The sequence below is a fragment of the Nycticebus coucang genome, chromosome 5 (assembly GCF_027406575.1).
Source record: "Nycticebus coucang isolate mNycCou1 chromosome 5, mNycCou1.pri, whole genome shotgun sequence".
Lineage (NCBI taxonomy): Eukaryota > Metazoa > Chordata > Mammalia > Primates > Lorisidae > Nycticebus > Nycticebus coucang.
In genome coordinates this window covers 139,457,124-139,509,815 of record NC_069784.1, presented here as the reverse complement: position 1 = coordinate 139,509,815, position 52,692 = coordinate 139,457,124, and the positions used below count along the sequence as shown (strand labels likewise).

At 47.0% G+C, this 52,692-nt stretch overlaps 2 protein-coding genes and 1 long non-coding RNA gene across 4 annotated transcripts; all 3 read left to right on the top strand.

Moving 5' to 3' along the window:
- The first annotated feature begins 1,152 nt into the window (after positions 1-1,152).
- On the top strand, positions 1,153-21,141 carry SFT2D1 (SFT2 domain containing 1). The gene is made up of 8 exons (XM_053592924.1): positions 1,153-1,308; positions 11,462-11,548; positions 12,328-12,410; positions 13,422-13,503; positions 16,221-16,256; positions 17,671-17,729; positions 19,247-19,276; positions 20,929-21,141. The coding sequence occupies exons 1-8, from the start codon at positions 1,246-1,248 to the stop codon at positions 20,966-20,968; spliced, it is 480 nt and encodes a 159-aa protein (XP_053448899.1). The 5' UTR covers positions 1,153-1,245; the 3' UTR covers positions 20,969-21,141.
- On the top strand, positions 7,264-9,913 carry LOC128586801 (uncharacterized). The gene is made up of 3 exons (XR_008380300.1): positions 7,264-8,402; positions 8,458-8,485; positions 8,645-9,913. It is a non-coding gene; the product is annotated as an uncharacterized LOC128586801 (long non-coding RNA).
- A 4,883-nt stretch (positions 21,142-26,024) lies between the features above and the next one.
- On the top strand, positions 26,025-30,953 carry PRR18 (proline rich 18). Of its 2 annotated transcripts, none has more exons than XM_053592905.1 (2): positions 26,025-26,254; positions 28,748-30,953. In XM_053592905.1, the coding sequence occupies exons 1-2, from the start codon at positions 26,211-26,213 to the stop codon at positions 29,691-29,693; spliced, it is 990 nt and encodes a 329-aa protein (XP_053448880.1). In that variant the 5' UTR covers positions 26,025-26,210; the 3' UTR covers positions 29,694-30,953. The 2 variants fall into 2 exon arrangements, with proteins under 2 accessions (XP_053448880.1, XP_053448882.1); XM_053592907.1 differs by lacking the exon at positions 26,025-26,254 and adding an exon at positions 27,920-28,625.
- The last annotated feature ends 21,739 nt before the right edge of the window (positions 30,954-52,692 follow it).

The following is a 52,692-nucleotide window of genomic DNA, read 5'->3' as shown; positions in this document are numbered from 1 at the left end:
CTTCCTGGCATTTTCTTAGTTACTGTGTTAAGACATTTATATTCTACATTTACTAAGTTTCACATGTACCCTTGTAAGATGCACCGTGGGTGTAATCCCACCAATCACCCTCCCTCCGCCCATCCTCCCCCCGCCCTCCCCTCCCTCTAACCCCCTTCCCCTATTCTTAGATTATAACTGGGTTATAGCTTTCATATGAAAGCCATAAATTAGTTTCATAGTAGGGCTGAGTACACTGGATACTTTTTCTTCCATTCTTGAGATACTTTGCTAAGAAGAATATGTTCCAGCTCCATCCATGTAAACATGAAAGGGGTAAAGTCTCCATCTTTCTTTAAGACTGCATAATATGAATATTTTTTAATCTAACTGACATTAAATAAAATCTACTAAAGGCAAGGGATGAACAATGAGAGTCTTTGGGGTCCAAATTTTAATAGATTTTAGGGAGGAAAGAGAGGGGCTGAAGTAGTAAAACAAAATAATAGATATTTTCATTACTATCTCTCCAAACTTAAAAGCAAATGGAAGAGCGAAACCTACCGCTTAATGACCTCGGAGTGGTACATCCAAGATTCTCGGGAGCCGCATTCGGGACAGGCAGCTCTACTTTTTAATCTCCTTTCTTAAGTACAGTGGAGAATGACAGGGGAAAAAGTGCCGCTTACCACCTGCCAGCGTTGGTTCTCCAAGCACCGGCCAGAGGGCGGCACACCCCCCCGGGCGGCCAGCGCGGCGTGTACGAGAGCCACCTGCAGAGAGGGGCGGCCAGCGCGGCGTGTACGAGAGCCACCTGCAGAGAGGGGCGGCCAGCGCGGCGTGTACGAGAGCCACCTGCAGAGAGGGGCGGCCAGCGCGGCGTGTACGAGAGCCACCTGCAGAGAGGGGCGGCCGAGCAGCGAGCGCGCACCTGCGGCACCGCAGACCCGGCCGCTGGCTGCGCACAACCGACCTGCAGCGCTTCCCGGCGGGAGCAGGCCGGGCACTGATTCTGCGCCCGCCGCGGGGAAGCCCTGACCGACCTGCCGGCTCCCCGCGCGCGACCACTGCGAACCTGGCGGCGGGCGGCAGCGACACGCCCCCGGCGCCTGGGGGCTGCCGGAAAGCCGACGCGCATGCGCACATCCCTCGGGCCGCGAGACGCGCCGGAAGAGGGCCGGCCCGGACGTCCGGTTGGCTGTAGGTTCGAATTCCGGGTTTCCTGGCTGGCGCGAGGAGCCGGCGCTGCGGCCCGGGGACAGGGCCATGGAGAAGCTGCGGCGAGTCCTCAGCGGCCAGGACGACGAGGAACAGGGACTGACCTCGCAGGTAGCGCCCTGCGCCTCGCCCGGCCCCGGGGCTTGTCTGCCCGCCGGGCGGCAGTGAGGGTGGGCTGCGCCGGGGGAGCGGGTCCGGAGGCGGCCGCCTCTGCTCCGCCAGCTGATTCCGGAGGGCGCTCCTGCCTCTTGGGAAGGATTTGGGAACTTTCCAGTTTGTCCTGGGGTCTGCGTAAGCCCTGTCCGCTCCCCATTCGGCCTTCACTTTCCTGTTCGTCTCCCCCCTCCCAGATGGCCCAGGCGCCTCCACTTGGGTTTCTGAGCCTGGTGTTGCTTCTGAACTCAGCCTTTTCAGTGCAAGTAGGTGTGCGGGGCGTTTGTCCAGCGTGTTGTAGTAAGCTGACATCTTTCAGCTTGTTGCATACGTTTGCGTCTGGAGGTAAACAAGGTACTGTGAGTGTGTGTGGGAGAAGGATCTTTTGGAAGCAGGAAGACTGGAGAAGAAACGAACAGGGTATACTGTGTTAAAAGGGAGTGAGCCGTGGTGAGAATTTTTTTTTTTTTAAAGCCCTGGTGTCTGCACTTTACCCGCAGGACTTGATAAGGGTTACTTCCTCCAGCAAGAGGGTTAAAAATAGCAGTGGAGCAGGAAATGCTTTATAAGTATCTTTTTAAATGAATGCTAATGAATTCTTGTTGGCTTGTCACCGAAGCTGAACGTTTAAAGTTGAATTAGACTACACAGGAATCTTTATTTCCTTTCATGACTTTCTCATCATCATGTTTGTAAAAAGCACTTCTTGTGAGTGGAGTTCTGGGCTAATCTCTAAGGGTTCAGAGAGACTGCAAGACAAGTACCGATTTCCGAATTCTCTTAACTCTATAAAGAGTAACATAAGAAGTGTCGGGCGGCGCCTGTGGCTCAGTGAGTAGGGCGCCGGCCCCATATGCCGAGGGTGGCGGGTTCAAACCCAGCCCCGGCCAAACTGCAACAAAAAAATAGCCGGGTGCTGTGGCGGGCACCTGTAGTCCCAGCTGCTCGGGAGGCTGAGGCAAGAGAATCGCTTAAGCCCAGGAGCTGGAGGTTGCTGTGAGCTGTGTGATGCCACGGCACTCTACCAAGGGCCATAAAGTGAGACTATGTCTCTACAAAAAATAATAAAAAAAAAACTAACAACAACAAAAAAAAAGTAACATAAGAAGTGTCAGTAAGGCAGTGTATGGTTTAACCCCCTCGTTTCATAACCCCGATTTTGTGTTCCACTGAGGTTCTAGATCTGTGTTGTACAACACACCACCAGGGCCACCTTTGGCCATTTAAATTTAAATTAATTACAAGGGAATGAAATTTTAAAAATTCCTTAGTCACACCAGTCACATGTGGGTAATGGCTGCTGTCTTGGACAGGGCATATATAGAGCATTTTCCATCACAGAAGGTTCTGTTGCAAAGTTCTGCTCTGATTCTTGGAGGCATGAAGATGGTATTTTCATTTTATTGGGACTGCTATCTGGAGGGAAGAAAGGTAAGTAGAGAAGTAATTGACTAAAGATCAGAGTGACTGGTATTGGCAAGTGCTGTGAGTTCAGAGGAGGTAATCATTTATCAAATATTCAAGTACCTACATATGTTTGGCACTGTTCAGGATGCTGATGTTATTACAGTGATGAACAAAAGACCTCCCCCACCTGCAGCTTTCTTTTTAATTGGGGGAAACAATGTTAACAGATGGCGATAAGAAGTATCATGAAAAAATTTAAGTTGAGGAGATGGGAACTTACTTCCTGGCTCATAGATGGTACCTTCTGGCTATGCCCTCACATGGTGGACTCTTATGAAGACACTAATGCCACTCATGAGAGCTTCAACATAAGATTTCTCAGAGGACACAGACACTCAGCGCATAACATTCTGCTTTGAGCTTTGCACTCAGACGCAGTATCATGTGGTTGTGATGTGGACAGAGCACTGGGTTAACCCTGAGCTGTTATTGTGGCAGAAGCAGCGTGTGGATTGGCATATTGATCAGCACAGCGCACAGAGCTTTCTGCAGACCGGCCTCAGGTTCTCCCTCTTACTCATCTGGAGGCCACTCACATAGCACACTGTGCTGGGGACTGCCTCCCCCAGATCTCATATCCACTTCTGCTTCCTGAGGGGCAGCTGCTGGGCACACCAGCTTCTCGGTTGTTGAGTCAGTTAACACTCTTTTGTAAGTAGGTCACGTGGGGGTCCTGGGACCTGGCCTGCAGAGTCCAGCTGCAGAGGTGAGTTCTTGGCTCTTGAATGAGTCAGTAGTTCCAGAGAGAACAGGTTGTTTTGAAGTGAGGCTCCTCCTCCCATCTGGTCTGTTTTGGACATGCCCCCATTTGCCTTTCCGCTTTCACACCATGTGCAGCGTGTGGCTCTCACTAGGAGCTGAGCAGGGCCAGCGCCCCACAGCACAGACTTTCCTGCCACTGGATCAAGAGCTGAATCAATCACTTGGTAAACCCCCAGCTTCAGGTATCCAGTTACACAGCAATAAACAGGTTAAGACGTCCTACTGGAGGACTGGCTCCTAGAGGGTGGGGCGCTGTTGGCTGATGCTGAATCTAGTTCCTAGACAGTGACGGGCATTAGTAAGTGCTCAGTAAATATTTTTTGAGTTAGTGAATTTCTGCCATGAGGGATTGCCCCAGTTAGTTTAACTGGGTTTCTACACATCGATTACGAAATTATCGTCACTGTGTAAAATCATCAACAGACTGTAAAAACAGCTGAAGGTGGTGAGACTCACCTTCAGATCCTTTAGAGATGACCATCTGTGAGCACTAGGTAAGATGATGTATGTGGGCATCTTAATTCTGGCTGCTAGAACAGAACACCACAGACTGACGGCTTCAACAACAAACATTTATTCTACACAGTTCTGGGGCTGGAAGCTGAGATGGGGGTTCCTGGTCTGCGTCCTTCTGCCGGTTTCTCATTGTTTCCTCAGCAGGGAGCTTCAGTCTTTTCCTCCTCTTCCTAGGGCACTAATCCTACTCGTGAGGGCTCCACCCTCATGACCTTCCAAAGGTCCCACCTCCTAATGCCATGACCTTGGGGTGAGGATTTGAAACATATGAATTTGGGGCCGAGGGGCATAAATATTTGGACCATAGCACAAGATTTGAGACAACGTGTTTGCATGTTGATGGACTATTCCATATTTAAAAGTGGAAATAATTGATCATAATGTTTCACTTTAAAGAGTCTCATGTGGAAAACGTAACAAGAGAAAAATACCTATGTACAAATCACGCACACTCTCTGCTTTCCTCACTTAAAAGACTGCAAGTGTGATACCCACCTGCCCTGCCTCCTTCCCTGTGCTCATCATGGGCATGGGGGAGGTCGTTAGGGACAGAGTGTGGAGAAGGACAAGGGGGAAGCCCTGATGTCCCTGGAGAGGGACCAGAAGCTGCAGAGGGACCCCAGGAGGAGCAGCAGGGACAGAAAATAAGATACGAGGCAGCAGTGTGGGAGGAAGGAAGGGAGTGCTGCCAAAGAGGGGCACACTGGAGTTTCTGATGCTGTTGAGACAGAAGGTCCCAAGACTGTCCCTGGGTTTGAAGGAGGGGGAAGTGACTTCTGTTTCTGCAGCAGTTGAGTCAGGTGAAAGGTGAAGCTAGAATGGTGGGGGTGACAAGGTGAGCTCCCCAGCTGTGCCCAGCCTGAGGAGGCCGTCCCCCATGGCCTCAGAGGAGCCCTGGGACGCAGGCACCCCTGGGGATGAAATCTGTGAAGCGCACAGGGGCCAAGGAGCCTGAGACCTTGACTGCCCCTCTCTGGGGGCTGCAGGGCCCAGCAGTGCTCTGAGTCCTGGGGGGATGGGGATAGTAGCTTCCCTGTGAGGCCAGGCCATCACCCATGTCAGGCCTAGAAGTCACACAGTGTCTCCTCGAAATTTGTATGCTGAAGCTTAGTCACAGCTGATAGTGTTAATAGTGGGGCCTTTGGTACACGAGTGGGAATGGAATTAGCACCTTTATAAAAGAGTCCCAGAGATACTGTCTCTCCCCTGTGCTGTGCAAAGACTCAGCAGGAAGCCTCGGCTGGGACTCAGAGAGTGGCCCCCACTGTCCATGGGGTGTGCAGGCACCTCCAGAACTGTGAGGAACATCTCTAATGTGTGAGCTGCTCAGTCTGTGGCGTGTTCGTGACAGTGGCAGGCAGCTGGATTTAACCTGAGCCAGGCCACCTGGGCACTGGGGCAGGTGTAGGCAGCACCCACAGGCTGGTTTTGAGCAGTCACCATGAGGGAGGGAGGAGAGAGGGCATGGGCACAGTCGGGCCAGCTTGAGCCTGTGTTTAAGGTGAAAGTTATACATGTGGCCTCACCGAGGGTGGGGGTGGGGCGGGGCAGGAAAGTGGAGCCCAAACCAAGGTCTGGTCTGAAGGCCAGGGGAGTTCTTGGCTTAGCACAGGGAAGAATCCTGACAGTAAAGCAAAAGCGAGTTTCTTGAAGGAACAAGAATCATAAGGCTGCCACTGGGCAGGTCAGGCTCTCAGCGCAGCAGAGAGCAGCCCTTTGTGAGCATGACTTACTTTCCACCTTCCATTTAATTCTGTTAAACATGTAGGTGACTCCCCTGTGGCACTTGTGAACTGTCAGGGCTGAAGGGAGGTCTTTCCGTAGCTGATAGTTGCCGTCAGCTAAGGAGCAGTGGGGTGACTGGAGGGCATTTGTCAGGGCATCCTGGGTTCCATGTGGTTCTGGCTAGCTTCCCCTTTTTTTGTTAGAGACCCTGGTTTGGGTCTTACAACTCTTCAAGCAAAGCTTGCTATTTCCTGTCTCAGAGGAAAAACCTGATAGTGTGAATGCCCACCCCCACCCCAGAGATGGGTCTGAAGCAGGTGGACAGGTTGACCTTAGTTCAAAGGGGGAAGATCCCATCTGTGGCACCCAGGGGAAGGACTGGGCGGGTACGTGTTATTGCCAGTTTGCTGGCAGCAGGAAGGCTAGGGAGTTCCCACTGATAGCTTCAGTTTTCTGTGTGAAACGGGAGGGTGTCTGCTAAGAGTGGAAGTGTTGGGGCAGGAAGCAGAAATTTGGAGTTGGTGACAGTAAGAATGCAGGTGCCAGAGCAAGAGGAAGGAGCTTGATTCACAGTGGGATTTTGCCCAATGGATGCAGCAAGAAAGGGAATTTGAGTGCCTACTGCAGCACTGTTCTGCGTATTAATAATCTCCACTGACAATGAAAGGAGAGGGGCTGGTATGGGGCCAGGAGCCCCTGGGTGGAGGCCGTGGGTCAGGCCACTGTAGGGAGCCATGGCTGCACTTTGGAGGAGGGGTGATTGGGCAGTAAGAGTGCCCTGTGGTGCAGGGAATCGGCTGCCAGAGAAGGGTCAAGCAGAAAGGCCAGACTGCCCATGTGGGTGTGGAAATCACGCAGGTGCTGCGAGGGCAGGTGGGTCCTGTGATTGGGAGTCCTGCGTGGGAGCAGGGCGGGGCAGCTCTGCGTGGATGGCCCTGTGGAGACCCCAGGGCCTGTTTCTTTTTCTCACTTGTCTATTCAGCTTTCACTGCTGTTTTGAAGAAGGAATTATGGGAGCCCTGGAGTCAGCACATCCGTAAAGGAAAGCCACACCGAGCTTCCTCTACTCAAGGGCTGCAGCCTGGGAGCAGGTTCCTGGTCGGGTGCCGCCAGCTGTTCTGGGCTGTGGCTCTGTTCTCTGCTTCTCCACTCGCCATGCTGTGAGCTGCCCTCATCCGTCCTCATGTTGTGGCTGCTAGGAACATGAGTGCCTCTGGTTGGTTGGTTGGTTGGTTGATTACAGTTAGTTAGTGAAGGCTGGTTGCAGGCAGTGCCGTTGGTTGGTTGGTTGATTACAGTTAGTGAAGGCTGGTTGCAGGCAGTGCCGTTGGTTGCTGGTTGATTACAGTTAGTGAAGGCTGGTTGCAGGCAGTACCGTTGGTTGCTGGTTGATTACAGTTAGTGAAGGCTGGTTGCAGGCAGTGCCGTTGGTTGCTGGTTGATTACAGTTAGTGAAGGCTGGTTGCAGGCAGTGCCGTTGGTTGCTGGTTGATTACAGTTAGTTAGTGAAGGCTGGTTGCAGGCAGTGCCGTTGGTTGGTTGGTTGATTACAGTTAGTGAAGGCTGGTTGCAGGCAGTGCCGTTGGTTGCTGGTTGATTACAGTTAGTTAGTGAAGGCTGGTTGCAGGCAGTACCGTTGGTTGCTGGTTGGTTGCAGTTAGTTAGTGAAGGCTGGTTGCAGGCAGTGCCGTTGGTTGGTTGGTTGATTACAGTTAGTTAGTGAAGGCTGGTTGCAGGCAGTACCGTTGGTTGCTGGTTGATTACAGTTAGTTAGTGAAGGCTGGTTGCAGGCAGTACCGTTGGTTGCTGGTTGATTACAGTTAGTTAGTGAAGGCTGGTTGCAGGCAGTGCCGTTGGTTGGTTGGTTGATTACAGCTAGTTAGTGAAGGCTGGTTGCAGGCAGTGCCGTTGGTTGGTTGGTTGATTACAGGTAGTTAGGGAAGGCTGGTTGCAGGCAGTGCCGTTGGTTGCTGGTTGATTGCAGTTAGTTAGTGAAGGCTGGTTGCAGGCAGTGCCGTTGGTTGGTTGATTACAGTTAAGTTAGTGAAGGCTGGTTGCAGGCAGTACCGTTAGTTGCTGGTTGATTGCAGTTAGTTAGTGAAGGCTGGTTGCAGGCAGTGCCGTTGGTTGGTTGGTTGATTACAGTTAGTTAGTGAAGGCTGGTTGCAGGCAGTACCGTTGGTTGGTTGGTTGATTACAGTTAGTTAGTGAAGGCTGGTTGCAGGCAGTACCGTTAGTTGCTGGTTGATTGCAGTTAGTTAGTGAAGGCTGGTTGCAGGCAGTGCCGTTGGTTGGTTGGTTGATTACAGTTAGTTAGTGAAGGCTGGTTGCAGGCAGTACCGTTGGTTGCTGGTTGATTACAGTTAGTTAGTGAAGGCTGGTTGCAGGCAGTGCCGTTGGTTGGTTGGTTGATTACAGCTAGTTAGTGAAGGCTGGTTGCAGGCAGTGCCGTTGGTTGGTTGGTTGATTACAGGTAGTTAGGGAAGGCTGGTTGCAGGCAGTGCCGTTGGTTGCTGGTTGATTGCAGTTAGTTAGTGAAGGCTGGTTGCAGGCAGTGCCGTTGGTTGGTTGATTACAGTTAAGTTAGTGAAGGCTGGTTGCAGGCAGTACTGTTAGTTGCTGGTTGATTGCAGTTAGTTAGTGAAGGCTGGTTGCAGGCAGTGCCGTTGGTTGGTTGGTTGATTACAGTTAGTTAGTGAAGGCTGGTTGCAGGCAGTACCGTTGGTTGCTGGTTGATTACAGTTAGTTAGTGAAGGCTGGTTGCAGGCAGTACCGTTGGTTGCTGGTTGATTACAGTTAGTTAGTGAAGGCTGGTTGCAGGCAGTGCCGTTGGTTGGTTGGTTGATTACAGGTAGTTAGGGAAGGCTGGTTGCTGGCAGTGCCATTTGTTGGTAGAGGCAAGAGGACAGCGCTGAGAGTGAGGAGAGTGGCCCCTGCTCTAGGGCCATGTTTTCCTTTTGCTTCCTCTTCCTTTGGTAACAAATAAATATAATAATTGCCAGCAATTTGGGCAGGAGGGGCTATTGGGAAATGGCAATTTTAAATGTTATTTCCTTTCTAACACTAGATTTAAGATATAACAAAGTTGCTGGGCTTGGGGGGACTATTCCTGATACTGATTGGAAGAGAGTCACAGGTACGCTCAAGCTGAGGCTGACTGGGCATGCAGGGCCCTCCTGCGTCCTGGCTAGAAGGGACACAGCCAGGTTTTCTCTCATGTCGAAGTATCGAAGTATCGCACAGTTTTCCTTGTTAGGAAACAGTTTGCAAGATGGAGAAAGTCACTTCCCTATAGATTCCACATTCCACATTTACAAATGGAAGTAATTTGTCATAATGTTTCATTTTAAAGATCATCCCGTGGAAGATGGAAGAGAAGACGCACCACTATACAAATAACCCTGCTATTTCATGGCTAAGAGAAAAACTGGCTGTTGAAAATCAACAACTGAACTTGTGAACAGTGGGATGATTTAAACTTGTATAAGAAAGTAAAAATGGGTACTGCTGCTGCTCTTCCTAAGTCCTTCCCCCACCATTGTGGACTCACTTTAACCTTTAGAAATCATTAGTGTACAGTTTCATTTTTAATTGACAAGTAAAAGTTGTATATACTTACAAGGTACAACATGGTGTTTCAACATACGTCAGCGTTGTAGAAGGTCAAACTGATAACGCGTCTCCATTTTTTAAACAGATCAGTTGTTGTATAATATAGTTTTTAGCATGTACCCTGGTCTATGTAGTTAAAATATACTTGATGCAAAAGTTTCCTGATCAGAAATAATGAAATGTACATGTTTTTGTGGGCAAATTAATTCTTTGTTTAAAATCAAGTGACCAGGTTTGCTCTGAACACATGATATTGCTGGAACAAGAATGTGAATTAAAGCACTTCCCCTCGCCCCCCACCCCCAGTTTTTGGCCAGAGTTGGGTTTGAACCCACCACCTCCGGTGTATGGGGCCAGCACCCTATTCCTTGAGCCACAGGCAGCGCCCTAAAGCACATTTTTAAAAACATTTAAAATATATTAAAAAGTGATATGTTCCATTGACAGAATATTGAGTTATTTTTGTCTACTTTTCATGCTGCCTAAGGACTCACAGGCTAATCTGTCAAGGTAAGGAATGCAACCAAAGGTATTTGAGCCATTGAACGTACACATCTCTCTTTTTGTTTATTTATTCTTAAAAAATACATTATGAACATGACGTGCTTTTATTTTTAAGTGTATATGGTAGTATATGTGACAAATTTAAATTTTGGAATATAAATCCTTATTGTGTATTTCTGTTTCTTCAAACAGCTGTTGCTGATACTTTTTTAGCCTCACTGAGAAATATGTTTTAACAGTGTGCTTAATATTATCTAAATGCATTTACTTCATTACTGCATGCTGGATTATCATACTGTCTAAAATATGCGTAATAATTTCTGCTTTTTCCCCCCACATAATTTGGGTATAATTTGCATGGCATATAGGAATCTTGTTGCTGTAGAATAAATGATCATCTTAAAAATGTGTTTTGACAGTGGTTTGATAATGCCCAAGACTTCCATGAGTTGGATTTAAGTGAAAGTTTTATAGTGAGATTGTGGAATGTGTGCCTGATGGACTTCAGCTGGTTTCTTCTGTTGGGGGGGCTGGCACCCTCCAGCTGCTGGATGCTAAGTTCTGTGCCCTGCTACGCACCCCACTCCATCCAAGCCTACAGAGTGACCAGTGGGTTCCAGAAGGCCAGACCTGCCTCAAAGCAGGACTTGTGCTGTTTTGCAATCCACACTGCAGCCCCAAGCTGCACGCCAGTTAACAGCACATCCTTACTGCGTCCCTTCTGCTTTTTTATCCAGCTTGCTTTGCTTCCTTAAAGGATTTTGCTGAGAACAGTTCCTGCCTAAGTATCCCCACCTATGGCACTAACCAAATATGCCCTAAGACCTACAGAATTGGAGAGAATGCGTTGTGAACCCTGCGTGCCCCTCGCCAGCCTCAGCAGTTACCAACGTTTTGCCTCTCTTGTTTCACCTGCTCCCTACTATTTTTTTTTTTTTTTTTTTTTTTTTTTGTAGAGACAGAGTCTCACTGTACCGCCCTTGGGTAGAGTGCCGTGGCGTCACACGGCTCACAGCAACCTCTAACTCTTGGGCTTACGCGATTCTCTTGCCTCAGCCTCCCGAGCAGCTGGGACTACAGGCGCCCGCCACAACGCCCGGCTATTTTTTTGTTGCAGTTTGGCCGGGGCTGGGCTTGAACCCATCACCCTCAGCATATGGGGCCGGCGCCCTACTCACTGAGCCACAGGCGCTGCCCAACCCTACTATTTTTTTAATCCATGTGTATTTTATATCATGTACGATGTCATTGTGTCCTTATCAGTATGTGTCTGCTGGGTTTTAGTGAAACATAAAACAGAATTATCAGACTTAAGTTATTCCTCAATATCATGTGATTCCTAGACTGTGTTTAAACTTCCCTTAACAGCCATGGAATCTTAATATTCTGCAATGATCCTACAGTATGTAAAATGGTACAGAGATTCAGAGTGTATGTTGAAACTTCGCTTTAATTTAATATAAAGACTCAGATTGGTGGCTGGTGATTTAAGAGCATGTTCTGAATTCTCCCATTCTTCTCCAAGGTCCTCGATGCCTCATCCCTTAGCTTCAACACCAGGCTGAAGTGGTTTGCCATCTGCTTCGTGTGTGGCATCTTTTTTTCTATGCTTGTGAGTTAAAGCTTCCTGTTGCTTATTTTTTATTTTGTATAAGACTAGTAAATCCCAGTTAGTACTGGGTCCTATTACAAGGTAATACTTACAAGGTACAACATGGTGTTTCAGTGTATGTCTACGTTGTAGAGGGGCTTAAGTCAAACTGATAGCGCGTCTACTTTATCTAAATCCCTGTTTTACTTTTGATGAATATACAGTAGAACCTCTGTAAGCTGACCACCCAAGGGGCTGTAACAAACCGGTCAGCATACAGAGGTGGTCAGCATAAGGAGTTAGGCCTGCCGTACTGACAGGTATGTCCGGTGTATAAGAATTAGGTCATCTCGAGGAGGTGGGCAGTGCAGGGAGTTGGGCAATTATAAAGTTCTACAGTCTTTAGTAATGTGAAATGAAGCATAGAGATCAATAAAATGAGTATAAGTTAATAATCTAGGGAGTTTTACAGAATGCTGAAATAATTTTATTTGAGAAAAATCAATGTATATTAAGAGAGCTTATGAGTTAATTTAGATGTTTTTATTACCTTTTGTAACTTACCATTTTATATTATGGCTCATTTATACATATGTAAACAGGGAGAAGATTCAAATGAGTACGTAACACTAAAAATTAGCTGATTCTATTTTCTGTGTCATTAGAGACTAGATCCAAGCACATTCATATTTAAGCATTGTATTACATAATATTTGTATTACTGCTGTAGTAGCACATTTATATTTTTAGCTATTAAAATCATACAATTATTTTTACACAACTATACTATCTTAACTTAGGGAACTGGACTGCTGTGGCTTCCGGGTGGCATAAAGCTTTTTGCAGTGTTTTATACCCTTGGAAATCTTTCTGCATTGGCCAGGTATGTATGTAAGTTTGGCGTCTCAAAGTATCTCGTTTGCTGTTGCAACCAAATGTCTTTTCTAATAAGCACTTTCCTAATAGTATATGTTTCTGTAGCTCTGTACTGACTAAATTCAGACACAAAATTTACATTAATTTGGTAAATATTGATTGACTTTGCTATATGCTGGCTCCCCTGATAGAATGTCATTGATAAGAAACGCCAACATTTGGGGGCGTTTACTGTATACCAGGGACTATTCTAAACATTCACATCTAAGACAACAAGTTTATGGGGTAGATACCGTTACTGTCCCTGCTTAGTAGCTGGACAGAGCAGTTCAGAGCAGTGGGTCTCTGGCCAGGGTGACGCCCCAGCTGGCTGGGGCAGGACTCCAGCAGACTGTGGCTCCAGAGCCCAGACTTGCAGGTCCTGCACTCTAGTCCTGGTTCTTGCGGGGCTAATGCAATGAGAGAGACAGCCAGACAGTAAGCGAGAAGAAGATCTATGGTGGTGGTGCCAAGCAAAGGTTAAATAGGATGGCGCTTCTGCCCGGGTGTTTGGAAGTCTTTGGCATGTCTTTTGATAACACTGTCATGGTCCATTTTCTGCTTCTGTAACAGAGTGTCACAGTTTAGGCCACTTAGAAAGAAAAGAAATTTATTTCTCACAGTTCTGGAGACTGGGAGGTCCAAGACCAAGGCACGCAGAGGTTGGGTGTCTGCTGAGGGCTGCCTCCTGCAGAGGGAGGGTGAGGGAAGAGCTGCCTCTGGCGAAGCCTCTTCAGTGATAGTCTTGGTCCTTTTCACGAGGGAGGCGCCCTCTTAACACTGCCACATTGACAACGCCTCAGTCTGGTGACATAGTCATAACTGTTTTTTGTTGTTTTTTTTTTTTTTTAAGTTAAGGAAAAAGAAAACATTTAATATTAAATAAACTAACATAGTTTCTTTTTTTGAAAGCCCTTGATTTTTAGATAGCCAGACAGATTAGTGTGCCCACCTCAGTTATTTTATTTCTTTCAAATAGCACATGCTTTTTAATGGGACCCATGAAGCAACTGAAGAAAATGTTTGAGACAACAAGATTGCTCGCAACAATTATTATGCTTGTAAGTAAATAAAGATAATTTTTAAAAATTTATTAAAGTATTTTTTGCATTATTTCATGAATAATTGCCTGCTCTTATATGTGGACTATGTCCAGTGTCTCTTATTGAATATAGTAACTAACTACATCATCAAGGCTGTGCAGTTAAGAGTTCAGATTATACAGTATTATCTAAAATTATTGGCTGGGCAAAGCCTGCTTTGTCGCATCTGTCTCATACTGTAGCTGTGTGTATTTAAAATGACATCAGAGCTGGATGTATTTTTATTTTTAAGCCCTACAGATTGGTCCCTAAAGGATTGTCCTGCCTTTTGAAGGGTAGGAATAGAATGCAGGTTGCTTCTGTGTCCATTTGGACCTTCTCAGGGAGAGGTGATGTGATCTATCACCTGACTTTTGTCCCTTGCCGGTTTCCCTCCTTGACAGGTAATCCTACCAGCGTGGTGTCCGTAACAGTACCTTTAAGTGTACCATTCATTACTTTGTGTGTTCTGTTCATGACTCCCAGATCTTCACTCTTAAATTAAGTGGTCCTTTTATCAGGAGCCTGGAGAATATGAGAGTTCATACCTGTCTCCCTCCTTCTGTCCTGTGGGTGTTTATCAGATCAGGGGCCTAGAGCCCCTCTCCACCGTGCTTCTGGCTCCTCAGACTCATTTCTTTGTGTCTCTTGTAGATCTCCTTTGCCTTAAAGTATTTATGATATTCAAAGAACTTCAATATCACCACTAATTGATGAGTTTTTACTTATGACTATTAATACTAGCTTTACAAACACAGTTAACCTATGTCAATTTATAAGAAATATTTGTTAACTCTAATCTGCCTTATAGTCTTTTTGCATCTCCTCAACAGAGAAAAACTCATTTTTGCTTAATTTTTTAATGTCTCTATTCAACTGTATAATTTATACCATTTTTAGAACTCTTCCAGTTATTTTGAAATTGCAGTATCGGTATATATAGCAACATACATTTTAGCATTTAACTTTACCTAGATTTCTAAGAAATTATACTTCACTGTTAGATTATAAGTTTATATTCCACTAAGATTTTACTTAGATTGTTTTATTTAAGATGTCTGGGCACGTATCACTTAACCTCTTTAGTAAGCCTTACTTACATCAAGAGAATGCAGGAACATTTGCACATCTGACATATTTCCCTAGTGGAGGGCTTTGCTTGTTTGATTTGCTGCTCACCTAAGATCATGCCTCATAATGGTGGTAAAGAGGCTCTCCCACATTCTCAGCATCTTCCTGTGCCGTCACCTGACTCAAGCACGTCACAGACATGCATTCATTACAACAGTCCTTTAAAGCAGATAGGCAGAAGCTCCTCATTTTACAGACATGCATTCATTACAATAGCCCTTTAAAGCAGATAGGCAGAAACTCCTCATTTTAAAGAACAAGAAATAACAGGACTAGATAAGTTGACTCTCAGATAACAGACATCAGCCGGGCTCTTGCTGGGTCTTTGTAACTCCAAACCCACCTCTCATGCTCACTCCTCTGCCTGCTCTGGCAACACAGGTAAAGGAATGGTTGGAGTTGCTTTTATAGGATGTGGAATGATAACGTGATCTTTCTGTGTGAAAAACTGTTACAGGAATATCATTACGTAAAGCTGAGTAACATAAAATTTACTGTGTGTTAACACGCATACTAATTGGTAACCGTTGGCACTGTACTACACATGAGTATACAAGGTTGGACAGTTAACTTCATGAACTCGTCCTAGAAAAAGTGCTGCATACCTGCATATTATTTACCATTGCTGAATATCACTACGGCCACCTGCGAAGTGCTTCTCTTGGGAAGCCGTGCATCAACGCCTAGTCCACCCTTCAAAGCAATTTTGGAACTCTTTTTCTGGAATGGCCTTCAGAGCTGTTATCTGGCACACAGAAACACGTAACAATGATAGTGAACACCACTCAGCGAGACACAAATACAGCTGCATGGCGCTGATACACCAAGGTTATGAGACCTCAGCAAGTTGTCTGCACAGTGGTGAGTTCGTGAACTTAATTGTCAGGCCTTGGAAGATGATAGCTCTGATGGCCATTCCAGAAAAAGAGTTCTAAACTTGCTTTGAAGGGTGGACTAGATTATGGCGTCAGTGCACAGCTTCCAAGGTGACAGTAGTGAGGTACTGTAGCACTTTTTCTAGGATAAGTTCACAGACTTAATTGCCAGGCACGGTGACTCACACCTGTAATCCCAGCACTCTGGGAGGCCAATGGGGAATGATTGCTGAGGCCATGAATTTAAAACCAGCCTGAGCAAAAGCAAGCTACAAAAAATAGAAAAGCTAGCTGGGCGTGGCGCTTGTAGGTGGACTAGGTGCTTGTAGTCCCAGCTGCTTGGGAGCCTGAAGGAGGCTGAGGCAAGAGGATTGCTTGAGCATGGGAGTTTAAGGTTGCTGTGAGCTGTGATGACACTGTTGCACTATAGCCCAGATGAAAGTATAAGACTGTTTCAGAAACCAAAACATTCTCCAAACCTTCTTCCAGTTTACTCGTCAGTAATTGCGAAGGAATATTGCCGTCACGGATTTTAAAATAATAATTGTGGAGCAGACAGGTAAAATCAGTCAGCCACGTTAGTATCTTTGTCCTTCAGTATGTTATATGTGTGAGGGAATGTGGGATAGCCATGCAGTTTTAACAGGCCTTGGGAAGGATCTCACATTTACAGTTTGCTCTCTCTCCTAGCTGTGTCTCGTGCTTACCCTGTGTGCTGCTCTTTGGGTAAGTACGTCAGCCGCCCCGGCTTTGTGCTGGTAATGTCTCCTTACCAGGTGAAGTGGCATCGCACCGCCATCTCAAAATAGTTCGAAGTCTGCTTTGTGAAACCCTTCAAAGATGTGGCGTTCTGAAATGTGAAGTGGTAACGTCCAGCTAGTGCTTGCACAAGTGTAGATCCTCCTGTCTGCAGAAACACGCCCACGCTTTGGGGGGCTGTGCAGTGGACCAGCAGGTGCATTGATGAGTAGAAAGGGGGTAAAACCAGGAGAGAAGCCCAGAAAACACACAAAAGCACCTAAACCACTTTTCTGCCACTTAAATAAGCTTAACAGCTTAGCCTTTAAAGAAGTCACATTATTACAGTTACTGTCAGGTGTCCCCACCTCCTTGTTACATTTATTTATTGTGCTCTGTCTCCTTCCCAAAAAGGTTTTTGGCAGCTCTTGAACTATCGACAAGAAAAGTAAACATTTTTAAAAAGAAAGGGTAGTGTAGACTATATCTCAGGAAAACAGAAGGCCCTCCACAGCTGCCCACCTCTCTGCACTGCCCACCTCCTCGAGGTGACCTAATTCTTACAGACCGGACGTGCGTGTCAGTACAGCAGGCCAGGTTCCTTGTGGTCACCACCTCTGTTGACTAGTTCGTTACAGTCCTTTGGGTGATCAACTTACAGAGATTCTACTGTATTCTATCAAAAGTGTTCCGATTTTCTTTTTTTTTTTTTATGATATAAGGACTGAACTTTAGTTAAATGAGACTCACACCTTATTTCCCAATGATAAAAGAATATTTTTAAATAATTTTTGCACATCCCTATGGAATAATGATGTGTGGTTTTGGAATTGTCTAGTAGCTGGTTAATATATAAATAGTATATTAAAAATGAAAGCACTTGGATAAAAATAAAAAATAAGATGAACAGGAATTGTTAAATTAGATCATTTCAAAACAGCCATGAAAACTGCTTATCTTATTCTAGAAGATCTCAATAGAATGCAGTTTTCTTAAAAAAAAAAAAAAAAAAAACCCTATAGGAGCTAGTAGGAATGAGTAAAATCAGCAAATGTTACATAAGATATAGATGTAATTAATCAATTGGGATTTTAAATACTGATTCTGGAAATGTTATTGACTTTAAAGATGTAGCCTTTAAGAGCTTAGTATTCTCAGCCTAAATGCAGTTGTTGCAATGACATTTATGTAAAGGCATATATTTTGCAGCATTTAAATTAGTGGATACAGATAGTTTTAAAAAGGAAACGTACTTTGTGGATATTTGGATGTGAGATCAACTGTATCTTAAACTAATCAGAGAAAATTTAACAAAGAAAATAAATGGAGTTGTCATCTGCACTTTTGAATAAATTCTAAAATTCTAATTTAAACTCATTTATTCCTGTGTTTTTGCTGTTAGTGGCATAAGAAGGGCCTGGCCTTACTATTCTGCATACTGCAGTTCTTGTCAATGACCTGGTAAGTCTCTACTGACGCTCCTTAAAACGTTACAATTACCTGAGATGTGATAAGCGTTTTGTTCGGAACCTGTAAAGCCTGAGCATTTCCTCGGCAAGTTACACTTGCTTTGGATCCAGACCACCTGCAGGGTCAGCTGAGGGCCGTGAGTGCTGGGATGAGTCTGCTGGGCTTGGCCACATGGCTCAGTGGTACCATTAGGGAGGTCTGTGGAGGGGGTGTCTCCCATGATGGAGTGGGGTGCTATGCCCCCACAGTTTACACAAAGATGCATCCCATCTTACATGATATGGGAAAGAAATGATAAGAAATGCAGGGAATGCCACGTGAATCTATAAAAGGTGAGGTCATGTCACAGGATGAGCCCGGGGAGGGGAATTCTGTACTCTATTGCTGGGTGATTACGAGGCGGAACTACTCTGATGTGGCCCTGTGGTATATGGTGATACCTTCTGAATTGCTGGTGATTAAATACTTGTTACATACTTCAGCATCTGAAATCCAAAATGCTCCAAAATCCAAAACTTTTTGAATGCTGACATGATTGTCAAAGGAAGTACTCATTGGAGCATTTTGGATTCAGTGTGTTTACCCAGTAAGTGTAATGCAAACACTCCAAAATCCAAAAACTTCTGATGCCCAAAGCATGTCTAGTCACAGGCATTTCACGTAAGGGGCGTTCAGTGTGTGCTGCTTTTCTGGCTTTCCCTCTGCCAGTAGTTTCCTCTCTCTGTGTCCCAAATACCCACTCATACCCTTGTTCCTGATAGTTTGTGCTGCATCTGTCCCACCGCAGAAAAGGTCGTGTAAAGGTCTGATGGGCTGAACGCACCCCAGGGGGCTCCTTCTGCTCTTCCATTTAGACAGTGAAGGGGTTTTCTTCCTTCTAAGAGTAAATGCCTTCCTGATTTTGCTGTTCTAAGTCCTATTTGATGTTCCCCTGTCTGGGTCAGTCTCTCTCTTGGCCTTTCTCTCCCTTTCCACTGGCAGATGTAACATGAGTGTGAGTTGCATGTAGTTCCCTGCTTATTTCAGATTAACTATATATTTCTTTTTACTCTTTTTCATGGAAATGTGAAGAAATTTAAGGTGAATCCTTTGGTTATTTTCTCTTATATTTTGCCCTTTATTGCTAATCTATAGCTAATAATTGATTTATCCCTAAAGGAGAATATAATTCTCATTAATTTTGCAGTTTCTATAAAAAAATAAATTAAAAGAGTACTTTCTTATTATAAGAAGCTTTGACTTTAGCAGGCATCAGAATCACCTAGAAATTTGTTGAAATGTAGATAACTCTTTACAACGATCCTGTGGTTCAGGCAGCCTAGGCTAGGGCCTAATTGCATTTTAAATAAGTTCCCAGGTAATGCTGTTGCCACAGGGGTGGGGTTCCACTTTGAGAACCACTGTACTGTATTACACTGCTATATTTATTGTAATGTTAGATATGGTCGTTTGGCATAAAGAAAACCATCGCTCAGATACATGTCAATACTCCTGAATTTTTCTTGCAGGTATAGCCTGTCATACATCCCATACGCCAGGTGAGCTTGTTTGAATTGTATTTTCTAGTCCTTTAGTTATCTTCACACAAATACATGAATGTAAATAATCTTTACATTAAAATAATATTTAAAAGCTTTTTTGGGTTGACTTTGACTTTCTTTCTAAAAGGAAATAAATGGTTTTCAGTGAGATGAGTAACAGCTCACCCTACACCATGTGCACAGGGAAACATCCTGAATGTTTCTAACAGCTCGGGTAGCAGGCTGCTCCTCCCTTATCTCCTGAGCATCTGCAGGCTCCGGTAGCAGGCTGCTCCTGCCTTACCTCCTGAGCATCTGTAATCAGGGAATTTTGACAAGAGATTCTAGACCTTTCCACCATAGACATTCAATAAATAGAATGCAACAACTCCGGCAAAACAGATTCTGCTTCTAACAAAAGGAAGTTACTAGGAAAACGAGCTCTGATACGTGAATGTTTTTTTTAGCAGCAGAAACATTACAGTTGTGTGTCAGCAGGTCACTGTTTTCTAATGTTTTTCCAGAGAAATGTATTGACTTAGTTGAGGAGGAAAAAACCAAACTAATTCCAACCTTACACCTGATAGAGTCAGAAAAAGGATTCTGGTGAGGCAAGGTTTTGCTTCTTTGTGAAATTCAGAGATACGTTGTATATAAAAAACCAACAAAATTGTATGCCTAACATGAATAGTGAAGGAAATTAATCAAATTTTTATTCCATTTCAAATGGATGCTTCTTTTTGATAAATACTTAACAAGGAGAATAAAGAACACAGGGTAACCTGCAGTCAAGAAGGCTGCTGAAGGGGGTCTGCGAAGTGATTCACCAAGGAGTCCTCTGAATACTGCTCAGAGTGGAGGGAAGGTCCCCTAGACAAGGTGCCCCACAACCCTCGAGGCTCTGCAGACGGGGCCAGGCTTCTTCCCAACCTTTAGGGTCCTACACTTAAAGAGAACAAGCCGTGTGCAGGTTTGCCTGTGAGTCTCAGAGTTTAATAGGGGGTATTTTTAGCATTTTAGGCAAAAGGTTCATTTGTTTTTGAGAGAGTCTCACTTGCCCCTGGTAGAGTGCTGTGGCATCATAGCTCACAGCAACCTCAAACTCTTAGGCTCAACTGATCCTCTTGCTTCAGCCTCCAAAGTAGCTAGGATTATGGGCACCCACCACAACACATGGCTATTTTTAGAGATAGGATCTTGCTTTTACTCGGGCTGGTCTTGAACTCGTAAGCTCAAGCGATCCTCTTGCCTTGGCCTCCCGAGTAGCTGACTACATGCACCTGCCACCACGCCCAGCTAGTTTTTCTGTTTTTAGTAGACACCAGGTTTTGGTCTACTAAAAGTAGAAGGCTGGTTTCAAACTTCTGAGCTCAAGCAGTCCACCTGCCTCATCCTCCCAGAGTGCTAGGGTTACAGGTGTGAGCCATCGCACCCAGTAAGATTTCTTAAGGTAAATACCACTTCAAAAATTAACAAAATATTTCCTAGTCTTATAGTTCTTGATTTTGAGTGATACTCAACAAAGTTTTAGTTAAATCAAAAAATGATGGATGGTCCACTGAGTTTTATTGTAAAAGTGATCACAGTGTATTTGGCAGGAACACTTCTACAAATTTGCTCTTGAGGAATATTACTATATTTTTGGGTTTTTTCTCCTTTTTCTTCACCAGGGATGCAGTTATGAAATGCTGTTCTTCTCTCCTAAGCTGAAAATCAGAAACTCCTGGAAACGAAAATTAGAATGTAGATACTCTGTTGCTTTTCTAAATAAAATAACTCCAAAAACACTGCCTAACAGTTTAAGGCCATTTTGTACTAAGACTATTTTGTATACTGGTAAAAACTACATGCTTGATTAAACTGTTAAATGCTTGTAACTTTAAGTTCATTATATTTCACTAATATGTTCTTCCAAAGATGATGTTTTTAATCTTTGACAGTTGTAAATTATTTTTTGCCAGTATCTTTAATCCTTTCCAACAGCTTTTGAAATGTAAATATTTAAGGTATAAATCTGTGCTGCAACATGTCAGCTTTTTTTAGCTTTGTAAAAATGTCTACATTTTTTAAGCCATCATGTTTTTTAAAACTTGAAATGTGAAACTTTTTATTTTAAGCTAAAAAATTGCTTCTTCTGTGTAATAAAAATAATATATAAATTTTACAATTTTGAAATAAATCCACCCTTGGAAAAATAACATTTCTGAATAAAATTTATATTTTAAAGTGATTCAATAAAATTTAGTTGAAGCTCTGTACAGTCGCTGTAGGAAAGTGAGATGCAGCCTTTCCCCTGGATGGTGCTGCTGAGGACAAAGTGAAGGATGAGAGGCCTCTGAGCATAGCCAGGGCTGGGACGTGTAGGGCAGTGAGGCAGCCAGGCCCAGGCCCAGACTCAGTAGGAAGCTGCCTCACCCTGGCAGGAGACGGAAGGAGAGAGAGCTGGCTGGCTGGCTGGCTGGAGCCTTGGGGTTGAGGCAGACAGAACTAGCCCAGCTCCCTCCTGGTCCCCTCAAGCCCTGGCGTAGGCTGCCCTTGTTCCCCCAGTTGCCAGGAAACTTCAGGACTGCGGCTTGCAGAGAAAGGGAAGGGTGGGGGTGCAGCTGTGCCACAGTGCAGGGGGCAGGCAGCCCTGCCTCAGTCTGGCCCGTAAGAGTCCATAGGAAAAGCCCACAGAAGGGTGATGTAGAAGAGCTGCTCGCATAGGTAGCCTGGTGGACATATGGTAGGGAGAATGTTCCCAAGGGGTCAGCAGGACAGGAGTGGGGAAGTATGGTAGTTTGGTTAAGCACTGAAGTCCAGGAGGGGCTGGAGAGAGCTGAAGCTGGAGGCAGCGTGGAGAGACTGCAGGAGAGGTAGCTCTGGTGGGCCAGCAGGCACTGTGTGCGGTGTTGGTGCTGGGTGGAAATGCAGCCCTTGCTCTAGAGAGGTCACAATTCAGGAGTGACAGACATACTCCCAGTTATTATGAGGTGTGGGACCTGTGACTGTGGAAATACCCACGGGTAAATGGGCAGCTCAGCCAGCAACTGGGGGGATGTGGAATCAGATGAAGAGGAGGGTGCACAGCAGGGCAGAAGCATGGCTTGTGGGGGGCACACCACCCAGGAAGTGAGGTCTGCAGAGCACACAGCTTGGAGCTGGGGTTTTACCCTGAGAGTAACAGGAGCTGGGGAAGGAGAATCTCATGGTAGACAGTAACTGATGGCACTGGTAGCAAGGGCAATAAAAGCTCTTAGGTCTCAGACAAGTCTGGGGAGACAAAGTCATCTGCAGGTGCCTGGCTCACAGCATCAACCTGTCCACGTGGCCACACGGTGAGCAGTGTGGCCAGGCCCAGCCTGCCTGGCCATGGGGGAGAGAAGGACATGCAGCTCCCAGGGCTGCACTCACTGTTGGGCCCGCGGCCTCCTGCGTGGCGTGGTTCTGCTCTCCCACCTGTCAGCCTCCGCTGAATATTCCACGAGGAAGACAGCAGGATCTGGGCTCTCGCTGAGAAAGGTTGGGTCTGTCCGGTAGGTGGGTGCTTTCCTCTTGCCCTGGCCCTGCTCAAGGTAAAGGGCCTCTGGGAGGCAGGGTGAGAGCAGAAAGGCCAGCGTGAAGATACTGCCTTTGAATGACACTGATTAAACCACCTTAAAGTATAAAGGTAGCCATGAAAATGCCTGTGAGTTCATTTCAAGTTGCTTTGTAAAAGCCCCTTTAAAGCTGTTGATGCATTCTAATTACCGTGGTGACTCGCCAGTTATCTCTGGGTTGCCTCCCGGACTTCATTCCACTTTCTTGTGAATTGTTTAAGGAACAATTTAGATGCTTTTGTGAGGGGTGAGGGAGCAAATTAAACCACAGACTCCATGTGGGAAGTGTTCAGTGTTTGTATTTAAAGTTGTATAATGGATGGAAGTGTAATTACCAGGGAAGGACAGTGGACAAAGAAATCAGGCCACGGTTACTCTGGCAGCAAGCTTCTTGCTGGTCAGGCTACCCGGAAGCACAACTGGGTGCACTTAGGGTTGGCGGTTGGGGCTGTGTGTAATGTATTCTGACTTCTTCTGCCTGAGTCACTCCGGGTTAGTTTCCTGTAAGAATCCACTCACTGTTTCTAAGTAATCTCCAGTAACACAAATTCCATCCAGACTATATAATATAAAAAGTTTGGCTCGGCGCCTGTAGCCCAGGGGTTAGGGCGCCGGCCACATGTACCAGGGCTGCTAAACGACAATGACAACAATAACAAACAGCTGGGCATTGTGGCAGGCACCTATAGTCCCAGCTACTGGGAGGCTGAGGCAAGAGGATCGCTTAAGCCCAAGAGTTTGAGGTACTTGTGAGCTGTGACCCCACGGCACTCTACCGAGGGCAACATAGTAAGACTCTGTCTCCAAAAAAAAAAAGTTCGTAGTAACTGCTGCTTGCTTCTACCTGCTGTATGAAGAGTATGCGTACATAACAAATATCTAAAAGCACTAAACTTCGCCCAATAAAAAAAGGTAAATTTAAACTTAGAGCATATCATTTTCAGCAGCACAATGTGACTTTGGTCCATGACCACATCTTCCTATGTGCTTCACTTTGTCCCAGGCTGCAGTAAGAAGGAACCAAGTGTGAAGTTTGCTTTCTGAGTGGAGAACACACCAGCCAACATGGTGATTACTCAGTGGGAGCTTAGGGCACCTTGTGAATGAGAGTGCCCAGGGGTCCCAGAGACCAGCCAAGTCTGTTGCCATAATTACACCGAGATGCCAGCCCAGTGCACAGTGGGGTTCCGGGGCTCTGTGGCCTGTTCTGGCCCATGATGAACACAGCAGGATGGAGAGGTGGCCCACAGCTTGTCTCGTTTGTTTTTACAAAATACTATTTTTATTAAAAACATGTTAACATAATATGTTTTATATTTAAAGTCCGTTTACATTTCTAATAAGATTATCAGAATAGGTAGAATCTGCAAAATCAGCAGCTCCTCAGTAATTTGGTCTTGAGACCAAAGAAAGTGAGACCCCTTTGCAGGGGAAGAGTGTGCTCTGGGCCACTGCCGGACAGGCTGCCCATCACCCTGCACGCTGTGTGGCCACTTGGGTTAGCGATGTTTGTGCTTCTCAAGGTGCCCATGGGCTTTTAAGTGAAATAATCCAAGTAAAATGGATTTACTGCTGAGGAGACATTGCCTGTCATCTTTTTTTTTTTTTTTTTTGTAGAGACAGAGTCTCACTGTACCGCCCTCGGGTAGAGTGCCGTGGCATCACACGGCTCACAGCAACCTCTAGCTCTTGGGCTTATGCGATTCTCTTGCCTCAGCCTCCCAAGCAGCTGGGACTACAGGCGCCCGCCACAACGCCCGGCTATTTTTTGGTTGCAGTTTGGCTGGGGCTGGGTTTGAACCTGCTACCCTCGGCATATGGGGCTGGCGCCCTACTCACTGAGCCACAGGTGCCGCCCTACCTGTCATCTTAATAGAGAAACAAGGAAAACTGTAAAGTAGCATCTAAACAATCCCTAAATGTTTTTCAACTCCCAAAGCTTTTCATAAGAACAGTATTAGAGGAAGAGCTTTAGACATGTTTAAGTTAGTGCCAAGTTCTCTAATAAAATGGTGTTTTTTAGAACAAAGTTAGCTTTTCCTGTTTTAAAATTCAGATTTACTTTTAGTACTAGATAGGTGACTACTGGTTGCTATTCCACATATTATGTAAAAGTATTTGAATCAAAATATAGCAGTCAAGTAAAGCAAATGGGAAGAGGATAATTAGAAAAACAGATGGAAATGTTTTCCACTTTGCCATTTTTCTGAATGTACATTTAAATATTATATTCCTCCGTAAAACCAACAGATTGAGAAAAAGTGAATGGTATTTACAATTGTGACTAATATCCTGCTGCTATGATATGATTACTGGCTCTAATTTTATTCACTGGTACTCCACGATAATGACAAATTGAGTAACAATCATGTGCGTGCCTGCGTGCCTGCATGTGGGGGGTATGGTTGTGTGTTAGCGTGCAGGTACGTGGGTGTGTGAGAGCGCGCGTCTTTATCATGGGTGATTTCTGCGGGCTCGGCAGGAACATGGTCAGAACTGTTCAAGGGTCAATGATATTTGGTTTTGCTTACTTGAACTTTCACATCAGCCAGCTTATTTGAGATATTAAATTTACTAACCTTAGATGAATGTAATCACGTATCAACTCTTATAATCAGGTGAATCCAAAAATACCAGTTCTGATAAGTTGATTTCACTATTCTAGTATTCACATTTTACTATTTAATATATAAACAATCGTCACCCTTGTATTCTGGCCATGACATGCAAAATCCCATGTAAATTACATGTTAAAAATCACTGTATTTCGGGCGGCGCCTGTGGCTCAGTCAGTCACCTCCATATACTGAGGGTGGCGGGTTCAAACCTGGCCCCTGCCAAACTGCAACCAAAAAATAGCCGGGCGTTGTGGCGGGTGCCTGTAGTCCCAGCTACTCGGGAGGCTGAGGCAAGAGAATCGCTTAAGCCCAGGAGTTGGAGGTTGCTGTGAGCCGTGTGAGGCCACAGCACTCTACCGAGGGCCATAAAGTGAGATTCTGTCTCTACAAAAAAAAAAAAAAAAAAAAAAAATCACTGTATTTCTTGATTCTCATCCCTTTGCAAGTGCATCTATTCAAAAGTTGAATCTGGCTGTCTTCTGTTAGTGTGATTTTCTTTACTGGTACTTGTAACTGTCACCAAGTCAACCAAATAGAATGTGTAACGGATTCTTTAACAGCCATCACGCTGTGACTTAGGGCCAGCCCAGTGACAAATGCCATTTCTCACATTTCTTCCCAGGCCCAGACAGTCTTTCTGACTTCTAGTGTCCTAGGGGCTGAAGATTTCAAGTTGCAGAGGGAACTGGGCAGGGGACAAGAGATGCTGTCAGGTGGTGCATTCATCAGAGGGGAGACTGAAAAGCCCTGTCAGAAATGGTAACTCCTTCACCTCTTCCAGGGCAGCAGCCCACCACAAGGTACTGGGGTCCCTTACCCCTAACTACCCCTGACTAACAGCCGCCTTTGTTCTTATCTCCAGGGGAGACAGGGCCCTTCCTGCCTGGCCCTGGAAGCAGTCACTGCTTTACCTCTCAGGGTCAGACGTACGGCTTCCTAAGTGTCCAAGCATCTGGGCTGGGATAAGCTTTCTTGAGGGACTTGGAGAATCCCAATTCCTAGTCAGATCGACAGGTACATCAATCTAATAACCTCTGGCTTGTAAATGCCCAAATCTCTACTGGTCTGGGGGTGGAGTCACTTAATCCAATCCCTCCCTTTTTCCTTCTCTGCTCTAGCTGAGTACAGCCAGTCTGACTTTGGACGCACCTCTGGAGATTTGAGTCCCATCTCCCTGATCCTTATAGTTTCATGGTGTCCTGTGGGTGCCTCCCTCCCCAGGGGGGCTGGAAGTTTGGAGGGTGCTTGATACACTGCACTCCCAACAGTATCTGCTATTAATATCAGACCACAAGGTCCCCACCCCCAAACAGTCATTACTTTGGAAGCATCCTAAGAGTTAGGAAATGGGAAGGAAAGAGGACCCCCATCAGCCCAGCAATTTTTCACAGTGAGACCACCAGCAGCAGGCAGCTATCCACTTTTGAGCTGTGGGGCTTCATACTCAAATGTTGAAGTGTCCAGCTGTTTGTTGATTTTTCTCTGTAACCTGCCTTTCCAGCTGTGTCCCTAAGAAGTGATATTTGACACCTTCCCACTGTAGTCCTCCACTCCCCTGGCAAAGGACTGTCCACCTGCTGCCACCATTGGCATACCTCTTCCCACCCACCCCCAGTTGCATATTAACATCTTGAGCCCATAACAGAGGGTCATGGCAGGGATGGAGCTGGGAGGCTCACTTTGCATAGTTTATGGAGAATACGCAATTGTGTCAGGGGTTTAGGAGGCGCTGGTAGAGATTACTGGGCCTTCACTTTTCCCCAGCCCAAGAAGGCTAGCCAAGTATCCATAGCTGTCCAGATATTTCTGGCCAAGTATTCATAGCTGTCCAGTTCCCTGAGACCACCAGCAGCCAGGTGGGGGAGGTGCTGCTGTTGCAGTGGGGAGGGAAGTGGCAGTGGGAGCAGGGCTGTCCTGCTGTGCCTGTCAGCTCAGGCCACAGTGGAGTTTACCCAAATATCCTTTGGAGCTAATCTGGGGCCATAACCATCACAACCTGGTTATGTTCCCAGTTAGCCCAGAAACGTATATCTGATGGAAAAGTATTTTGTGGAATCTGAACAGCTGACAATTACCCTCAAGTAATACAGTGGCTGCTTATATGAAAGTTTTATTTTTTGAGGCATTGCTTGCTTGCTTGCTTGCTTTTTTTTTTTTTTTTTTAGAGGGACAAGAGTCTCACTTTGTTGCCCTTGGTAGAGTGCGACATGAGCTGTGGCATCACAGCTCACAGCAACCTCCAACTCCTGGGCTCAGCTATTCTCCTGCCTCAGCCTCCCGAGCAGCTGGGACTACAGGCGCCTGCCACAACGCCCGGCTAATTTTTGGGTTGCAGTTTGGCCGTGCAGGTTCGAACCCGCCACCCTCGGTATATGGGCTGGCGCCCTACCCACTGAGCCACAGGCACCACCCAGGCATTGCTTTCCAATTGTTCAATTATTCATTTACTCAACAAACATCGGAATCCTGTTGGAATGCTTTCATGTTTCTGCACCTAGAATGTATGTTAGCAGTGGATGTAAGCCGGCCTCACTGTCAGTCACTGCTGTGGCGATAAATATATCGCCTTGTTCCCAGTAATTACTCATTAGGACTTTATCTAATATTTCCCATGTCATCGTCGTCACATAACTGAAACTTAACTATTTTGCCTACCCGTAGATAGGAAGTTAGGTTTGTAATTTTAAAATGATTTCCTGCAATGTACTTCCTCCGCCTCTGAGTTCCAGCCGGCTGTTCCTCCGAGACCCCACGCGGGAGTCGCAATACCTGAATACGCCGCAGCGTCCTTCCCACCGTGGGAAAGCACTGCGAGGTTCCCAAGGGTTTCTCTCTCCCGTGCACCCCCAGCCTGTGATCCGGGATCGCCGCTCCCCCGAGGGCCAGCTGAGGGAGCTGGCGGGACGTGGGTTCCTGGCGGGCAACAGTGTGCGGTGACACCAGCCCGGCCCGCGGGCGGCGCTCTCCGCGAGCGCGCGGCTCCTCCTCCCGCCGGCTCGGCCCAGCCCCGCGCGGTCGGACGGCAGAGGCGGCTCCCGCAGGGTCCAGCTCCGGAGTGCCGGAGTTGAGCGGGAGACCCGGCCCCGGGAGGAGAGAAGGGTGGGGGCGCCTTCGCTTGAAGTACGGGGTTTGGGAGATGTGAGGAGGACGAGATGCTGCGGAGGGACGCAGGTGGGTGCGGAGGGGCCCGAGGGGCAGAACCTCAGCGAATGACCGGGAGGGCGCAGGGGTCGCCGGGCCCCGTGGAGAACGGGGCTCCGCGCACAGGGACTAAGACCGCATCTCTCTTCCAGGAGACTGATGGCCCGCCGGCTCGGCTGCACGGTACCTTTCCCGCCCATGTCACAGCCGCCCGCCCCGGCCCCGGGGGTCCCCGCCGCGCGCCAGCCCCAGAGGCCCAGCGCGCAGCCCGCGCCTTCGCCGCTCGCCGCCGCCGAGGAGAAGAGGAGGCCCCCGGAGAGGTCCGAGGTGCTTCTCTCCAGGTCCTGGCCCTCGGCCACCCTAAAGAGACCGCCGGCCCGGCGCGGCCCCGACCCGGGCAGGACGCGGCCGCCCGCCCCTCCGCGTTCCTCGCCCCGGGCCTCACCCAGCCGCACGCGGGCCCCGACCACGTGCAGCACGCCCCGGCGGGCTGGCTCTGGCCTCAGCCCGGCAAGGGCCGCCTGCGCAGGGACCGCCACAGGGACTGGAGCCACCACCTCGGGGACGTCGGCGCGGGCGCGGGCGGGGACAGAGGCCCGGCCAGATGACGCCCTGCGCTTTTCCTTGAGCCTCACCCCCGAGGCGGTCCTGGTCATCCAGAAGCGCCACCTGGAGAAGCGGCTGCTGGCGGAGCCGCGCAGGCCCTTCCCCGAGCCATCGGCCGACCCCCGGCGCCTGCTCGTCCCCTGTTCCCTCGCTGGAGACGCCAGTCCGCAGAGAGGCGGCGCCACCAGCTGCCCCGACGGTACCGCGGCCGCGGGCTTCCGCTGCCGCGCGACGCGATTCCCGGGGCTGCCCTGCGGCCCGCAGGCGCCTGAGTCCGGCTCGCGGCCCGCCGACCTACGCCCGCTGCTCAAGGTGTCGCTGCTCAACGAACGACACAAGTACGACGACGTGGAGTACGAGGAAGAGACCGAGGCCCTGGACGAAGGCCTAGTGCAAAAGTGCACCGACTGGCTGCGCGGCGTGGAGGCGGCGGCCGCCGCGCGGGACCGAGCGGGGCGCCTGGGCGCGCTGCCGCACTTGAGCACGCTGTGAGCGGGGCACGGGCCGGGCCTGACGCCCGCACCCCTGCGGACCGTACTCCACCCACCCCGGGCTCTCGTGGGGGACGCACAGCCCAGTCTGGCCGCGGTTTCTCCTCGGTGCTGGTGAACCGAGCAGGCCCGCCCGACGCCCGCGGCCCCTCTCCCGCCTCGCCGCTCCAGTCCCCCTTTGTCTCTCCCCGACACCGGTGGTTCCTCCCCAGAAGTCCCAGCGGCTGGCCGGGGAGCGGGCAGCTGTTAGATGCCTACTGTGTGTTTAGTTCCAGGGGCCCTTTGTGTGGGGCAGGCCTGCCCCCGCCAGGTCCACGCCTGGACTGAGCGCTAGTCTGCGCCGCCCGCTGCATGTGGAACGTGGTGCTGAGTTTATCACTTTATTTTCTCCCAACTCAGAAACATGTTGGGGGTAGTGGAAAGCCTGGAAGTCAAACTTGATGTAATTTCCAGTATCTGCAGAGGAAGGGTGATGACCTGGAACGAGTCATGCGCTTGATGTCAGCTCTGCCCTGTGGTCACACAGCCGATGACTCATGGTCAGCATGGTGTACTGGGTGCGCACGTGCGTACACGCTCACATCGCCACGCACGCCCGCAAAACGCGCCCCTGATCCCCCGTGAACACACATAATCACACTCACACATACATGCACACCCAGAGTCTCTCCTGAAGCAGTTTTGGGAATTGTTCCCAATGGTTGGATTAAGGCAGGAGCTGGAGTGAGGGTCAGCTTTTTTAAAAATCAAATCATCTCTATTTGAAGTGCTCACAACATCGCTTTTGTGGAAAGAAAAGGTAACGTACGGAAAGGGGCAGTGCTGGAGCCTGTAACCCCCAGAGGCTGACAGGTGCCAGGGCCCCCTAGAGATTTGCTAGGAAAGAGGAAGGCCCTGGGCGAGGTGGAAGAAGTGGTGTATTTATTTTTGGCATTTTTAGTCACTGTATGAAAATCAGTGATGACTTATACAGCTGTATATAGTGATTAAAATTTTTCTATTTATTATTTGAATAATGAGTAAATTTTTATTAACCGTATCCTTTACCCTGCTAACTGGAGACTGATTTCTAGATATTTCTTCCATGCATCTGGGTATATTTAACTCTAAGGATGAAAAGAAAATAAAGTGTTATAATCAGATAAGACTGGTTACAGAAGAGTAATGTGTTACCTCAAATGTTGACTGAGTTTGTAAGTCAATTACCAGCTTAATGTTTGTTTCGTTAGACTTTAATGTGTCAAGCCTGAATTATATTTTAAATTGAAGCCTTACATTTTTTAGAAAAACATTTATATCTTTCTTGTAGAGGTCTTTGCTCTAATCTCGCTCCAATTCTAGGGACATATTTATTTAGATATGAAACATTTAATTCAGTGGGAGCTAGGTCAGCCGCCAAATGAGTCGCAGAGACTAAAACCCACCCACCAATAACTTTCCTGACCCTTATTTGAGTTCACAATGTATTCTCTTTTACTTAAAATGAATACATTAATACCACAGGGACAAAAGTAGCCATGCTTGCCCCATACAGCCCAAGCTGTGAATGCTCCTATCCCCACCCCAGTCCACCCCCAGATGACCCTTGTGGAGCTTGCTCCCATACAGGGTGTGGGGTCTTCAGACAGGAGGGCAGTTCAGGGTGTTGTGACCCTGCCCAAAGGTGAGCAGCGGCATGGCCTGGTCTCATCTCACGCTTAATGCAAACATAAGCCCTTTCCTCCCTATCCCCCAGGCTCTCCACCCAATCTCTTAACTGCCTACAGTACAAAACTAAGCACATTTTCCTCTTTCGTGTTTGTTAAGAGTTTGTGTTCATGGGCGGCGCCTGTGGCTCAGTCAGTGGGGCGCCAGCCCCATATACCGAGGGTGGCGGGTTCAAACCCAGCCCCGGCTGAACTGCAACCAAAAAAAAAAAATAGCTGGGCGTTGTGGCGGGCGCCTGTAGTCCCAGCTACTCGGGAGGCTGAGGCAAGAGAATCGCTTAAGCCCAGGAGTTGGAGGTTGCTGTGAGCTGTGTGATGCCATGGCACTCTACCGAGGGCCATAAAGTGAGACTCTGTCTCTACAAAAAAAAAAGAGTTTGTGTTCATTATTCTTCACTTTCAAAGCAGATGACTAGGATGTTTTTGTTTCCCAGGTTAGTGAACATCAATAAAAAGCAAAATAGGGCGATGCCTGTGGTTCAGTGGGTAGGACGTGGGCCCCATATACGGAGGGTGGTGGGTTCAAACCCGGCCCTGGCAGAACTACAACAACAAAAAAGCTGGGCATGTGGTGGGCGCCTGTAGTCCCAGCTACTCGGGAGGCTGGGGGCAAGAGAATCGCTTAAGCCCAGGAGTTGGAGGTTCCTGTGAGCTGTGTGACCCCATGGCACTATACCGAGGGCAAAAAAAAGTTAGACTGTGTCTCTACAAAAATAATAATAATAATAATATAAGCAAAACAGGTTCTGCCCTAATTCAGTAGACCTGGAAAGGAGCCCGTGGGGGCTGCTGTGACAGCAGGTTTGGGAACTGTTGCTATATAGTTGGAGAGATACAGGGCTTCGCTCAGGAAATACCTAAGGCGGGTTTCACTACTGTGTCCTGTTGTTAGAGGCCCCAGGGCTGCTGTGTCAACATCAGAGTCTCTAGGTCAACAGTTCTCAACCTGTGGGTCGAAACTCCTTTTTAACAATGAAAATACATTGCAGCATTAGGAAGTTGCCTCCTGACACGTACGTCCATGACAGCACAGTCCACATCCTGATCCCATTGTGTCACCAGAGGCTGCTCAGAGACTGAGCAACCTCAACACAGAGATGAGATTTACCAGAAAAGCTGAAGTCAGGCCTCAGATCTGTAACCTGTGTTTCAGAGATTTCATTCGAACCCCCACCAACCTCTGTTTTGCTTTTGTGTCTGTGTCACTGTTAACCTCTGCTCTGAACTCGTGACAGTGGTGAGGGTCCTGTGCTGGGCAGATGGGGTTAGTCTGTCCCCTGCCACCCGCTGGGTTGGCTGCCTTTGTGCGTTCTCCAGTGGCAGGTGTGTGTAGATAAATATTTTGTTGTTCTTTCTATCTATCTACTTTTCTTTTGCAGTTTTTGGCTGGGGCTGGGTTTGAACCCGCCACCTCCAGCATATGGGTTTGGCGCCCTACTCCTTTGAGCCACAGGCACCGCCTTCTATCTTCTTTTCCTCGCCATCCTTCCTTTTTCTTCTTTCGACCAATTTTTGGCTACTTTCTTTTGCTCTTAAATTTCTCTTCTTTCCTCTTGCTGGCTCAACAGGTGTTGTGCTCTCCCCACGGGTGGAGGTTACTCAACTAAGAGGAGATGAGGCTGCAGTTATCATTGGGAGTAAAACTCAGATGTTCTCATCACAAAACATGGCAAATATTTGAGGTGATGGACAGATTAATCGGCTTTACTCAATCACTCCACATTGTATTTAAGAATCATGCCATCACTTGTACCCCACAAATAATATACAACAATAATTTGTCAATATGCAATAACATTTATTTTTTTAAAAAGAAAGAGATGATAGCATGCTCTACAGTCCTTTCCTGGTGTCTGTGGGGAGCCAGACACAATCCTGGCTGGGTGTCCCTGGATGCCCACAGCCTTTTCTGCCTTTTCCTATTGAATGCAACCCTTTGGCCTGTTTTGTAGATCAAGGCAGGGGTTGGGTAGGGAATTCTATGGGATGTGTCCCTAACTGCTCACCTAGGAGAGTGACAGGCATCCCACTAGGCTGTCCCTGGCAGCACAGTTTCCCTTGCCTTCCTCAGGCTGGGACCTTGGCAGAACACACCTGTGTTTTCAGGGCCATGTGTCCAAAGGAGTGTCCCCTGCGTTGATGTAGTGAGAGAAGCATCTCTCTCAAATCAGCGCAGGCTCAGTGCCTGTAGCACAGTGGTTAAGGTGCCACCCACATACACCAAGATTGGTGAGCTTGAACTCAGCCCGGGCCAGCTAAACAACTGCAACAAAAAAATAGCCAGGTGTTGTGGTGGGCGCCTGTAGTCCCAGCTACTTGGGAGGCTGAGGCAAGAGAATCGCTTAAGCACAAGAGTTGAGGTTGCTGTGAGCTGTGACGCCAAGCACTCTACTGAGGGTAACAAAGTGAGACTCTGTCTCAAAAAAAAAAAAAAAAAACCAACGTCCAGCATGAACTTGTCACTTGGTTACTTCACAGTAGAGCAGTGTTTTTCAACCTCTTCCATCGCATGGCACACTTTAACCTATAAACTTTCACAGCACACTTAAATTATGTTGATCCAAAAAAAGTAAAAAGAATATACTTACTGTGCTTTGAACTTCTTTCAAAAATAATTTAATTAATGGTCTTTAAAATTGTTTGCAGCACACCAGTTGAAAAATCACTGTGGTAGAGGGCCAGCACCATTCTAATCAAGACATTTATCAGAAAATGACCTCCAGCCTGAGGGACTGGGCTGGGGTTACTCAGTGACTGTCATGTAAGCAGGGATCCTTATTAGGGGGAGTTGCTTGAAAGACACTCTTAGGAGAGAGCAACCATCTGGCAAAACGAAAGGAGACAGACTTCCCGGAGACACTGGATGACTTGGGGGGCTGCTCAGCATCCCCTGAACTGCTTGTGGGGGTGTGGAGTGGCAGCCTCCAACCTGGGCTGCCTGGCTCCGACCGAGGCCCACCCCTGCATCCCTGCTTCCCCGGCCAGAGCACGCCAAGCCCCTGCCTGGCACCCGCAAGGCCATCCTGGCTGCCATTAGTCACCACCTTTTCCTACGTTGCCAGACACAGGGCAGCACAGACACAATCACGCCACAGAGCTCTGCAACAATGGTGTTTTCACATCTGCAGTGTCATCATCCCAGAGAAAAGAGACAAGGACTGCAGATAAAGGGCTTCATTCACTGACCTAAAGCCCAGCAAGCAGCCACTTCTGTGTCACCCTGGGGTCTTCGGGGAAAATATGGGGAGAAGTGGCAGGGCCAGTTAAGGGGACATTTAAGAACAGCTTGTCTCCCACAATTTCATATTTGTAGTGAGTTGAGATTGTCTCCGGCAGGTTGGATCCAGATGGTGGCCTCAGGGATTATTCTGACTCGGCGCTCTCAGCAGGGAGCATGGACTTCATGGAGAAGAGAAGCTGCTGATACCTTTTCTGGGGACACCTATCCGGGCTAACAGCTTAGCAAATCCTAGGAGAAATTTTACTCACTCTTCCACAATGATGGGATATTACCAGAATTTTAGAAAAATGTATTCAAAATATAAAAAGTGTAGCAGGATGAGAAGGGCTCTTTTCCCAGCAGTGTGAATGATCGTACAAATGAGTGTCCAGGCAAAAATGGAATTGTGATACATCAAGACTATTTTGCTGTGTGTAGTTTCTATGTTACATTTACTGTTGTTTTAGAATCACCAATTGATGTGGTTAGGAAAATAAATGAGGAGCCGGGTAACAAAAGGACAGAGAGTTTTTTAATTGTGTGAGATCACTGCCTAAGAAACAGGCTTGTGTTTTCTGAACACAATGAAGCTGTTTCCAGTTGCACTGGAGACCAGGCAACAGGCTGGAGTTGCCAGATTTCTTGATTTTTTTGAAGCCACCCCGTCACTGAACCCAGCATGCATGTCCTTATTGTCAGTAGCTGAAGAGTCTTGTTTTGCCCTAAAACATAGCATTTACAGGGTGTGCCCTGCAAGGCAACCTGAGTGGCCGCTTGGCACCGTAATGAGTTCTTGGGAAGTTTCTCTGAGGGAGGAGAAGGGAAGGCATGAAGATTTGAAAAGGTGGGGTGTGGGGTGGGGGCACAGCAGGACGAGGAAGAGCACATGGATGGAGCAGGGCCAGCCCGCTGGCGTCACCATTCTGCTCCACCAGCCCCGGAGAAGGAGGAAGGGAGAGCCGATGACAGGGAGGGCGTGGAAGAGACCCACTTTTCAGGGGAGGGAGGGATTTGCTAAGTGCCTGGGGTCTCCCCTGCCCACCCCCTGTTCCTCTCAGGCCAGCCCTAGCCTCTAGGTACCATCAAACTCCCCAAAACTTAAAATCCTTTGGATACTTCTCTATGGGAAACACCTCAGAGTCAGCTGTTAAGAAAACAGAACCAAATCACTGCATGAATCGGGACACACGTGGCGTCTTTGGACCGTGAGAGAGGCCACATCTAGTGTGTGCTGGTGTCATCGGGCTTGCTGTCCCAACGTACCGGGTACTCAGACTATGGTGTGCGGATTGGGTTTATTGAAATGTCCTGTGACTCCTTCCCTCCACAGAGCAGGTTTGAGATTCTTCATTGGTTTGCAACCGAGTGTCTGTAGCTATGATAGAGCCATTACCGTCCCCACACAGGACCACGAGAATGAGGGACTTGTTCCTTCAGCCACAGCTGTTTCTGGGGCGTTATTAGCTGGCTCTGGTCCATGTAGCTTGTTGACATTGTTGACTCTTTCAGCAACTGGGGAGAGAAAAACACTCAAGTGCTTGATATTGTGCACAAGCCATAAATCTTCCCAGGGCACTGGGTGGGGAAGGTATATCACCCATGACACAGTTGAGCAGTGTTCAGTTAAAGCTGTATCAGACTTTAAATGATAAGATTATACAGCCAGATGGACAGAGTTAAGAATCCCCATGCCCCAAGGCCCACTCACTAGGAGGGCCTAGTCAGTCTGCAGCTGCTCTTCCAACCTTCTCCTCCCAACACTGGGAGGATTCACCGTTCCCCTTGCCTGTTGTGCATTTTGCAATTTAAGAAAACCTTAAGACAAATAAAATTACATTTTTTTTACAGTTGAATTTAAAAATAGTCATCTGATATTCGAAAAAAAGACTTGCCTATTTGCCCCTCCAAGGCTCTGATGGCTATCAATGGGCATTGAAAGGGCCCTGTCTCCCTCAGAACAGCACAGTGACTCGGGTGAGGGAGCATGCTCTTGGCTGTCCACCTCTCGCTCAGGAGAACAAAGTGTCAGGACTTTCCATGACAAGCCCTGGGGTTTGGCTTTCCCATGGCTCCTTCCTCTGTGACCCTCTTCCTGAAGACATGCCTCCTGCATCACACCTGGTCAGGACTCAAGTGTCGCCCCAGCCAGCACCTGCTATCCCGGGAGACATCGCCAGGTCAGGGACACCCTGGCTATGCAGTCACAATGACCACAAAGTCCAGATTTCCGGGGCCCATGTCGATTTTAATTTCATTTTGGAAAAAGCAGTCATGTCCTAGAGTCAGCAGGCAGTAGATGGGAATCTTCCACGATTCTTCTTCCTCTCTCCTTCCACCAGTCACGAGTACTTAGAGGGCCCTTAGGCACCCTCTGTGGTGACATCTGTCAGCTCAGCTTAAAGACATAAGGACCTTTCAGGGCACAATGAATCCAGTGTGAGAGAGGGATTACCTTGATTCAGAGTTTATGTTTCTTGGTCAAACAAAAAGTTTTTAAGATAACAAAAAACACCACAAAAAATGAACCTAGGACAAGGTCCAAACCTGTGCTCACCGACTGTAAGCCCACAGGGCACGCTGGGCCTCTGTCTCTGCCAGCTTCTTCAGCCACCGCGGCTGCCCTGTGTGTGCTTTTGCCCTGGCTGACTAACTGCCTCGGCCCTGCTGGCCTCTGCCTGATGAGGGCTCTGCCACTGAGTCCGATCAGCCCCTGTTGAGACCATCTGCCGCCCCGAGAGACCTGCCTTCCCCCAACTCCTCTGACAGCCGCTGTGTTCTGTCCTGTTAGAGTTCACCTCCCCACCCCCCGGGATGAGTGAGGAACTGTGATTTATCTTTACACTGGTTACTGTTCCCAGCACACTTGCTCACACTTCCTAAATGTGGAAAAATAACTCTTGAATGAATGGATAGCTAAATGAATGCATTTTATTAATTTACCTCATTTAATTCATTAATCTGAAAGGAGTAAAAAGGGGCCTACTTCTATTTATTGGCACCTGGGGAAATCGGCAGGCAGCTTCAGATTTGATCCTGAAAGCACCACTTAGGATGACTAAACAGAGACCTCAGGGGAATCAGAAATGGGACGAGTGTGGTGGTGAGCACCTGTCTTCTCCAGGCTTGAAGGACCTGTGCCCCTTCTCCCCTAGTCTTCAGTGAGGGGATGGGAGCCTCCACCCCCAGTTGATGTAGCCGCCCCAGTGCACACTAGGAAAGCTGCTTGTTTACTCTTCGATTATCTTTTATCTCTATCTTTTTTTTTTTTTTTTTTGAGACAGTCTCATTCTGTCACCCTGGGTAGAGTGCCGTGGCAACATAGCTAACAGCAACCTCAAACTCTTGGGCTCAAGCAATCCACCTGCCACAGCCTCCCAGAATGCTAAGATTACAGATATGAGCCACCCCACCTAACCTTTTCTACCCCTGTTATTAAGTATTAAGTAGCCAAACAAGATTATGCTCTGATGACATACTCACAGCAGTAAGAAAGTTGGCAACCCTCAAATACCAAGAAACCCCGTGGCAAACAGAAATGGGCAAAAAAGTAGAAACCCTTTTGCCAACAGGATCTTCATGTGAATGAGGGGCTATGGGTGCTAGGGAGGGTAGAGGATCTGAAACTTTCTTTTTGCAGAAGTCTATGTCCTGGCTTGCTAATTTCTAATTTCTAAACAAAAAGTACTGCTATTATTAAGCAGAACCATACCCTACATTTGGTTACTGAGTGACTTTGGCTACTTTGATTATGCCTTGTCTTACTCTCTGCTACCCACAGCCCTGGGGGAGTAAACAGAAGCCTTGTTCCTTAGGGGAGTGACTTTGAGGATCACACAACACAAACAACACGAAACAGCAGGATCCTGGGAGGAGTCCCTGATGTTTGACAGATCTATTGGCTTTAAGTGATTGTTTCTTCTAAATGTTCCGGGCTTTTGCTTTTTTAATAACTAGTTTTTTCTTGTTTGTAAAAAATCTGAAGAGATACCAAGATGCATAAATTAAAAAATAAAAATTACTCTTTTTTTTTTAAAATGAGACAGAATCTCACTTTACTACCCAGGCTAGAGTGCTGTGGTGTCAGCCTAGCTCACAGCAACCTAAGACTCCTGGGTTCAACTGATCCTCCTGCCTTAGCCTCCCATAGCTGTGGCTACAGGTGCCCACCATAGCACCCAGCTAATGTTTTCTATTTTTAGTAGACCCTGGGTCTCACTCTGGCCCAGGTTAGTCTCAAACTCTTGAGTTCAAGGTATCCTCTGGCCTCAGCCTCCCAGCGTGCTGGGATTACAGGTGTGAGCCACAGCACCGAGCTTGTGAAGTTGAACTTACTATTTACTTTCGTGTGGAGACCATTTATCTTTCTCCTCTGATAAATTATTTACCAGGACTATTTTAAAACTTTTACTAAGCATATAAAAGGTGACAAGAATGACGAGTATTTATAAAGTTGTTTTTTTTTTTTGAGACAGAGTCTCACTTTGTCACCCTTGGTAGAGTGCCGAGGCATCACAGCTCACAGCAACCTCAAACTCTTGGGCTTAAGCAATTCACTTGCCTCAGCCTCCCAAGCAGCTGGACCCACAAGTGCCTGCCACTATGCCTGGCTATTTTTGTTGTTGTTGTTGTCATTGTTGTTTAGCTGGCCAGGATGGGGTTCGAACTTGCCGGCCCCCGTGTATGTGGCCGGTGCCCTAACCATTGAGCTACGGGTGCTGAGCCTATTTATAAAGTATTTTGTAACTACTAAACTTTGCTTCCAAACAGTGTACACATCTTAACTCATTCGATTTCCTCAACGCCCTTGCAGGATAGGTGCTATTTTTCAGGTGAGAAGATTGAGGCCCAGAAAGGCTGACAGACTTTCCTACAGTCAGAGACCAGGGAGTGGGGCTCTGAGACTCCCCTCTGCTCCTCACTATGGCCACACATACAGTCTCTCCTGCACTTCCAGGACAGAGCAGAAGGGTTTGTTTTTTTTTATAATTAGTAAGAAATTCTTTTCAAAATGGCTTCACTTTCTTTCTGTTAGAGCAGCGCCAGCCTGGCTGTGGCCCCAGAAAGCTGATTGGGTGAGGTTTGGGCTCCCGCACTACCCTGGGGGGGGCAGACGAACCAAGGGCCAGGGAAGCCACTTCAGTGGTGTCACCACAGGGCACTGGCTTAGCAAGTTAAGCTCTGCCCAACTTAGATACCGAAGCAGAGCCAGGCTGTCCCACCAAGGGGCACCCCACCCACTCAGATATCTTTGACTACAGCACAGCCTGGGCAGATGCATCTCCAGCATTTTGTTGGGAGCACATTTTGCAGCTTGGATGGAAAAGGGTCCTTGGGAATTCACAGGACCAACCCTCAAGACCCCTGCCTGGGAGTGACTAGAGCCACCAGCAGCAGAGGGCTGACTGCGATGCTCCTCCAGTTTCCATCAAAAAGACACCCCCAAAATGAACTTTATTGCACTCTTAAATATTCAAGATAATGTTGGGTTTTAATGATCATAAAAGGTATTTCTTAATGTACGTGGAACAGATGCATAGCACTCTCTCCTTTTCAATGTTTGAGAAAAACAAGACACTATCGGCTACTTCTCTAAACCATATAACAGCTCAATGCAGAATCTCTGGTTCCTAACTGCGGGTGAAGTCCCTCTGAGTGAACAACACAACAGCCACTCGTGGAGGGCCATGCGCGGAACAGGAAAGAAACTGGGACCTGGGTTCCTTCAGAGTGTTTGTAAAGGGAGCAGGGGAGGCTCAGCCCTGCAGGCCCCACCAACTCTTTCCATGGGGTCAAGGGCCCCCATGTAAGTGGGGACTCAGGCACAGTGACCTCACCCGAGTGCCCCCAGCCACCCTGTCCCCAGTGTCTGGACTCTGCCTCTGAAAAGCAGCTTAAAGGAAGGACAGAATGATGTGATTGATTGAATATTGAATATTGAATGATGCCAATGATTGAATATTTTTATAATTATTCAGCCTCATTGTGTATATTAGGCTGTATTTTTAGTGTAATTCTAAGCATCACCCTTACATGCAGTTTTAAAAAAATGCACAAGCACGTGGTGTTCCTGGGCCTCCTAATTGTCAAGCAATAAAAATATACACTGGAGAGCAAGGGCGGGAACCCAGAACCTCAGGGGGCGTTTTTTTTTTTGTTTGTTTGTTTGTTTTGTTTTGTTTTTGAGGAGGAAATCCAAAAAGAGCAAGAAAATTATAACGCAAAGATAAACAATAAATTCCAACGAACTATCAGAATGAATCACGGATGAGACGATGGACTAGGAAAGGAGACCGCACTGGATGTAGTTAAAAAACCAGCCAACCGGGCAGCGCCTGTGGCTCAAAGGAGTAAAGCGCTGGCCCCATATGCAGGAGGTGGCGGGTTCAAACCCAGCCCTGGCCAAAAACTGCAAACAAACAAACACAAGAAAACAACCAACCAGGTTGGGCAGGGTGTAATCTCACTCCCGGGAAGCACTCTGGGAGGCCCAAGCAGATAGATCCTTTGAGCTCAGAAGCTTAAGACCAGCCTGGAGCGAGAGAGAGACCTCCAACTCTACTAAAAATAAAAAACTAGTGGGGGTAGTGGAGGGGATTTGTAGTCCCAGCTATTCCAGAGGCTGAGGCAAGACGATTGCTTGAGCCCAAGAGTTTGAGGTTGCTGTGAGCTACGCCACGGCTCTGTATCCCGGGAAACAGAATGAGACTCTGTCTCCAGAAACAAACCAACCAACAAAAAGCTGACGCTCGAGGATCCAAATCTCTGGGTGTGGCCTGAGTATCAGTCCCAAGCTTCCCAGGTAATTAATATAACCACTTACTGGCATAATAAAACTACAAAAAAATACACACGACTGTGAGAATTCACAAAGGAGCATAAATAATACTTGAATTTCAAATTGCAAAAACGCGGTTCTGTGTTTTTCTCACTTTTTTCCCTCATCCCTTCCTTTTTCTCTCCTTCCTTCTTTCCCTCCTTCTCTCCCCTCTGTTTTTCTTCCCTCATGTAAGACTTAGTCTGTCTTTCCCTCCCCTTCATCTCTGAGATTGAACATGACAGTCTGTTTTGAAATGGTGGCAGTGTGTGTCTGTTATTTGCACTGTAGCCAATTAAATACCCACAGCCCGTCATTCCTCTCTCTGTCTATTCCTTCTTCACCCCAGCGTCCTCACCGCTGTGGGAAGGTGCGGTCTGAGCTGGCATGGCCTCCCCTCCATGGAGTCTCAAAGCCTGCAGCCAGGGAGCTGGTGCCTTGGCTGCTCAAGAATGGTACTGAAAAAAAGAAAAAAATTAGACGACATTATTTATGAAGGCTGCCTCCAAAGGGAAAATGGAAAAGGCTCAGAAGATTATTAAGAGAATGTTGAAATTTGGGTGTGACAGATGAAATTGCTAAGAGCACCACCTTTCTTTGGGAACAGGGGGCTTTCCCTGGAGGATAGGAGGGCTGCCGCTAGCGTCCTCTTCATGGCCCTCGGGGTGGAGACACTTTCCTGCTGCCTTGCCTCTCACCCGCACCAGGAAGCCAAAATAGCACCTGCCTACCGTGGAGCTAAGAAGAAATTCCAATAATGAGTCATCGGCTTTTAATTAAGAATACAAAGAACCACAGTTAAAGGTCGGTTTATAATAATCCTCCAGCAGGAGAGATTAAGGAGCAAACAGCAAATTGCCTAGGGACAAATGACACAGCCCACACGTGGGCCTCTGTCCCCGCCTGTGCTTCCTCCTCACCCTCCCCAGCTCCTGGTCCCAGGGGGTGGGCAGTTGGCTCTGGGGGGAGGATCTGCTGAGTGCTGTAGTCCTGGGGAGCCCAGAGGGACCTCAGCTGAACGGTTCCTTCTGTCAGGCACTGTGTCCCCCTACAGTGGTCTGTGCAAGATCAGTTTTGCATATGTTGCGAAGGTGGACTATTTCCTAGTTTCAGAGAAATGCCTTCAAAGCCATAGTTCAGTTTCCTTGTCTAAATGTTGCCAGGACAAGTGTCTTGGAGCTCTGGAGGTGCTGCCATGGAAACCTCATGGAACTTACATCCTGTTAACTCAGATCAGTGCTGAAAGAAGAGAGAGTTGTGATGTGTGAGCTTAAGCCCTCTCAGAGGGCAGTTTGTGAGAGGCGCAAACGTTTTTGTGCATGTTATAATAATCACAATTTTAAAAGATAGCAATAGGCCGGGTGCAGTGGCTCACACCTATAATCCTAAAACTCTGGGAAGTCTAGGCAGGTGGATCCCTTGAGCTCAGGAGCTCAGGACCAGCCTGAGCAACAGCAAAACCCTGTCTCTGCTAAAAATAGAAAAACGAGCCAGGCATGGTAGTGGCCACCTGTAGACCCAGCTACTCAGGAGGCCGAAGCAAGAGGATGGCTTGAACCCAAGTGTTTGAGGTTGCTGTGAGCTATGATGATGCTACTGCACTTTACCAGGGCATAGAGTGAGACTCTGTCTAAAAAAAAAGATAGCAATATCATTTCAGAAACGTAGCTTCTAAACCGTAAAATTTACAAATGCACATTCAGAGATAAATGTTTTCTTCAACAAAGTTAGTTTCAGAAGGAAGGGAGTATTAGTATCCAATCACAGAGAAAAACAGCATGCTCATGTAGCTTTTGATGCTCATGTAGTTTTCAATAGCCATCTCCTCATCCTGGAATATTTTCTTCTAATACAGTTAGTATGGAAATTTGAAAGTTAGTTAATCGTGACAAAACTGAAGTACTGAAAAGTTAAAAAATCCTTTTCTCAGCTTGTTCAACATAAAGCAAAATTGCTATCATCTAAGTAACCTTCACCCCAAAAGGCTCGCAGAGCCTGGGGGCAGCTCTGGTGCAGGGCTGTCCCCTTCCTTGGCCGCGGAGAGCTGCCACTGCAACTGGCCAGAAAAACACCGTCGGGGTGAGATCGTCACTGGGAGGGAAGAGATGACAGAAATCCAGGCCCACAAACGGGAAGTGGGGACCATGGGCTCTCCGGCTTGCTGTGGACTTGGCAGGGTGACCCAGCGAGGGGCCAGGATGAAAGACAGAGGGTTGAGCTGCAAGCCTGGAAGTGAGAGGGAACGTCTCCCTTTCTTGTTCCGTAAGGAGCAGAGCCTCCCATCACAACCCAGACCGTAAGCTGGTGACATCCAGGCCCTTCACTTCGTGTCTGGGCTGTTAAAAATGCTTGTGCTTTCCTCTGCATGACACACGCTCTGCTTGCGGTCCCAGGCTGAGCCCACTGTGCTCCTGGCAGTGACCAGGTTGTGGTTCAGGGTGGGTGACCCAGAGGACATAGTTGAGGCTGTGTGGTCTAGACCTGCTTCTCAGAGTAGCCCTTTTTTCCAGCAGAAAACTTATCCTGCCAGGTTGTTTACAATGGCCCTTGGCCAGTGCAGGAGGCCCCCAGCAGTGCCTGAGCCCACGCCTCCTGGGGTGAGACCATTTCATTAACCTTTCAAGAATTTCTGGGTGGTTGACCACACATCAACGCTTGGCATCCCCACAGAAATTGGTAAATGCTGCAAGTGAGCACCCGCGCTGCTGCGGTACAGCCCTGGCCAGCACTGTAGGGCAGCCTGGTGGGGAACAAGCTAACAGAGCAAGACCCTGTAGTCTCACCCAAGGTGAGTCTTGAGGCAACAGAAGGTTGAAAGAATGTAACATCTCCCTTAGATTCAGCCAAAACCATGGAGGTGCCTCTCAGTGGTGTCCCCAACACCTCACTCGGCACAGAGGCTGCTGCAGAGAGTCAGCATGTTTCAACCTGGAGGCCGTGCAGTCATTTCACTCTGGGGCACCCACCAAATACTGCTGGGGTGTTATTTCCCTGAGGCATTATTTTTCCCCTGACAGGTGCTTTTGGGCATGTTACCTTACCCAGGCCACCACCAAATGTATCTGAATAGCCTGGTATTGAAGATTTAGCTGTTAAGTGAAAATAAAGCAAACTCCCCTTGGGTGGTGTGGTGGTCCATGCCACGGTAACTAATACCACAGGCTGGGTAGCTTACATACAGAAGATACTTGGTTTCACATTCTTTTTTTTTTTTAAGTGAGACAGAGACTCACGTTGTCACCTTTGGTACAGGACCATGGCCTCATACCAGGGGTCCTCAAACTGTGGCCCACGGGCCACATGAGGCGGTGTGATTGTATTTGTTCCCGTTTTGTCTTTTTACTTCAAAATAAGATACGTGCAGTGTGCATAGGAATTTGTTCATAGTTTTTTTTTTTTTTTAAATTATAGTCCGGCCCTCCAACAGTCTGAGGGACAATGAACTGGCCTCCCGTTTAAAATGTTTGAGGACCCCTGGCTTACACCAACCTCAAACGCCTAGGTTCAAGTCATTCTCTTGCCTCAGCCTCTTGAGCAGCTGGGACTACAGGCACCTGCTACAACGCCCAGCTAGTTTTTTAGAGATTGGGGTCTTACTCTGGCTCAGGCTGGTCTCAAACCCGTGAGCTCGGGCAATCCACCCGCCTCACCTCCCAGAGTCCTGGGATTGCAGGCATGAGCCACTGCACCCGGCCTGGTTTCTATAGTTCTATAGGCTGGGAGGTGCTGGCATTTGGCAAGGGCCTTCCTCTGTCACCCCCAGAAGAAGATGGAAGGGTAGGAGTGAGGGAGAGAACAAAAGAGGAGGGGTGACCTCATCCTTTTTATATCAGGAGCTCACTCCCATGAGAGCTGCATCCATCCACTCACTGGGCAGAGCCCTCGTGCTGAAGTCACCTCATTCAAGGTCCCAACGGCTGCACTGGGGATTACAGCTCCAACGCATGAGCTTTGGGGGACACAGGCAAATCGTAGCAGATGGAATAGCCAATAATATTTAGATATGAGCTAGAAAGAAATGCTCCTTGAGTATTTTACAGTCCATGAGAAAATAAAAATTTTGTTTGAAGCAAGATGCTAATGAGTAGATCTGATTTGGAATCTGGTCTGAAGAAAGAGAAACTGATACTTTTTAAAATGAGACATTGGGACGACTATGAGTGGGGTCAACAGCAGCCACAAGCTCATGAGCCAGACGCAGTGTGTGGTGCACAGACAGGCATAGGCCTCGCTGGGACAGCACTGGGGCCAGGACCTGCATGGGGGTTGGGCTCATTCTCTGGGTCACCAGAGTCTGTGTGCAATTGGCTGTCGTGGTCCCATAGGCTCAAAGGATTTGATAAGTTTTGTCTTGTCTCGGGATTCCAACACAACAAGGCAAGGACTGGAAATGATCACCCCACACAGTGCACCGAAACCTATGTTAGTTTTGTAAGTTAATGTGAACTTAAATACACAAACATGCCCAACAATATACAAATATACTGGTGGGGGCTGCAGGGGCTTTTCCTAAGCTGTGTTCCTTGAAATAAGATGTAGTAGACTCTCAATAAAGAATATTGAAATGAGTTCAACATAAGAATCCCTCTGTTTAAGAAATTAGTGACCTCCCCTCCAGGGGTGAGTCACAAGTTCAATGATGCAGATATAGCTGAATTATAAAATCGCTGCATAACTTTCAGTAATGGTCTACATAGTGATCACTGGTTTCTGATGATCTGTGAGAAGTACAAGTATTGGGGGGGAGGCCACAGTAAAAGAAGCTGCTATGTGAGCTGTGCTGACAGGAAAGCATAGCCTAACCACAGAAGATATACCTCACGTTCACTAGTGCACCTATAATTAAAAACACAGGCAATAAACAGTGCTGGCCAGGACATGGAGAGATTAGAGCCCTTGGATGTAGCATGTTGTAGCTGCCTTGGGAAGAGGTTTCGCAGTTAAAAAATTCAACATAGAACTCTGGGAAGCCAAGGTGGATAGATCGCCTGAGCTCACAAGTTTGAGACCAGCCTGAGCCAGAGAGAGAACCCATCTCTAAAAATAGCCGGCGTTGTGGGGGGCGCCTGTAGTCCCAGGTACTTGGGAGGCTGAGGCAAGAGAATCGCTTGAGCCCAAGACTTGGAGGTTGCTTTGAGGTATGATGCCACCGCACTCTACCAAGGGCAACAAAATGAGACTGTCTCAAAAAACAAAAACAAACAAACAAAAATTCAACATAAATTCCACTTTTGGGTATAGACCCAAGAACATTAAAAATGTATGTTCACCAAAAAACTTGTACATGATTTTTATGGCAGCATCATTCATAGTAATCAAATGTCTGTCAGTTGATGAGTAGATAGTCAAAATGTAGTCTACTGTAGAACGGAATACTATTTATCCATAAAAAGAAATGAAATACTTATTTGTATATATGTACTTCACATGTACGTATGCCAGAACATGACAAACCTTAACTGTGCTCCACTAAGTGAGAGGGGACAAATGCAAAAGAACGCCCTGCATGGTGCTGTTTCTATGAATACACACAGTTGGAAAGTCTAGCACATTAGTCTGCCAGAGCTGCCGTTACCAAGTACTGCAGCCTGAGTAGCCTAAACAACAGAAATACATTTTCTCACAGCTCTGGAGGCTGGAAGTCCAGGATCAAGTTATAGGAAGGGCTGGTTTGTCCTGAAGCTTCTCTCCTGGGGTTGGGGACGGGAACAGGGTTGTCCCTGTGTATGGACACATCCCCCATCTCTCTCTGTGTCCTGATCTTCCTATCCCCGTCTCTCTGTGGGTCCTGATTTTCTAAGCAGGAGTCCTCAAACTGCGGCCTGCGGGCCACAGGAGGCGGTATGATTGTATTTGTTCCCATTTTGTTTTTTTACTTCAAAATAAGATATGTGCAGTGTGCATAGGAATTTGTTCATAGTTTTTTTTTTTTTTAAACTATAGTCCAGCCCTCCAACAGTCTGAGGGACAGTGAATTGGCCCCCTGTTTAAAAAGTTTGAGAACGCCTGTTCTAAGGACACCAGTCAGATTGGATTAGGGACACCTGTGTAGTCTCATTCAACTTAACCATCTCCAAATACAGTTACATTCTGAGATATGGCAGCTTAGGGTTTCAAAATGTGAATTTGGGGGCCAGAATTCAGCCCATAACATCTATAGTGCCAGAAAGGAGACTAGTGTCGCCAGGGCATGGGGGAAGGGAAAATGGGAGCGACAGCCGACAGTTACTGAATTTCCTTTGGAGTGATAAAAATGTTCTGAAATTTAAGGCTGGGTGCAGTGGCTCATGCCTCTAAATTCTAGCACTCTGGGAGGCTGAGGCCAGCCAGAACTAGAGTGAGATCCTGTCTCTAAAAATAGCTGGGCATTGGGCGGTGCCTGTGGCTCAAAGGAGTAAGGCGCCAGCCCCATATGCTGAAGGTGGCAGGTTCAAACCCAGCCCCGGCCAAAAAACTGCAAAAAAATAGCTGGGCATTGTGTTGGGTGCCTGTCGTCCCAGCTACTTGGGAGGCTGAGGGGAGAAGATCACTTGAGCCCAACAGCACTCTACCAAGGGTAACAAAGTGAGACTCTGTCTCAAAATTAAAGAAAGAAAAGAAAAGAAAATGTTCTGAAACTTATCGTGGTGACAGTTGCACAATCTTGAGAAAATACTAAAATCCACTGAATTCATTGTGTATAAATTAAAAGGGCAAACTTTATGGTATGTGAATTATGTGTCTTAATATTTTTTAAAAAAGAGTATCTTGCTGACTTCGGGAAGAGATTAGTATGAATATCAATGTGAGAACAACAAGGAGAAGTAAGGACAAAACCGTGCAGAAAAAACGTGTTTCTTTTCTGTTTGGCTCTTCTGTTCATAACTCCCACCTAGGACTCCTTCGGCTTGTGTCCGAGGATGGCTGACAAACCCCCTTCTCAGGATTCTGACCCCACCCAGCACCTCACAGTCCCGTTGCCAGGCTGCCGAGGGCCAGAGCCCAGCTGGAGAGAGGAAAGCCAAGAAGTAGAGTGAGGGCCCTAGGAAGGAGCCCTGGTGGCCCAGCTGGAATAGGTGGGGGTCCACTGGGCCAGAACCCTGCATTGGCTACGTCCTGCCCTCCTGTGTGTGTGTGTGTGGGGGGGGAGGGGGCTGTGTTTTCCAGACAATTTCCTTTTCAGTGGCCCCAGTACAGGCTTTGGATTACCTTGCCTGGTTCCAAAGCCTTTCTCTTCTGTAGAAGTAATTACCGCTGTTCCATGCCTGTGCTGTGGGAAGGCATGGCTAGTTTGTGGCTGCTTTATTCTGTGACCCAGCAGAGAGGTCTTGCTGTTATGTCACGCCATGCTTTGGGAAAGGCATGTTCTGTTGGTGCTCCTGATTGCTCTCGCTGTCAGCTCTGGGAGTGTGTGCTTACCCCAGCTGCACTCCCCGCCAGCCGCAGGGAACCCCAGCGTGTTACATGTAGGGAACAGTGTAAAAATGTCTTACTGATTATCCCGATACATATATTTTGTATGTGTGTGTGCCTTGGGATGTCATGAATCTTGAAAGATCATCCAAAAGGCCTGATCTTAGGAGTGACACACGTCTTCAAGCTGCTGAGGACAGGACAGGCAGCGCCTCAGATCTTGCTGGGAAAGGGAGCATCTTTTGTGTCCTTGTTAGTAAACTGTGTTTAGGTGTCTTTAATGTTTCTCTACTGGGTATCCTTAGTTCATATTCTGACAACACACCGATTATTATTTGCATGACATATAATATTTAGACTAAAAGTCTATAGTCTGGCAAAATTAGAACTTTCTTAGAGCATAAAGTTGCAAATTCTTACGAAGATATTTTAAAGTCAATTTTCTTTCACATGAATTCATGTGAAAAATTCATGAGCTTTTGGTCACCCCAAGTCGCACGAGAACGTGATGAACTGGAATCAGCCGGTAATGGGCCCAGCGCACAGCTCCGCTTGTCCCTGTCCCAAGCAGCGGAGGCGACGCCTTGTTCTACGGCGCCCTCTGGAGGAAGAGAGAGGAAGCGCCCCAGTGCTGCGACCCGAAAGCTCCCTGGGCGCCCCGGGCACCAAAGCCCTGGAGTCCTCCAAACCGGCCCTTTGAATTTTAAAATCGAGAATATTTCAAAGGAAAGCAGGAACAGCTATATTAATATCAAACAGACTTAAGAATAAAGAAAGTAACCAGAGACAGAGAGGATATAACATGATAAAAGAATCAGTCCACCAAGAAAACAAACCAATCCTAAACGTGCTTGGTGCAACCACTTGGGCCTAGAGATTTTATTATCAATTTGATTGATCTCAAACAAGCAATCATTATTTCATCGACTTTTTCTATTGTTTTTCTGTTTTTAAGTTCATCAATTTCTGCTTTTATCATTTCCTTCATTCTGCTGCAAAATATCTCATACGAAAATGTATAGAACTGGAAGGAGAAATTGACAAATCTAATTACAGTTGGAGAGGTCAACATACCTCTCTCAACAACTGATAGCACAAGTAGGCAGAAAAATCTCCAAGGATATGGAAGAACTCAACATCATCAACCCTCAGAGTCCAAGTGACATGGGCCACTCTACCCAACAATGACAGGACACTTGAGCTTTCTAGTGCCCAGGGAATAGAGACCAAGATAGAACACATCCCGGGCCATAAAAACAAACCTAAAAGACTTTAAAAGAATTGAAATTGAGGCTGAGGCATGTGGAGTATGAGTCCAGCCTGAACAAGAGAAAGACCCAATTTCTACTAAAAATAGAAAAAATTAGCCACATGTTGTGGTGGGCACCTGTAGTCCCAGCTACCTGGGAGACTGAGGCAAGAGGATCACTCAAGCCCAGGAGTTTGAGGTTGCTGTGAGCCATGATGATACCATGGCACTCAATGGAATGAGACCCTGTTGCAAAAAAAAAAAAAAAAAAGGTGATTAATGGCTTAGCACCCATGCACAGTGGTTACAGCATGCACCGGGGCTGGTGGGTTCAAACCTAGCCCAGGCCAGCTAAACAACAATGACAACTGCAACAAAAAAATAGCTGGGCGTTGTGGTGGGTGCCTGTAGCCCCAGCTACTTGGGAGGCTAAGGCAAGAGAATCGCTTAAGCCCAAGACTTTGAGATTGCTGTGAGCTATGACATCACGGCACACTCTACCGAGGGTGACAAAGTGAGACTCTATCTCAAAAAGAAAGTGATAATAATTGAAATTATGCAGAGTTTTTTTTTCTCACCACAATAGAATCAAACTATAAATCATTTTAAAGTACAGGAAAATCTTCAAATACTTGGAAACTAATTCACTCCAAATAATCAATGGATCGAAGAGGAAGTTACATATTGACTCAGAATACATTGAACTGAGTGGAAATGACAACACAATACATCAGAATGTGATACAACATTTCTCATCTAAAGCAGCACCAAGAGGGAAATTAATTATATATTAGACAAGCGGTCTCAAGTTAGTAATTAAAGACTTAAAAAAGAAGAGTAAAATAAATCCAAAGCGGGCGGCGCCTGTGGCTCAGTGAGTAGGGCGCCGGCCCCATATACCGAGGGTGGTGGGTTCAAACCCAGCCCCGGCCAAACTGCAACAAAAAAATAGCCGGGCATTGTGGCGGGCGCCTGTAGTCCCAGCTGCCTGGGAGGCTGAGGCAGGAGAATTGCGTAAGCCCAAGAGTTAGAGGTTACTGTGAGCTGTGTGAAGCCACGGCACTCTACCGAGGGCGGTACAGTGAGACTCTGTCTCTACAAAAAAATAAAAATAAAAATAAAAATAAATAAATCCAAAGCAAGTGAAAGGAAGAAAGTATAAAGATGAGTACAAATTAATGAACTTGAAAACAGAAACGTACTAGACCAAATCACTGAAAAAGAGCTAGTTATTTGAAAAGATTAAAACACTGGCAAACTCCTGGTCAGACTGACAAGGAAATACTAATATCAAAAACGAAGGAGGTGGGTGGCACCTGTGGCTCAAGGAGTAGGGCGCCGGTCCCATATGCCGGAGGTGGCGGGTTCAAACCCAGCCCCGGCCAAAACCCAAAAAAAACGAAGGAGTTGGGAGGCTGTGGCAAGAGAATCACTTAAGCCCAAGAGTTAGAGGTTGCTGTGAGCTGTGACGCCACAGCACTCTATCCAGGGCGACAGCTTGAGACTCTGTCTCAAAAAAAAAAAAAGGAGGCAGTGCCCATAGCCCAGTGGGTAGGGTGCTGGCCACATACGCTGAGGCTGGAGGGTTCGACTCCAACCCTGGCCAGCTAAAATAATGATGACAACTGCAACAACAACAGCAACGAAATAGCCGGGCGTTGTGGCGGGCGCCTGTGGTCCCAGCTACTCGGGAGGCTGAGGCAAGAGAATCGCTTAGGCCCCAGAGTTTGAGGTTGCTGTGAGCTGTAACACCATTTTGAGACTCTGTCTCAAATAGCTGGGCGTTGTGGCGGGTGCCTGTAATCCCAGTTGCTTGGGAGGCTGAGGCAGGAGAATCACGGAAGCCCAAGAGCTAGAGGTTGCTGTGAGTCCTGTGACATCATGGCACTCTACTGAAGGTGGTAAAGTGAGACTCTGTCTCTAAAAAAAAAAAAAAAAAAAAAAATGAAGGAGGGGCTATCAGTACAGTATGTGTAGATATCAAAAAGATAACAGTATGAATATTTTCACACCATAAATTTGATAAATTAAATGAAATGGACCAATTCCTACAAAAACTCAAGCTATCACAACTCCACCAGTATGAAACAGATAATTTGAGTAGTCCCGTGACTACTGAGAAAATTGAATTTGTAGTTGTAAAACTTCCAAAAAAAAGAAATCTGCAGGCTTACCTGGCTTCACTGGAGAACTCAATCAAATATTTGAGGAATAATTAAAATAAATTATGCACAGTCTTTTCCAGAAAATATAGAGTCAATACTTGCCAACTTATTTCATGAACTTAGTATGTATATTATTAGCCTGATACCAAAACCAAATAAAGACAATACCAAAAAAGAAAAAAGAAAAAGAAAGAAGGTAGAAGAAAACCTGTGTGCCAGTATTCCTTATGAATATAGACACGACAATCCTTACAAAATATTAGCAAACAAAATTTAGCAATATGTGAAAGCTGTGATACACCGTATCCACATTGGACTTATTCCCCGTGTGCAAGACTGATTTGGTATTCAAACACCAGACAGTTTAATTTACTATGTTAATAGGCTAAAGATCACATGATCACATCAATTAATGCAGAAAAATTTGACAAAATTCAGCACCCACTTATGATAA

Coding starts and splice junctions, on each gene's coding strand:
- SFT2D1 (XM_053592924.1), top strand. CDS start 1,246: ATGGAGAAGCTGCGGCGAGTCCTCAGCGGCCAGGACGACGAGGAACAG. Junction 11,549..12,327: donor GCATCTTTTTTTCTATGCTT/GTGAGTTAAAGC, acceptor ATCTTAACTTAG/GGAACTGGACTGCTGTGGCT. Junction 19,277..20,928: donor TCATACATCCCATACGCCAG/GTGAGCTTGTTT, acceptor TTTCTTCACCAG/GGATGCAGTTATGAAATGCT.
- PRR18 (XM_053592905.1), top strand. CDS start 26,211: ATGGTAACTCCTTCACCTCTTCCAGGGCAGCAGCCCACCACAAG. Junction 26,255..28,747: donor GGGCAGCAGCCCACCACAAG/GTACTGGGGTCC, acceptor TCTCTCTTCCAG/GAGACTGATGGCCCGCCGGC.